The sequence below is a fragment of the Dreissena polymorpha genome, chromosome 16 (assembly GCF_020536995.1).
Source record: "Dreissena polymorpha isolate Duluth1 chromosome 16, UMN_Dpol_1.0, whole genome shotgun sequence".
Classification (NCBI taxonomy): domain Eukaryota; kingdom Metazoa; phylum Mollusca; class Bivalvia; order Myida; family Dreissenidae; genus Dreissena; species Dreissena polymorpha.
The window spans coordinates 30,637,041-30,709,129 of NC_068370.1; the positions used below are offsets into that span (position 1 = coordinate 30,637,041).

The 72,089-nt window shown below is 33.9% G+C and overlaps 1 long non-coding RNA gene across 1 annotated transcript; it reads left to right on the forward strand.

Moving 5' to 3' along the window:
* Positions 1-26,302: 26,302 nt before the first annotated feature.
* Positions 26,303-58,656, forward strand: LOC127861454 (uncharacterized). Its single transcript, XR_008040224.1, has 2 exons — positions 26,303-26,479; positions 56,867-58,656. It is a non-coding gene; the product is annotated as an uncharacterized LOC127861454 (long non-coding RNA).
* Positions 58,657-72,089: the final 13,433 nt, after the last annotated feature.

Here is a 72,089-nt window from a genome sequence, read left to right on the forward strand (position 1 = left end):
CAGCGACATGGACCGCCCGTAGCGGCGCTCCCGGGAAAGGAAGTGGCGGAAGTTGGCACGCGTCTCCAGCTGCGAGAGGGTTGCGACAGCACGCTCCAAGCCATACGCGTATATTGGTAGGCCTGACAGAGCAGTGGCAACTGTATTAGAGTAGAGGACCGTTAGTTACATACCATGATACACTTTTATAGAAATGAACAGCACATTTTAAAATTTGCGCGTCTCACATGCATGTTACGTCAATTTACATATCGTCTATCATATATACATGTACTATCATATTATATATTATTGTGCTTAAGAAAGACCACATTACATACAAATTGTATACTCCTACAGCGTATTTGAGTCATATCAGTTATAGAAGGTTTAAGCTCACCCTCGACTTGTAGGTCATGGCGACAATGAAGGTAATGTCGTTGTCACTGGTAAACGAGCAGTCAGGGTCCTTGTCGTCTGGATCCGGTAAATTGCGCACAATCTGTTGTACCTGGTACTCGCTCATGGAAACTAGCTGTAATATAAATGTACATTAATATAGGGAGGTAAAGTAACTGATGGGAAACTGAACATCGTTATCGTCATGTCCAATAAAAACCAGTATTATAGACATTTTATTAGAATATGCGTCTCAAATGCCTTATGATTATGACGTCCGCCTACCCATAGGAGATCTAAAGTACACGTTATTGTGTTACTTGATTTTATGAAAGGAAATTGTCCTATCAGAACTTCATTGATTCTACACAATTCCTCAGAAACATAGCAGGCAATCTAATGACACACATCAAGCGATACAATCGATGCGTATTGTCATGCGTTGCCATATACATGTAACGCTGGCCCAATACATAGAATAACCACTGGGAACATTCAGATTATACAATTCATGCCAAGATCTAAAATACGGTTTTAATACCAGGTAGAACATATTATGAATGTCTCATTTCTGCACATACCTTCTCGATGTTCTGGAACAGTGCCTGATGCCCGGAGCCTGACAACAGGCAGTGGCGTAGAGGGCGAAAGTATCCATGGATACCAGAGGTCATGAGGTTAACGAAGTTCTCCTCTAAACACAGCAATCTGTGCAGAGCCGCCTGTCTGCGCATGTCTTCACCCTTAGATAAACAGGCAATTAACAATTGTACTGAGTCAGACGTTAAACGTAAAAAAGATACGCATTTACATTAACATGTGTTCTCTTAAGAGAGGAAAGTATGCAGGAGTTATAAATAGAAACTCGTGCATTTATTATGAGTGGTACATTTAATACTCATGTCGACCTTGTGCGGCAGCACAATTCACACAATAAAAATGAACGTTCTCAGAGTATCGTGTACTTAACAAGCATTATAAGTATGACGAGACCTATTGATGCGAGATATTCCTTTGTTTACAATTTAAATAGTTGTAAAATGTTCCATAAAGGTTTTGTAAATCCAATCATGAATATATGGAAGCATAAACCTGCCCTTTTGAGTTGTGAGTTATGACTTTCGACTTGTGACTTGTGACTTTCGACTTTTGACTTTCGACTTGTTACTTGTGACATAATTCGGAGACTTTTTTAGAATAAAATATGGCAGACAAAAATGCTTTATATTCTATAAGAGTTTTCTTATTAACTTAAGGTACTTTCTAACATAGTCTCTTCTTAAAGCATATTTACCAAAAAACATACTGAAGTATTGCCTGGCAATTTGTCTTTGCTAAAAATTTGCAAGCAGACTTGAAAATCTAATTTATCTTGAAATCATAATTTACATGTTTCTTGCATAATTTTTTAACACAATCGCTCCTTAACACCATGACTAGGTTCGCCCTACATCAAAAATAATTCAGGACTTTCTTTCACTTCAATCTTTTCCCACTTACTACAAAATCATGCTACGTTTGCAAATTACATACCACATATGTATATTTTTGGCACATTTGCATCAAATATTTATATGAAGATGTCAGTGAGACAAGAAAGACATAATGGGTTTAAAGAGCATGTGTTGTTTCTGCTATTGCGCCACCATTAGCAGAATGATGAAAGGACTCCAGTAAATAATTAAATGCAAAACTGATGTTATGATCTAAAATAAGTTAATTGTAATGATATAAGTAAAATTAAATATATATTGTGCAATTGAAATTAAATAAATAAATCAGTATTATGTGGCCCAATGTCTTGTGTCTCCATGTTTCCCCCGTGAAGTAAAGAAAAACACAGAAAACAAAGAGTGAAAACTTCAAGAGAAAGCCACAAATTAACCACCAATTGCTATTTTTGGAAATGAAAAGAAGTGTGCCATAAATCTATTTATCACATTAAATTTGACACTCAACATGTTTAGGAAATACGAAACAGTGTGACTTCTTAATGTAATATTGTGATTCTTAATAAGGTCCCTTGGAAAAGTTATGCAGAAATCTACAAACTAACCCTGGCTTTTTAAAAGTTAAAAAGGTGTGAATGGAAATTAACTTGCAATATTTATTTGAATTAAGCTTATTTTGTGGAAATATTAAAATTTGAAACAATCGTGTGAAAGCATTGAATTGGTTTAAAGGGCAGGTTTTTTTTATTTGTGGGGGAAGGGACCTTTAGCCCGTATGTGGAGGAAATTTTACGCGGGATTTTCCACTTTGGGGAAAAATTGTGCGCGTGGGAATTTTCGCGGCGTTTCCCTTTTTGGGGGATTTGTTTACTTACTCTCTCATTATTACAATACATTTGTACATGTTTGCACTATATTCATTGTTTTTTCATAATTTATTACGTTTGGCAAGATTAAATTGAAATAGAATTGAGATATTATAATCATGAGACACATCTTTCTATTAATTTTTTTTTTTCTTTAGGGGGAATTTTTGGTTCTGAAAGGGGAAAAAACCAGCCTAGTTTGGTGGGGGGAGACGCCGATATAAGGTAAAAAACCCCTGAAAGGCAATGTATTGAAATTTATTGGATAATACACCAAGTGGAAGGAAAGGAGATGGACATTTGTTGGATTGTTTGACGTAAAAAATTTCTGGTGTTTGTTAGATATCCATTGTACATGTCTTTGCATTTACATGTAACATATGGTCTACTGGAATAAAATCGCTAAACAACTGTAAGCTTAAATCACATTTATGAGTTCTTAGCAAACTGGCTCCTAGATTTTACCTGTAGGTCCAGCTCATGACATCTTTGCATCAGTTCTTCTTTGGCTTCCATTGCACTGTTGATTTCTTCTACTGTTTTACGTAGCTGAGAACATGAAAAAATCTGAATTAAATGTTCACATGCTATGTTATTTTGGTGTGCTAAAAAAGGATATCAATTTTTTATGTTACATATCTGCTAAATAAAAATGTGTCTTGTTACAACTATATAGTTGTTGCTTATGACCATTCCATAACAACGCTAATCAACTAACATTATTAGAACATGTCAAAATTTGGTCAAGGTCAAAGATGGTTGGGTGATATTGATGAATAGGTCATAAACAACAACTAAGCAAGTACCAAAGTTTTGAAACTGTAAAATCTACTGAACCTGTCACTGACAGAAAGACAAGAGGACTAAAAGGGCAGGACAAAATGTCTCTTTTAACAAGAGCACCGCATAACGGGTGCCACACTCAGCTACGGGTGCAGTTTTGAATAAAAGCAAGCTTGTCAGATTTTTTTTTTTTTTTTTTAGAGGTCACAGTGACGTTGATCTTTGACCTAGTGACCCTAAAATGGATGTGGCGTGTAGATCTCATCAAGGTGCATCTGCATATGAAGTTTCAAAGTTGTAGGTGGAAAACACTTTGATTTTAGAGCCAATGTAAAGGTTTTAGCACGACGCGGACGTCGGACGGTGGACGACACGACAAGCTGGCTATGACAATACCCCTGGTTTTCTCTGAAAACGCTAAGCTAAAAAGATGCCAGAGACATAAATAAATCTAATTGTATTGTCATCCTGTAGTGATACCATATTAATTCAACTTGATATGGAATTATTTAATATGCATGCCAAATAGTGCTTCAGGAAGATAAAATAAAACAGTTATTGGCTTGTTATCAAAAGTTTTAATAATAACATATTTACATTAAAATGCCAACAAATTTTATAGCACTCTACATTTTATAGACAGACGAAAGCTTGATAATATCATTTAACAACATATATGTTTCTTGTAAACAATCTTTTATTTTGCATATATTTTTAATTGTTCAATACGCTTTTTTTCTTTCTGTATTCCTGTTATTTGGAACTATCAGTGTCATTCACACCCGCTCCAGAATTTATAAGTAAAGAGAAGCATACTGTAAATTATGGCTAGCTAACAATTTTAAAATCATGACCTTATACTTCGATTAAAATTTCTAGTCAAGCCCATTTTATATGGAAACAAACAATAGGCAAAGAAATTAGTTTTGTGTAGAATATTGATTTTATAACATCTTATAATCATAGAAAAAATAGATTTTTAATTGTGGCTTGGCTATTTATTTCTCGGGTAGCTTGTGGAATAAAATTGATCTTCTTTCCAAACCAACACATTTCTCAATTATTTACCTGTTCCCCAACTTCAGAGTCTACGTCCGATGCTATTTCTTTGGTCATCAGCTTTAGAACAAAAAGAAGGAACAATTATAAGACGTAAACTGAAGACCCGTAAAATAGTAAAAGGTCACATAGCATAAAATAAGGAAAGGTCTAGAGCAAAATGACAGGGTGCTGTGCCCTTTGATGTCCCTCTGGACTGGTGAACTCAGAAAGTGGGAGAATAATAATTTTTAAATGAAATTTTAGACCTCTCTTGTGAATATTCAATTGCAAATTAAAAGACTGCTTTAAAAATCGTATAACTACAAAATTCTTCAAATTTCCGTCCTTCTTATTGAAAGAAGCAATCTCAATGTACATTTGTTTTGTTTCCCAATGTAAAAATCCTCCAAAGTAAATTATTCTTTAACTGTTACATGGTCATGTACAAATTATCACACATGAAGGCATCTAAAGGGTCATCCCCAAGCAAATGGATGGAAACTAAAGGAGCCTCGTTGTTGGCAACCTGGGCTTAACCCTTTGAGCGCTGGAACCGGGTTTTGAAGGCCTTTGCAAACAGTTTCATCAGGATCCAAACTGTTTGCTATTCTGATAGTATTCTTTGAAAAAAAATCTAAGAAAATTGCTAATTTTAGAAATTTAGCAGGCAACATTTTTGTAGACGACAAATTTCCCAGCATGCAAAGGATTAATGTATGTGTTTCAAATGCTGTCCCAGATTAGCCTACGCAGTCCACATCCACATGAACGTTTTCCACCTAGACTGGATCTAATGAAAAAGCAACTCCCTTAAAAAAAATCCATACAAGCAGAAAGTGTCTTCCCTAATAAGCCTGTGCGGACTGCACAAGCTTATCTGGGATGTCACTTTAGGCACATTCATTAAGCTAGTTTACTCAGAACGATTTTCAAAGTGGAAGTGTAAGACGTCACCTCCTGTATGGCTGTCATGACGGCGTGTTGCACTGACTCCTCCATGGTCATGAAACGCTGGATGTACTCCTGCTTCTCTGCGCAGTTCACCGCACACCCCAGAATCAGCTGCAGTAGACGACCCAGCTCACCATGGTTACTGCTCTCACCTAGCAACCAGTTAAAAGAGACTGGTATGACATCGAAATAGTGCAAATTTTGAGTTTGATAACGTTCAACAACACACAGAAACACAAGTTCAGACTGTCCTTTGCAGGGCTTACTCTGTCATTTGCCAAATTAGCCCATGGCTACAAATTGACCAACTTGGCTAAAGAAAATTATTTTTGGTTCCAATTTTCCTTCATAAATACACTAAAAATAAACAAATTATAATAATTTCGCCAAAGCGAGTCAAATTTGGCTTCATAAATATTTGAGCCAGAGGAAGCCCTGCCATGGCAACAAAGTTTGGTTTTTGCTTCATTTTCTCCACTTGTTTTACTTTATTATACCCTTACTAAAGCTTTTCTCTTTTTTTAAGAAATCTATTATTTCAGTAAAAAACCCTAAGAAAATATTTTCAGCTGAAGTAAGAGGCCCAGGTAAAAACCAATCATCAAAACCACCTAGTTGTTGCTGTTGAGCAAGGCTTTATGCTTTTTATGGCTTAAATTGCTGATGACACTATGGAGAATGCTAAAACTTTAGGAGTTCAAGTAATTATCCAACATAGATAGTTATTTCAACTTTTGGCATAATTTATGTTTTAAATGTTCAAATCAAGAAAATTGTACTAGCATTTTCTGTTAATAGAAATGTGTACAATGTAAAAAGGACCCATATATTTTAAGAGCCTATTTCACAATTGTACCATTGACCATTAAGGAGGCATCAAAGTTGATGCATACAACAAGCTGTTATTAAATAATGAAACACTTATTAACTCTTTTTAAAGAAATAGAACAGTTACAGACATTCACAACAACATTCTTCTAACACTATTACCATACAAGGCCTATGTACAAACTTTCAAGAGACGAATGCAACCATGACCTTTATTGGACAAACATAGATAATGCATGACAAAGTTATGGGCTGGAATATGCAACAACATTAAAATATCAATTTATGGAGCAGCATGTCATACGTGTTGTGGAGTAGTATCTCTTACTTGTAGTTTAGAAGTCTCCAATACTTCTTGTGGAGTAGCCACCCTTATTTGTACTGGAGTAGCCTCCCTTACTCATAATGGAGTAGTTTTTCTGACTTTTAGTGGAGTAACCTCCCTAATTTTTACAGGAGAAGTATCCCTTACTTGTACTGAAGTAGTCTCCCTTACTTGTATTTGAGTGTCCTTCCTTTCTTGTAGTGGAGTAGCCTCTCTTACTTGTACTGGAGTAATTGCAATTGCTTTAAGTGGAGTAGCCTTTCTTACTTGTAGTGGAGTAGTCTACATTGCTTGTAGTGGAGAATCCTCTCCATACTTGTAGTGGAGTAGTCTCACTTGTAGTGAAGTAGTTTCACTTACTTTTAGTGGAGTCGTCACCCTTACTTGTAGTGGAGTAGCTTCTCCAAACTTGTAGCGGAGTAGTATCACTTGGTGTGTAGTAGTCTTACTTACTTGTAGTGGAGTAGTCTCACTTATTTGTCGCGTATTTGTCTCCCTTAATTGCAATAGATAAGCCGCCCTTACTTGTAGTCGGTTTGTCTCCATTACTTTTAGATGTGGTTTAGCTATAGATTACCTGGCGCCTGGTTGGTTCCCCTATCCATGCCTTTGCATTCTGTAGGAGATGCGTAAATCTGGGTCAGTGAAGCAGCAGCTGGATGTGTACAAGAGGCAGGTTCATGAGCTGCAGAACAAGGTCACAGAGGAGACCAAGCGGCAAACAAGTCTGAGTTTGAGGTGAAACGGGTACTGGAGAAGTTGTCTACCCTGCAGAGGGAGAAAGAGGTGGGTGGGGTATTGAGTTGTCTACCTTGCAGAGGGACAAAGAGGTGGGTGGCGTATTGGTTTTGATTGATGTTCCTCTTATACAACCTTTAAATCATGTGAACACTGTTGAACACTGTAAGTATGGTACAAATCATAAAAGCATTTAGCCAACAATAAGATTTGGGAAATCACAGTCTTCACGTAATTAACATTTAAGACTTTATAAACCAATCATGACAGAGCTTAGTAAGGGAGATTTAGAATTCAGAACTTAAGAACTTTCACTTGTATAACCATGTTTTAGCTAAACAGCAATTTGATTTAAGTGTGCAATTTTAATTAAGTAGTAAATTCTTGCGTTTTATTCCAGCGAATTATGACAGAGCACAATAAAGTTGGTTAAAAATTTAGATTTTTAGAATGTTCGCATATAAAAATATTCAGCAAAATAGCAATTCAAATAAAGTTAGCAATTTCAAATTCTGTTCTATATTTGATAAAAGTTTGCAATTCTCAATTCAGTTCCAAATTCTTGTGATATTATAGCGAATTATGACAGAGCGGGACTCTCTAAGAGAGGTGAATGAGGAGCTCAAGTGTAGGCAGCTGCATCATGTCGGGGCGGGGGACGACCTCCGACAGACACGCCAGATGGAGATGTTGTCACTGCCTGTGGAAATCAAGTACTGTAAAATAATTATTATTCGTGATGTATTTATGTTTATTTTATGCTTTCCGGTGGTTTATAGAGAAATATCATTAAAACTGATGATTTCACTGTTTCAAACAGTGAAAATTAACAGTAAAAATTATCGATGACTTTCACTGTTTACTGTGACAGAATGACGTCATTATCCCTGCAAAATTATTTACTTAAACTCTTTAACAATGTTTATAAACTGTGAAAAAAAAGCATGAAATAAAAAGAAAATTTGTTGGATTCGGTGCAATATCGAATATAATTCACCCCTGATCATAGAAAATATATACAATGAACCCGCGTTTATCCGGAATTCGATAGTCCGGAAAACTCGCGATCCGGATGAAAGTCAAGGGGAACAGATTTATTATGCAGTATTTTCCCTCATTAAGTCCGAAATCTCGCGTTCCGGATCGGGACATATTTTTCGCAACACCGATCTGTGTATTTGGTTGTAATTATGTCTCGTTAATCCGGATGCTTCCCAACATGGGGGCTTAATTGACCCCCGCCGAATAAACAAAAGCGCATTCACCGAGGCGTGAAGTATTGTTGTTTTTGGCTTAGTGGCCCACCTGTCGTTTAAACAAAAGCGTGATCACCGAGGCGTGAAATATTACTGTGTTTAGGGTTGATAGCTAATAGTAGTGACTAAACATAATTCGACTCCGACTTTACTAAAACTTAAATTGGTGTCGGCATTATACAATTCATCTTGAATGACACACTTGGTTTGATGTTTGATTTTCGTTAATGTCTTTAATGATCTAAACACGCGACCAATTAAGACGCTGATTATAATCGGACCGTCATTACAAAACTGTTTAACAGTTATGACATGCTTATTCAGAAAAAAAAACGAAATGAACTTGTTATGCGTGAAAAGTTGTGCTAGGAATATTTTTAACAACCCGTTAAAAACTACGTCGCTATTTTAATCATTTCAACATTCTGAGACGAGTTATAAATAAAGATATTAAAACAGTATCGTAGTTTGATGTTTTATTTTCATTTGCTTTCAACACCCTTGATTTATACTCTGTGAAGACATGTTACCAGCTTACAGCTCGCGTGCAACCCATGGCAACATCTTTTCACTGCGGCAGTATCACACGAGATACACGGAGTCCTCATGGTGTGTACATGTACTACAATTCGGTTACGCGTTTTAGTATTTATATTGTTTAACAACATTTTTTTTTTTTTAACTAAATAAATGTCTGTGTAACAAGAAAATATCATATTTGATGCGAAATAAGTTTGTAAATGTACATGAAAATAAGGTGTATGTCATAAGGTAAGCATTAAACTCTTAAAACTGCACTGGTTCGATAAACCGGAAGATTAGTTATTCCGGAAAATTCTGCCGGAACAGACGTTTCCGGATAAACGCGGGTTCGCTGTATTTTCACGCATGGCGAAAATAATATTGTCTATGATCACTCGTGAATTAAAATCGATAATCCACGGAATCCAACAAATATCCTCTATTTGTTTATTTCGGGGTTTGGCTTACCAAGAAAGTTACACAAACTTATCGGAAAAGACCAACGCAAATTCGTCATTTTTTTCCATAAACAAATTTCTGTGAATTTACGTTACTACTTAAGTTGTTTTTTTAAACCACGAAATTTCACGCTAACGAATATAAATGATTTTACAGTATAATGATGCATTCGCTGTTCTTGAAAGATCTTTGTGTGCTGTTTCCGAAATTGATATAATTTCCCCTTGAGAAATTGAAGATTTGCAGTTAGAAAATTGTATATGTCTCATTTCCTCTCAAAAACCTCTTAGATGGAGATGTAGCCACTACCAGCTGAAATCAAGTACTTTCAAATAAATATTATTTGTGGACATTAATTTTCTTTAATTTCTTGTGTTGACTGACCCACAAATTAAACACAAACTAATCGGAAAATATTTGATACATTTATCCTTTTTTTTGCAAAAATAAAAGATTTTAGAATTTATTTGTCATCAAAAAAGTCTTTTTTTTAAGAAAAAAAAATACAATTTTATTTTGATGAATGTTAATTATTTTACAGTATAATTATGCCTTTGCTTCTCTTAAAAGATCTGTCTTGTATTGTTTGAAGAGTGAAAGAGGTGAAATGAGTACATTTTTTACCTGAAATAAAGCGTGGTATAATTTGCAATTGAAAAATTAAAGTTTTGCTCTTTAAAAAAGAGTAAGTCAAATGTTATCTCCTAAATTTAAGTATGATACATTTTCTTATCTCATAAAATCATGTTATACACATGCATTCAGCCCAGTTTTCTCAGTACAGGGTTCATATGCCTTATTGGCTTTCACTCGAAATATTATTTTTAACACAGATGACCTTGTCCCCCCAAATTCCAAAGGCTCATTTTTAGATTTGATCTATACAATGTATTTATATTTTATGTAAAATCATGTTTTCTAAATATATTGGCTCAAAGCACAAATTGTCTTATGACCAGAAATCTAAAGAATTTTTTGCAGTATCTCTGAGAAATTAATTATATTGTTTGCATAATATTACATGAAAATATGACCAGGGTAATGGTTTTACAAAAATTGTTTTGCAAATGTTTGTATTGATATATATAATATTTACAGACTTAACATTTGTTTTTAACCATAATGCCATGTATATTCACAGAGAAAAAACTTTTGCGTCTGGAACATGATAATAAAATGCTGAGATTAAATGACTCTGGTGACAAAAATGGCGACCAATCAACGGTTCTACAGACAATGCTGGATGACGCGAATGTTAGAAAGAATGAACTAGAAACAGAAGTCAGGTTAGTAAAATGAGCCTCGTTCTGGGAAAACTGAGGTTGATGCATGTGTGTCAAGTATGGTCCAAGATTAGCCTATGCAATACGCACAGGCTAATAAAGGACGACACTTTCCAGTAGAAGTAGACTTCTGTTAAGAATAAACGTCCTTTAAATGAGAAATGCTCTTACAAGCCGATAGTGTTGTCCCGGATGAGCATGTGCGGATTGCATAGGCTAATAGTAGACAACACTTTACGTACATGCATCCAGTTTTCCCAGAACAAGATTCAATCATTTATGGATTATTTGTTAGGGTCTTTCAGAAATTTAAATGAATTCTTTTGATTATATATTAAGTTTAATGGATTCTTAAATGATTATTAAAAACATTATATTACCAAGTTTTATCAGCAGGTTCAAATGTGTTCAAAGATGTATCCTTAAATCAGATTAATTATTAATAAATAATAATGTCAGCTGAATCAGAAGAAAGTTGTTGTCCATTTTCCCCAAAAACTTTTTTTTATTTCTTGCACAAACAAAACTTTATTTGAAAAAAATGTTCTGATTGCTTCAGACTAGCCAATCAGAAAATCATGGAACTAGAAGCGAGAATAGAAGACCTCCAGGAGATGACCAAGGCAACAGTCTCATCCAACGAATTGGCAGAGCTGCGAAAGAAACTCGATGAGCAAGTATCGCTGACTCAGCAGAAAGACCGCATCATTCAGAATGAGCGCGACGGTTTAGCGGAGGTACAGAACCAGTTGAAGTCTCACGGAGAGGGGATCAGAAGGTTGAGGGAAGACGTGGATCGAAAAGAGGAGGAGAAGAGGGTCAGGAGCGAGAAATATAACAAGTACTTCGATAAAGCCAGAGCTGTGAGTGATTTGTGTGTGTGGTTGCTTAATTTAGTTTTTGTCCCCTACCGAAGAACCGGAGGGAACTTATGGTTTGCGCTCTGTGCGCCAGTCAGTCAATCAGTCTGTCTGTCACACTTTTCTGGATCCTGGGATAACTTTAAAAATTCTTCATATTTTTTCATGAAACTTTAAACATGGATAGGTGGCAATATGAAGATTATGCAGGTCATTTCATTTTGTTCCTACGTCAAGAATTCTTGTTGCTATGGCAACAGATAAAAAAATCTGACAATGGTAGAGTTTCACCGGTAGGGGACCATATTGCTTGGCAATCTCTTGTTGTATTTAAACTTAATTTTTGGCTGGAATATTTTTGTCTTTTGATAGGGGTTATATATTTTTGGTCAGACAGGCAGACATTCAGGTGGCTTCTTAGTGTGGTTTTAGCAGGATAATTTTTTAATCATCTTACATGTTTAATCATGCTTTAATATTTAAATGCTATATAAAGACCTCACTTGGTATTGCATATGGGATTTCTGGGGCCAAGGTCAACATAATGTAAATGTAGGACATCAATTTTCACTCTGTAGCTTGAGAATAAATTAATTTTTATAAAAACATCATGGTCAAGATCATAGTAAAAAATATTGATAAGAAAAAGGAAAATCAATTACAAACATACGATCAAACATTTTTAAAGGTTGGTTTTCTTATATTGGGATTTCTTGTAACATTTTGTATGAGCAAAAATGCTATAATTACTTTTCCCTGCAAATAATTAGTTATTTAACTTAGTGAGTGACAAAGCAGCATCTGGAAAAATTTGCATAATGCATGTGTATAAAATGTCATCCCATATTAGCCTGTTCAGTCGCCTCGGGCTAATCAGGGACGATGCTTTCCGCTTTAACTTTGATTTTCCTATAAAAGAGTATTCCTTTAAAAGAAAAATTCCATGAAATATAAAGTGTAGTCCCTAATTTGGGAAAACACTTTATACACTTGCATTAAGCCCCATTTTCACATAACGAGTCTCAACATTCACTTCAGGTGATAACGAGTCTCAACATTCACTTCAGGTGATAACGAGTCAGGAGGCCAAACTGAAGTCCACAGGCAGCTTCTACCCAGAAGTGCAGACTTTGAAGCAGCAACTCAGTGAGAAGAACCAACAGCTTCAGGAGAAGGACAAAATCATAGAACAGCTCAATGTTTTAACAATCATTGACAAGTGTAAAGTTAGCAAAATCACAGAAAAGTGTAAAGTTTTCACAATCATAAAATAGTATAAGATGGGCTAAAACATGGAAAAGTTTATGGTTCGCAAAATCGTAGAACAGCTTCAGGGGTAAGACAAATCATGGTATTGAGAAAGCAAAGTGTTGTACCTGGTATATCTAAATGTTGAACTGATACAAGATGATAGAGCTGCTCAAGGTTTGCTATAGATTAAGGGTTGAGAAGCAAAGTGAACTCCAAATATAAACGCTACAAATTGGTATAAAGTACAAACATGTCAACATCTAGATTCTAAAACGGTGTGATATTGCAAAAGTTAAGGTTATAACTCGCCGGGCTGCCCAAATCAGAAGAAAAACATAATATATATTATATATATGAAAACTTCAAAACTTAGGCTTTCTAATGATATATAATTTGTCAAAATCGACCAAGAAATGAAAGTAAAATTTAAAAAAAAGACGTGAATGGGTACATCAAAATGTTTAACCTCGGCGCTTCGATGTACGCTAATCAATAGCTACCGGTCATGTGACTAAGTTACGACAAGATATTTGCCGATACGGTCCTGTTTCATATCCGTCTCATCGAGAGTCCTTGAGCTCGGTCAAAATCGGCCCTGTCTTGGGGGTTACTTGCTTTCTTATATGTATTTAGTGAATAGTTTTTAAAAATCTCTGAAACCACAGGTTGGAGATAATATGTATTTTGCATGTAGAATTGTATGGTGGTCCTCTACCAAGCTCGTTTAAATCATGCCCCTTGGATCCAAACTGGCCATGACCAGGGGTCACAAGATTTATAAAGACTCAAACAGTAAATAACTTAAACAATCTTTTTATTTGATACCAAAAAGGTCATGGTTTTAATATTATGGGTCTTACATTCAATGATGGTCCTCTTTCAAGTTTGTACAAATCAGAGGTAAAATGGCTTTGCTGTCTGTCCGTCTGTCTGTCCCAAAACTTTAACCTTGATTAAAGTTGTGCGATAACTTTTGCAATATTAAGGATAGCAACTTGATATTTGACATGCATGCGTATCTCATGGAGCTGCACATTTTGAGTGGTAAAAGGTTAGAGTCATTATTCGAGGTCAAAGGTCTAAGAAAACAAATCCAAGGGAAGTAAAAGCTTTAAAAGGGAGATAATTTCTAAACCTGCCAAATGATATATTGACATTTTATTTCAAAGCGGCGCAATAGGGGGCATTGTGTTTCTGACAAACACATCTCTTGCTAATTTGGCATGTAACATCATATAGTGGTCCTCTGCTAAGTTTGTTCACACCTTAGAGGTTAAACTATTTGTCTTGTATACAAACAAGATGTGTTTGTCAGAAACACTATGTCCCCTACTGAGCTGCTTTGAAGCTATATATTTGACCTTTGACCTTGAATGATGACCTTGACCTTGACATTTTACCACTCAAAATGTGCAGCTCCATGAGATACACATGCATGCCAAATATTAAGTTGCTATCTTCAATATTGCAAAAGTTATGGCAAAATGTTTAAGTTGGGGCAAACAAACACACAAACCAACCAACCAATAGACAGGGCAAAACAATATGTCCACCACTATAGTGGTCGCGGACATAAAAATCTTCTCTAAAATCGTAAGGGGCAGGGTTTCAATATTTGTTGTGTAACAAAGTACAGTTTGTCACTACTAGGTTGGTTCAAATCATGCCCTACAGGGTCAAAATTAAGTACACCCCTGGGGTGAAATAATTTATTTAGACATATAAAGTATAATGAACATGTACTTTATGTATTTATATTCGTCTTACATTAATGATATAGCAGTAGTGTGAACATTCACACACCCATGCACTTATTTTTGTCTCCTCTTATAACTCTGCATTTTATATATGTTTTACATTATGATATATCATCACTTACATTAATGGACCAAAGGAGCCACAGTTAATGCATTCTTAAGTGATAGGGTTAGGGTGTCTTCCTTTTTACCTAGACAAAGAGGTATTTGTTTTGTTGTGTACATTAATAACTATTATAAAATTCTTAATTGTCACCGATATGCATCATTTCAGTAATTGACGAATGTTAGAGAGTTTCTCGGTGCCATATGATGTATTTTTTCTTATATTTGTAAAGAGCTGTGAACATGTTAAAAATAGTTATAATATGATATGTAAATGCACTGTTACTGCATTTTGTTATTCAATATGGTGCAGATTGATAGGAAGAGTCGAAATGGTATATGTAGTGTTTTAAATATAAACACAATATGCAAGTAAAAAAGAGAAAATAATTAAATTCATTTGGAAGATTTATTGTAATTTTCACCTAATTTGATTAGTAAAAAATTGGTTCAACATGTGTAGAGGATGTCTATTTATTGTATTGCAAAATAGGTTTCCATTTTGTATTTGGATATGAATTTCAGATCTTAGACAATAATCACATATTTTAAATTGCATTATGTAATCATGATTTGCAAAACGCGACCGCATTGAATGAATACTCGTTTCGTTTATATGAGCTTTTGGACTGTAAATGCTGTTGAATTAGTGCTTTTTTAATCTGCAAGCCATGCAAAGGTGTGTCTTATTATGACTTTTATGTTGTCGGCAGAAATATTTTAACCTATTTACACACAAGTTCGTTTTAAAGTACTTCAATGTAGCGCAACTTTCGTCTCTTATCCCAATTTTATGTCAAATCTGCAAATTTCCAAGTCAATAATAAATAAATGTGTCGAGCATTTGTTAAGCAGTATAAAAACAACAACCAAGTTTACATGGCCTTATCTTATCGACTCGGCTTTATGCATGTGCGTAGTGCCGTGCCAGATTAGGTTTTGTAATCCGCAAAGGCGAGGGACGACATTCTCCACTTGAATTGAATTTTCGTCCGGAAATGGTTCTTTAAAATGACAATGTCCATACTAGCGGAAAATGTTGTCATATATAAGTCTGTTCGGACTGCACATGTATTTAGCCCAGTTATTCCATGGACGTGACTCGTTAATATTTTATTTGCTTAATTTGATCCGTTATATATTCAAAACTATGTGTCGCGTCCTTATCCATGGTTTCAAACTTATGTGTTTGTGAGTGGTTGTTACATAAAATCTGTGAAAGGGTATGTCGATGCAACATGACTCTTTTACGGTGTAAATTTTATCTACTTAAAATTTTATACAGATGGAAGGCTAATACAGAACAACATGTTCTGCCTAGAATAGATTAACGATTAGGAGAGACCTCTTTGAACAAGCAAAATACATAAATCTGCAAAGTATAGTCCCTGATTAGCCTGTGTGAATTGCAAAAGATTCAAAAATAAAACAAAAACATGGAACAAAAAATCTTTTCTCAATAATAAATTTGTTAAAAAAAAGTTTTACCCTTCCCAAAAAGTAGTAAGATGGGTTGATTTGAAGCTGTGCCGGAATGCAGAGGGGGTATATATTGAATTCTTTGAAAGGCAGAGAAAGACTGAGACCGGTACAACTGATAAGGCTAGAACTGTATCGCCAAAAACTTGAGCGAATGATCATAACCCATCAAATTGTGTGGTTGCAACTTTCTGCAATTAAAGGGGCCTTTTCACAGATTTTGGCATATTTTGAAGTTTGTCATTAAATGCTTTATATTGATGAATGTAAACATTGGATCTTAAAAGCTCCAGTAAAAATCAAGAATAAAATTTAAAAAAGTAAAAAAAGTAGCCGGTACCAGGGCTCGAATCAGTGACCCCCGGAGTCCTGGAGTAAGTCTGAAGTAAAAACGCATTAGCCCTCTCGGCTATTCCACCGGGTATACACAGTTTAAGTATTTTATACGTCATATAAGCAATCTTCGTAGTTTCGTAAATTTAAACGACAACAACAGAACTCTCCAAATTATTCAATCGTTTCGCGTTGCAACGCTTTATAATTTTTAGGTTTTCAAATCGTCAAAAGATACATGTAATGGCTATATTGGACTATGGTAAATGTTCAGTAATACTTTGTCCTCACAAATATCATAACTAAAACGAAAACTTGCGAATCTGAAACAACTTTTTTTCAATTTTGTCAATTTACCAAACCGTGAAAAGATCCCTTTAAAATAAAAATAAAAACTTTAATTAAATATAACAAAACCAACATGCGACAAAATGTAAAAATAGAGATTATTAGAATAACATGTTTATAGCTCAACTTGAACAAATTACAATTTAGAAAGGCACACGATATCATTAGCAAAAAAAGATAATATAGACATATGAAATGGCAGTAAACAACTTCAAATAAAAAATAGTAAAGAATTTTTTTTAACTTTAAACCTTTTTATAATAGATTTGGGGCTTTTTCCTCATTAGCGAATGGCTGTTTTTAAACAAATTTGAAGAATTCGCGATGCAAATGTTTAATATTTCAAACAGTTAGCGACTAATTTTTTCACATTATTTAACAGTAGTGGACTATTTTTTCATAATTTTGAAAATTTTGAGACTCATACTTTCACAAATTTGAACAATGTGCAACTATTTTTTTCACAATATTGAACAGTCACAACTCAATTGTTCACAATTTTGAACAGTGTGCAACTAATTTTTCACAATTGTAAACATTGCGCGACTCATTTTTCACAATTTTGAACATTTCGCGACTCATTTTTTTCACAATTTTTAATAGTTTGCGACTTACATTTTGAGAATATTTTAAACAATTCGCGACTCATTTTTTCACAATTTGAACAGTGTGCGGCTATTTTTTTCACAAAATTAGGGGGCCGAGGTTGCTGCACAAAGATGAAACAAGCCCACTTCCAGAAACTATATCCCAAAACAGCGCCATGGCTAATCGGAGCTAAACAACCAATTCTATTTTCAACAAGCACACAGACCAATGACAGTAGGACTTCTGGCGCTGACCGTTGGTTCATCAGCATGAAAATGGGTGTAAAAATAGCACAAATAATTAAACATGTGTAGTGTGCATGAATAACGATGAAATTTACCAACCACTCGACCAGGAAACATACTGTATAGTGCAGACGATGTGGGATTCAGGATTCTCTCCCACTGATATCATGCAGATCATTGGTCACAACAACCTTCAAAACATCATTGATCTCAGCAATATATATCTCCGACCGCAAACATACAGCTTGCAAAATCGCTGAATCTTGCACAAAAGCAGCTTCCTTAGAACGTTCAAGCAACTCGAAATCCACAAGCATTCGCGTTCCCCACCCACTTTGACTTCTTACACGAAGGCCTGTTTTTCGGGGAAACCGTTAACATCTCACAACTAAACATATACTACGGAGATGAACAAGTTGAAAAATAAATCACATTATCACTTCCAATTTGCGCACTACGTAAAAATCCCGTTCCATTAAGTTATTGTCTGTTTTGTTTCAAATTTTCACACTACACATTCGCTTTGAAAATAGCGGTTAGCGAGTACTTAGAAGTACATGTACATGTCGAATGTGTTATTATAAAAATATTGGTAATGTGTTTTTAGTGCAGAAATTGTAATTTTAAGTATCGATTTCTCGCTTTAATTTTTTTATTTTGTTAAATTATGTGCGTTTAAATGTTATTGTTTGTTGCTTACTTGCGAACCATTTTTATGTGTAAATATGCATAGACGCTAGCGGATGTATTCAGGCTGCTACTAATTTGCATATTTCCATAAATATATGGTTGGTGACTTTTGATATCATGTGATATCAGACTCGTCCGATATGGCGTATGACAAGGCTTGGCAAGCATCGCCTTTTCCTACGTCATATCAGACTCGTCTGATATTACATGATATCAAAAGTCACCAACAATATATTCTCTATACATAACCTGAGCAAAAACCTTCCGCCAAAAATGACTATCGGTTCCTAAACCAATTAGATATTTCAGAAGTTTAATTTGCAATTAACTCATGCATGTCTTAGGTAAATTGTGGCCCATGTTAATCACTTACCGTTTTGATAATTTACCTTAATATAAAATTTCGGGAATCGCTTCTATTTTATTCCTAAAACGCACACTGTAATTGTAACGTAACAGAGGGCATAATCTAGACCAAGAGCATATTTGGCTTACTTACTGGCTCGGGGCAACATATCTCCGGGTGAGCAAACTATGTCATGCATTTGATATTCACGTGGAAATGTTTGGTCCAGATTATGTTTCAAATGTGATTGTCAACACTGTCTCCGTGGTTCTCTTAAAAATAAAAGTCTTGTCGAGGTATTTAAAATAAAATGAGTGTATATGTTTCATAATGTTGATACATTTAGGGATATAATATGCAGCTGTGCTATAATCTTTTTCACGTTTAATTATTGTTTCCCGCCTTTACATTTATTTCGTTCTTTTTTTTGCCAAGAAATAAAGATCCCCAGTATTCATTTTGCTTTTATAGACCTTCTTGTGTATTGCTAATTTGCTTCCCAATTAAAGAAGTATTTCAACATTCAGGGATAAACTTTATATTCAATCGTACACTGTCTGAAATCATGTGAAATGTAAATGTATACATTCGATCGTTCTTTCCACTAAAAGTATAATGGCAGTTTTATATTAATATATCATATGCTCAAACAAAATACCAGACAATAGATTTCATCCACGTGTTACCGTTCTGATACCCCAGATTTCTATATAAAACAGGTGACCTTTTATAGATTCCGCCCACCTGTAGCCGTTCTGATACCATAATTTTCAATATACCACATATGCCATTTAAGGAGTAGTTAATTTACATCGTTATTCGAAATTCAACATTTTAGAGATATTTTTGTAATAAATCATAAGTTCTAAAATAATACAACAAATAATCGCGAGATAGTAAAACATAATAGACATATTATATCGGAAATGGTTGTTTTGACCTAGTTTTGAGGATTATATTGACATATGTCCTCTTAATGTAAACACGCATTAAAACTAAACATGGTGATTTGAATACATTATATGTAATACCAATTGGAGGTCGTGAATCACGATTATTGTAGTGGAGCAAGGTTATGTGTGTCGCATTGCAATTATTCGTTGAAATGTTTTATGAACAAAATAATTCGCATAATGAAAGTCATTTTAAACATAGGCTTGTCATTCCAGCACATCGTTTTGTTTTAAAATACCTACTATCGAAATATATCACACAACGCCCAAACACTAAGGATGTGTTCACGACGCCAAATTGTGAGAAATGGTTTCAGCTCGACAATAACAGCGATGCTAGAAGATTTTTTATAACATGTTTGGAATATTATTTCAACTGCTGTCGTATTCATCAAAGCATCGAACAAAATATGGACCCTATGATTTTGGAGGTTGATGACATACCGAAGATTTCCTACAATTTGGTATTATACAGAACTTCAGGAAATGTTCCATTCCTATTAAACACAAAATTGCTTTTGAATGCAACGAAAAATGCCATTATGTTTGTAATTATGCTTATAAAAAAATCATGTACAATATGGTCATATGTATATTAAAAAGACATGAGTTACCATTGTTGAGTCAAAACTTTCTGTGTAGACTAAGAAAACCTATCTCAGTATATGTTGATTCGGGAAGACGTCTTATTGTTGTTGGGGCTAAACAAGACAAATTTTTTATTTATTTTATGAAAACATTCTTTACAATCTGTGCCAGGATAATGCTAGATATAATACTAAGTATATATCAAACTGTTTTATTTTCTCATACAAAGTTGAATTTGTACTTTTCAGAACATGTTACAACGCTGATATTGATATCAAACATAGTTTCACATGAAGCTTATCAAACCAGAGACGTTGCAAGTGAAAAGACACTGTCATATCTATTAAACAACTAAATGTTACGTTACCACATTTTATTTACACATAATTAGCATCCATAATATCTATCAAATGGTTTTTTGTTTGGTTATCGTATCTCAGGTACAAAGATTTTAAATATCTTTCGTCTTAGCCTGTGTGGTTGTTTTCATTTCAAAGTATATAATGTGTGTATGTATAATTAAGGAAAATCGATATACAATGAATATAAATATATATATATGAAAATCGTTCACGATTGTTTGAAATTCAGATGCAGTATGCTACCTTAGATTTCACAAATATGTGTAAGACTTCAATAGTTTATCGCTCAACGTTTGCGTCTTTTTATAGTATTTGTAACGTTCTAATTGATGGAGTCTGAAAATTTATGATTGTACTGCAATGACCACACAATTCTTAATTGAACAATGCGGTTGCTTTCATTACAAAGTGCATAACAGTAACGTATTACTATTTGCAAGTGAATCAAATGCAACCTTTCGGAAAAGCGAAAAGGCAATGTCGAACAAAGTTGGCAATTATTATTTTATACTTACTAAACTGACGTCATAATCAATGTGATAAGTAAACACTGATAAGATATTTAAACAAAATAAATACAGTCAATACTAGAAATTATAAACATGCAAAACATGTGACAAATTATTATCATATTGTAACTTCACCTGTTTATTTCCGACTAACAAATAATGAGTTCCGACTTTAAGGTCATGGAATTAGATTTGAAGATTGCTTGTGTATACACAAATTTAACACTTGTTCTTTGAAAACATCTGTCTTGGTGAAACTTGCAAAATGTGAGAGAACTACTACATGTATTGTTATTAACCATTTTAAAAACATTTCTCATTAAAACAAATATTTAAACGTTTCGGGCTATTTTTTGTACATGAATAAATGGTACTGCCGCTTCCTTTCCCTTAACGTAATGTTGATCATAGCTATCACATAAGCGCTACAAGCTGTGTCACTAACATGTGCTGACGATTAGATCCCATGTTCTCATTGAACCAGCCGTACTTAAAACTGGAACAACCTGGAGTAACATGCGTATAACCCTTTGGCTGCTGGAACCTGTCATTTGCCGACTTTAATGCGCGTGAAACTTATGGCCTATTCCGAGGGCTGATGAAATTGTCTACACCTGCTGCTGCAAGAACCATTGGTTTTAATTGGTGCTACAAATGTTGTTACACACAGTCCTCCTAATTGTGAACGTCCAACAATGGTTGATGCAATTGAACATCAAGGCGGAATCATCAATTCAAAGGTTAGGAGTTCATCCTATCCAATTGCGCGTCGGATATTCTTTCTGCAGCATCTGTCAAAATCTGCAACATAAACGAGTCATTGACGCCTCATCTGGAAACTCATATCGGCAAAGCACACATCGTCATAGTTTAAATGATGCTTGAGCATGCATGGTTTTATTTTCTCTTTTCTTCATCAAGTAGTAGTGTGTGATGCATATGGAGCACTTATACTTCCTTGCTATGTGAGCTAGCTTTTATAGCGACGAGATGGAAACCGGTAGGGTCCTTGTTCAATCTCAATTATAGATTTTGATGTTTTCAGCTGGGATAAATTTGCGTCGCATGATGGGCGCCATTTGAAGTTAGGTTAGGTATAAGGAGCACTTATTATGCGTTGATATATCAGCAAGCTTTTATAGCGACGAGATAGTGTCGAATTTGGAGCCAGGAGTGTCCAGTTAAGATGTCCATCGAGTTTGGTGATTTTTCCTTGCTGAGTTACATTTATACCCAACGTTTATAACCCGCATTATGTTATTCCTCTGTTTGGCGCCGCACATGTGTCATATAAGAAATACATTCCATAAAGAATTCCAAACATTTGAGAGACTTATATTGTAAGCTGAGTTATAAGGAGCATTTATACTGTATCGCTATATGAGCTTGTCTGATTTGGAACCAGAAGGAACTGGTTCAATCCCATTATGGTTAACGATTGGTATCAGTACTGAAAAGAATTTTCAGTAATTTATTATTATATAGTCCATTATATTTTATTATATTGATCATTCTGTCTGTTGCATACTATATTATGATTCAACCATGGAATTGAGTATTCATGGGAAATTTAGGTCATAATATAAGAATCTTTACATGAAAGTGGAAGTTGTTTTCCTGTGTGTGTACTCAGACATTAGTATACGTGCTGTTTGTATAGGGGTTTATGTATATTGTGTTTATTTGTGCATGGTATCGACGTGTTTTAAGTAGGAATGTTACTTAGTAAACTTGTTTAAAATGTTTATGTTCCGATGGGTAAGTAAAGCAGCAATATACGCGGTATTTATCTTTAAAATGGACTTTTTCAGTTCTTAAGTTTGTGATTTAAAGCTTCTAACTGTAAGCATCGGTAAGCCCTTGTTGACAATTTAAGAAAGAACACATACAAAAAAGCTCTCCGACCCGACTTGAACAAATGACCTTTGTATTAAACAGTTATCGTCTCCCTTACTCGGCCACCCGGACTGATAAATTTGCTGTTTATTCCGTACGATGTAAAGGCAATTACCGTAGTGTCACCTTAAATAACAAAACAACAGAAACACTCTAAATAATTAAAATTATTGAATCGTGTTGCGTTTGTAGCGCTCTATAATTTTATCAATTTTTAACGTAGATTACTCATTAACGAAACATATAATACAGTATGATTTAACGTCATTAGTTTCATTTCGCTCCCTGATGCACGGTGTTGATTATTGTTTTTAACTTGGCCAAACAGTTTAAACATTTTCATTTCCACAATCTGTTTAAAAGTATTTTTAATACCGAAAATACATATTGTATAAATGTCATTAAATCATACTTAATATATTGAGATTTATCATTCTGCTAACATTTTGAATTGAAAAACTGTTCAAACGTTTCAAGTTCTTTTTTGTAGATCAATAAATGTTTAGGCTTCTATAACGGTTTTTGTTTTGAAGATCTCCTATTCTAATTATGAACTAGGAGCGAATATGTGTTGTTTTATTACTTTAATTATGTGTTGGTCGTTTGTTAATTATCTTGACCTGGTCTCTGCTGATAAAGCTCGTATGCATCTGTTATGTTGACTACACAGAAAATAAACAGTTTGCTTGATTAAAGCTATCGAAATGTCATAGACCGCTGGTCGATAAAAAAGTAGCTAAAACGTCCAGCGTTTTATCACCTACATGTATTACATGAATAACGTTTTATATGAAAACCGATTCCTGTGGTCGCGTGAAGACGTTGCGTTTTTTATTGTTTAAATCTGTTGCTTTCAATTTGAATCGCAATAAGATGTGGTAAAGTATAGCAAAGCTTAAATATCCAAAAGCGAAACAACTTCAACACTCCCTTTGCTTATGTTTTTAACTAGTTCTGGCTACCATAACTTTAAATGTCGCTTGTTATGATTTTTGACTGGCGCGACTTTAGTTATGGACCAACCCCATTAGGAAAGTCAACCAGAAATTCCCGAAAAGTTGACAGTTAACAAAGACCGGTCCAAAACAGCTTTTATACGCAGTTATTTGCCCAAATCAACCACTTGATCGGAAAGATTAACATTTTTCACATTCAACTGATATATTCTTTCACAAAATACTATCTTAAACATTTAAAATTTATCTATTCTGCTCTTACATATCGAGAAAAACATCGATGTAACAGACTTTCTTGAAATGCCAATCTCCCGAGATTTCACGGTCATTTGACGTTATTTCTATTTTTAGTAACATACCATGTGCTCAAGTGTTTTCAAATTCAGAATGACATTTCCCGGTATTTTAGATTATTCTGGCTTGTTTTGTTAACAAATTGTAGTGTTTATACAAACTCAAAGTAAATATTATTTAAAGCTACCTGATTCTCACTGAAATCAGTCTTATAATCCACCATACGTAAGTTGTTAATCACAAATAATAGATTTCAGAAAACGAAAGAATTTTTTACAATTTCAGCAAAAAAATGTCAAGGTCAAACCGAAAGTATCCAAATGAAAACTTGTCACGTGACAAAGCGACAATGGCGTCAAAATTGTGAATTTCAGACTGATGAGAGTTATTTTCATCTATTGTAAGATGCATTTGAAATATTTGAACCTTAAAATATTCCCAGATGCAGTAATTTATATTAATTCACTAATATATGTAGAAATGTATTCAAGAAAATGAGCTTTCTTTGATTTATAGCGTGACATAAATATGTTACGACTCTGGTTGACTTTCGATACGGGGTTCGCTTCAGCGTACAGGTCTGTCAATACTATATAAACTGTACGCTGAGGTTTGTTTAGCTAGTTTTTAACAAATACAGTTTACATAGTAACATTTCTTTTTAATTTGTTTACTAGTTGAAAATCAACTAGCGATCAGCAAAAAATACCTTAGCCATTAACTACATTGATCAGAAATATGCAGTCCTGTCTAGGCTGGACTCCCTAAAATAATGTGGCAATACACATAATATGCATAATATGTCTACCGTCAACAATGTGCGGTACCTACTTGGCTGGCACAGTATGCGTATTGACTCGTAACCTGGAAGCCTTGTGTTCGACTTCAAAAGATAGGTACTCATGAACGTGCAGGTAATTTATATGTATTCAACTGATAGTCAGATATAAATCATTATGTATTTGTTTAATGCTTTTTATATAATAATGAATATAAGAACACACGGTGGAGAAACATATACTTCTACATCTCGTTTGCGGTACTCTAAATGATTATCTGAATTTTCGTTTCAAACTGTGTTTACAATATTATCAATGGTCTTATGTTCAAAAGCCAGGTCAATAAACTTGGTAATAAACAAATCCCGGAAGAACACACATGCGATTATACTGAAATACAGTTGGTTTATAGTTGATCGATGTGGCTTAAAGTGTACTTCTGTATTTTAGCGATCGCAAGTTGAAATGTAATGCCATACCAGACCGTAAAGTTCTTTATCTTTAAAGAGGCCCAATATATTTATTCCTGAGTTTTTTGTTTATGTTTTTATATTAACTATTTAGTGAACTGGTTTATATTGGATCTCTTGTCAAAACTCCTTAATAAAAAGTAATGACATTTGTTTCATAACTGTTGCTTCATCTACATGATAATGTATATACGTTATAGTCTTACTAATGATATTTAGACAATTCATACACTAAAACCATGGGTATGTTGCTTTTTGTGATAATATATTTTGCACCAACTGATAGCTTTTAATTGTCAGCCGCATTGTTTGCGTCTGGAATCGTGTCTGGTGCTCCACTGATAAATATTCACCGAATGCCATTTTTGCACTTCGTTAATGATTGTCATTGTACTTCGCAACCCTTTCAGCATGTAGCTTATCAATTACAATGAAAATGTACAAAACAACGTTGTGCTTTATGGTTGTGTTAGCCCAACGCTGATTTATTTCCAGTTTAAAAAAATAATATCATGTTTAAATACGCGGATACACTGGTATTTCAACTACATGTGAAACGTTATCGGTGTTTTTTAAAGGCTTTGTTGCGTTCGATATGTTTTTTAAGGCTTTGTCGCGTTCGATATGTTTTTTAACGGAACAAATATTGAAAGATAAAGCGAATCGATAGTTTAAACTAAGCAGACGTCGTCTTGAGAAATATGGGACATATACGAATACGTTCATATTTAATTTTCAGAGGAAACATTCATAATTTGATCATGTTTATTTAATTTAACTCGGGATAAGGTAAGCTGTTTTGTTATACAGGAAATATTTACAAAAAAAATCTTTTTATTTCAGGTTACATTTAAAGCACTTCATGTTTTGTCGAAATAAAAAAAATCAATATGGCTGCTAAATTGTTTTTAGTACCATGCATAAGATTATAATTATATTCGAATATTATTCCAAAACTTTTAGTATTTCCGTTTATGTGTATATGTACCTAGTAGTACCTGGTAGTAATAATATATATATGTAACATAAATTTAGAGAAAAAAATATATCTAAGGTTAACATGTAATTTTGTTTATGCCAATGCGTTGACGATACAGTACGGGTTGTAAACGTTACATGTTATTGGCTATATTTCCACAGTTCTTCCGTGATTTGTCACAAAACTATGTGCTTTACCATTTATCTGCCAAACAATGTTCATAATCTTAAAGGGGCCTTTTCACGTTTTGGTAAAATGACAAAATGAACAAAAAGTTGTTTCAGATTCGCTAATTTTTCGTTTTAGTTATGATATTTGTAAGGCGATAGTAATACTGAACATTTACCAAATTACCATGCTCTATAATATCCTTATATGCATCTTTTGATGATTTGAAAACCTGAAAAGTATAGAGAGTTGCAACGCAAAATTAATGAATAATTTGGAAAGTTCTGTTATTGTCGTTATTTTTGGGAAACTACGAGGATTGCTGATATCAGTAAAAAATACATCCGCTAATAACATGAACACAGATGGTCGAGTGGTCTATGCGAGATACTTTTTATTCCTGGACTCCAGGGGTCAGTGGTTCGAGCCCAGTCGAGGGTTACTTTTTTTCTTTTTTTAATTGTATTTTTTTCACTGGAGATTTTTATGTCCAATGTTTAAATTTATCAATATAAAGAATTTAATGACAATATTCAAAACATGCCAAAATCTGTGACAAGGTCCCTTCAACACATACGTGAACATACATGATCATTCATGGAAATAGCAGAAGAACTCCCCTTCGTGCGTGGCTTTTGTTTTTCTCTGTAATCAAAGGGCCATCTGCATATTAAAGTTTCAGGATGGTCGGTATGGTATCGAGCCGTGAAATATATAAGTATAAAAAGCATGATATTGTAATACCCGCCACCGCCTCAAATACCTTAATTAAAGGTTCTCGATACACTAATCATAAATGTTAAACTTAAAAATTGCGTTCTTTTAATACAGTTTATTTCTAAAATGGTTGTAAAATAGTTTTTTGTTAATTGATGTTTTGAATCTTTCGCCATTGTATGCGTGCAAGTCGATTGGTCGCTGTTTGACTATTTGTATGCACTAGCACAATAACACCAATTTAGCTTCCGTCAACGCAAGTACACTTGAATTGATATGGTCCGTGAATACAACCTTCACACTCACGTCACCCCAACCTCATTTTGAAATTTTAGTTTACCTACCTGGCATATTTCATTTTTTTTTCTATGCATAGTTCTGAATTAGTATATATTTTTTTCTCATTTATTTTTCACATTTCTTTACATTGTAGTTTACATCCATAATTACTAGAATACGGAAAAACATAAGAAAGTGTATGATAATAATGTACATTTTGAACTATAACGTATCAAATATTTGGCGTATGCGTGATTATATTTTAAAAATTGTTTAAATTGCCAATGTTATATAAAGAGCTTTGTGATTTATAGCAAACATATAAAACTAATAATTTATATTTACTAAACATAGAGGTTTTATATATAGAAAAAGTAAAGAACATATTTTACAACAAGATTTGTTTCAATGGAATTGTTGAAAGTATTTGTTTTTGTTTTTAGAAGGATTAAAAAAAAAAATTGTTTTGCCTTAAAATTTGTATGGGTAGCATAATTGATGGTTTGTAGAATGTATGATTCACCTAAATTGAATCCATTTTTTTTTGTTCATATTTATTTTTTACAAGGGCAATCTCAGATTCAATTTTTATTCTCTCGTATTTAGGTATTCAATAAAGTAAGGAAAGGTTGGTATGCATTTTTTGAATTTCATTTTAAATATAAAAGATTTTAATAGTATCACAATAAAGTTAAATACATCAGAGTGTAGTTTTTTCTCAGTGCATCCAAAGAAAGCATGAGTTTTATTTATTTCAATTAATATGTTTTTACTGGCAAGAAACGTTTCCATCGTTTTCCATATTATTTGAATGGGTTGGCACTCCCAAAATAAGTGGTCTATTGTTTCAAAATGTGATTGACAGAAATCACATAATGTGCTGTTGCTAAATTTGCATTTTAAAAGATATGTGTTTGTGGGGACAATTCGCATGATAAATTTATATTGAAAGCTGCGTAAAGACATGTCGATGGTTGAAATGTGGGGAACAATATGGATTTTTTTCCAAGTGGTTGAGTCTATATCGGTAAAATTCGTGTTCCATTTGTTTTCAAGAATGTCATTGTCCTCGTTTTGTAACTGAATATTGTATATGAATTTATTAGGGTATTTTGTTTTGATTATTGCTTTTAACAAAGATTTGTCTGGTTGATTGATATCGAGGTCATAAATGCTTTCTTCAGTATTATATTCTGTTGGGATAGATGTGATTAGGGTATTGACTTTCATAAAGTCGTTGTTATTGCTGTCGTAGAGGTATTTAAAGCGGGTATATACGATTTTTATATGTGTTTAATTGTAATATATATAAAATATGTTACAATAACATAAAATGGGCAAGACAAATTATACATTAAAGCCGAATTTCATAAAATGCAGCAAAGACAAATTAGCGCCCTGAGCCGATTGTGACGTACATATTTTCCTACAATAACCGAAGCATTCGTCTTTGTATTAGGATAGGAGTTAGTGTTCGTGTGTCGTATGAATAGATATCGTTGCAGGAATTCAAATAAACCGTTAGACTAAGTTTAGATTCACATCGTACATGTATGGTATACATGCTGGCGAATTCGGCTGTACAGCCGTTTTCAATTTCAGAATTAAATATCTGGCTTATTTCGCATTTTTCGACACATGTTCTTCTTAACTTTTATTTTAATTTATATTGAAATAAATATATAATAAGTTTTTTACTCATTTTATATAAATTCATAAATATTTGACAAAATCGTATATACCCGCTTTAATTTTTTCAAAATTATACATGGTTTTATTTTTAAAGTCAAACGTTGATATATGTATGTTATCCCTCTGTCATACCAATCGCGATAAAATAATGTTTTTCCGTTGGCTGTTATTGACTTGTTATTCCATATTATTTCCTTTTTGATGCGTTTTTGTGAATGCCGTGACTTGTATATTGTATTTGCTGCAGACCGCGATGTAATGACGTCGTGAAAAAAGTGTCATCTCCGCTTATTTCTGTTATAGTTTTTTCACTAAGTTCGCTTTCAAAAACTAGTTCGTTTCCATATTTATTTAATATCAAGTCCCATAAAAGTTTCCATTTACCACAGTTTTCTGAGCCTAAATATCTTTTTATCCAGCTACTTTTTATTGAAGTTAAGAATTTATTAATGTTTGTAAGGTTTAAACCACCACTTTCATACTTTTTATATAAAGTTTTTCTTTTAATTTTGTGCGGCTTGTTGTCCCATATAAAGTTAAATATACTGTTTGTTATACTATTCAGTATTAAGCTAGATGAGTTCGGTAAAGCTGAAAATGGGTAGATTAATTTTGGCAACGCAAAAGTTTTAATGACAGTAATTTTGCCCATTAAGGTAAGTTTCCTGTGTTGCCATTGTTTTAAGCATGTGTTAAACTCATTCTGCTTTGGGATTAGATTATTTTTTAGATTTGTTCTCCAAATATCTGTTAGTTCGCATGTCGATATTATATTTAGAAGAATATTTCTGCATTTTGAGTTTGTTTTATTACTTCCATTCTTCTTATCTATATTTGTGTTCAAGACAGTATTAAAGTCTCCACCTACGATGTATGATTTTTCATTATGCTTGAGCAGGTAATTTTGTAGTGTATTAAAAAGTGTTATGTCGTCAGAATTTGTTCCGTAAACGTTAATTAATGTGATGATATTATTTTGAATTTTAATATCGGCAGAAAGTAATCGACCCACTATAATTTCTGTGCTTTGGATAATTTCTATATTGCTTTTAGGATGAATAAAAATCCCAACCCCTTCGCTGTTTGTTTTATTTCTACTATAAACGAATTTCCCGGGCCATTCCTGTTTCCATTTTTCAAAATTATCTTTCGATAAGTGGGTCTCCTGTAGCATGTTTATTAAGTGATTTAAACCTTTAAGCCATTCAAAAATGTGTAATCTTTTGTTTTTATTGCTTAAACCGCGAACATTAACTGTTGATATTAATAATTCCATCGATGATTGTTTATATAGTGTGCATAGTTTTTATGGCAAAACAATTGTTGTGTGAACGCATATTGCGTTTTTATATTGAGATAGAAAGAAATCATTTTGTATTGTGGTCGTAAAAAAGTAAATCGTCTTATTGTGTAAATACATTATTTCTAGTGCAAAATGTCATGTTTAAAATTACACATGAAATGTTTGCAAATTATTTGAGGTAGTTCAATATTAATGTGAGATGGATGTAGAAAAGATTTGTATCAAAAAATAAAAAACAAAAATAAAATAAAAATGATAACGTAGAAAAGGAACGTTAATAAACAAAATAAACACGATAAATGTGAAAAATAGAACAACAATAGAAAACGACTATGCATACACGTTTTAAGTATCCCTTTGTCCATAACAAAATGCGAAAAACAAAAAAGGACAAAGAGATCATAACGTGTTCGGCTAAAAAGCATGCCTATCTTTACCTATTTTCACACCATTTTCTTGGTGGGGATTTTTGCAACAGTTGTTTGCTCTAATTGTTTTACTCCAAGAAAAACAAGAGCACCGCCTTGCGGTTGCAGACCGCTCATCTATTTTCTTTTTAAAGGTGAAGGGACTCTCAATTTCAATCACAAAGGAGGGAGGGGTGGAGTAAAGAGGGGTGTATAGTGTGGGGGGTGGACATTTATAACAAAATTCCAAAAAATGCGGAAAAAAATGGGGGGGGGGGGGGGCATAGTGTGAGGGTGTGGTGGTCATTTGTGAGATGATCTTGAAAAAAAAATTAGGGGGGTGGGGGGGGAGGGGATTCTTGGGTGCGATGGTTGGACGGTATTTCAAAAATAAAATAATAAAAATAAATATTTGTGTTTTTTAACCGTTTCAAAAAAAAATGGGGGTGGGGGGTGAGGGGTATAGTGTGAGGGTGTGGTGGTCATTTGTGAGATGATCTTTAAAAAAATAGGGGGGATTCGGGGGGGGGGGAAGGGGGGAGGGCACGGGGGATGGTTTTGGTGGAGTCTATCGTGGTATGTCAGGTAAGAATAGTTTTGTCAAAGTATCAATCAAATCTAATCATAAATAAAGAAGTTATGGCAATTTTAGCAAAATTTAATAATTTTACCTTGAGAGTCAAGGTCATTCAAAGGTCAAGGTAAAATTCAACTTGCCAGGTACAGTAACCTCATGATAGCATGAAAGTATTTGAAGTTTGAAAGCAATAGCCTTGATACTTTAGAAGTAAAGTGGATCGAAACACAAAATTTGACCATATATTCAAAGTTACTAAGTCAAAAAAGAGCCATAATTCCGTAAAAATGACAACCAGAGTTATGCAACTTGTCCTTTGACTGTCCCTTTATGATAGTTTGCGAGTGTTCCTAGTATGAAAGCAATATCTATGATACTTTAGGGGTAAAGTGGACCAAAACACAAAACTTAACCAAATTTTCAATTTTCTAAGTATAAAGGGCCCATAATTCCGTTCAAATGCCAGTCAGAGTTACATAACTTTGCCTGCACAGTCCCCTTATGATAGTTAATAAGTGTTGCAAGTATGAAAGCAATAGCTTTGATACTTTAGGAATAAAGTGGACCTAAACACAAAACTTAACCAAAATTTTCAATTTTCTAAGTATAAAAAGGGCACATAATTCTGTCAAAATGCACGCCAGAGTTATCTAACTTTGCCTGCCAGTCCCCTCATGATAGTAAGTAAGTGTACCATGTTTTAATGCAATAGCATTGATACTTTCTGAAAAAAGTGGACCTAAACGCAAAACTTAACCGGACGCCGACGCCGACGCCAAGGTGATGACCTTAGCTCATAATTTAAAAAAAAATAGATGAGCTAAAAATGTATAGGCAGTTAAAAGTTTCATGTTAGTTTATAATAAAGGCGTGTACATTTTATATTTTATAAGCCTCATTTAATGATATGCAATGTTTTAATTTACATAACGTAAATTAAAGATATTGTTGCACTTATAATCATGTAAAAAGAAAGGTAGTTAATTTGAATGTTCGTATAAGTAAACAATTTATTTATAATAAAATCTAGATTTCAAATTAAATTTAATTGATATACAAATATGAAAGTACTTTGAATATTTGCTGTTACAGACATATTATAAACATACAACATCAGATTTTTTAACATCGTTGTTCTTGATAAACTTTATCATATATTATAGTGCATTTTATTACAATGGTATATTAGTGCGCTCTTTTATAGAGCGCTTGATGGTTTTAATACATAACATAAGTTTCTAACAATAAATATTACATTATGGCTACGCCGCATGTAAAGTATCACCTTATTTATAGAGATAAAATAGTTGTACCAGCTGTGTAATAATAATTTAGGCATGTATCTGTTATATTTTATAGTGCTCATTTTACTTTATTCTTTTGATTTTAAATTAATTATTGTTTTGCAATAGTATCAATGTAATTGAAGGGTAGTTAATTTGAGTTTTTCGTATAAGTAAACAATTTATTTATATTAAAGCCTAATTTCATTTAAAATTAAAGTATACGAAATATTAAACATTTTTAGTTTCTTATTGTAGCATTTTGAATATTTACTGTTACAGAAATATTATAAAACATACAACAGCATGCATTTTTATATCCTTAAAAATTTACAACAACAAAACAACAACAACGGCAGTATATCTGTATTCTCCTACAAATTTAAAAAATAGTAGATTCATTTACAATACTACGTGGATGTTGCAAACAAGTTGTAAAAATGCAAAACAACATCGAACGACAATTCTTAATATGCTTAAGAGTAAAACAATACAAAACACAAAATAACTGATGCGCTGTGAAAAAAAGTGTTACCTTATCAAAGTGCCACATCATACTATTATATTTTCGCTTAAAAAAATAATTAAGTGTATACAGCAAGCACTTTTTTAAAGCGTTTTTCGATAATTTTCAAGTAGTTTCAAACTCTTAGTTCGTATTATTTGTATTCGTATAATATACTTGCATGATCAATTTAAAACATGTTCGATACAGCGTGCTTCAATTTGGTTCAGACAACAACGTACAACCAGATTATAAACATTGATGGTATTTCTCACGTACTGTTAATTTTCAACGTGAGAGGTTTAACCAATGACAGTTAAATATGTTTTACTACACAATATGTGTTTATATGGACCGAGTATATACACATTTGTATATTTCTTTATCTACTCGTTTACAACTAAACATTTATATATACATTTACGCCCATACTACATGTATATATAAAACCTTACCTACTTTTTTACAACTATTCATGTATATATTTCTTAACACCCATACACATTTTAACACGCATGCGTTTAAATTAAGTTACCTTAAATGTTTAATATATCAATTTTAATTAATTATTAAAATTATAATTATTGGGACTAAAACTTAATATATAGCCATGCCCACTTGTTTGACATAAAGCATGTCTGTATACATTAACGCACATATACGTTTATACACGATTTTTGAGCTACATTTTATATTTGTTTCAATTTTGATATCAATTCATCAATACCATTCTAATGCTATTGTTAACAATATTATTATAACGTTATGGGATATGTCGTTCTTTGAAAAAGTTTTATTATCGATTATATTCACTAATTTGTCAATGTATATACATGATTATGATATTTTTACAAACTGGCATTCGTTTGAACTGGGGTTACAAAAGATGTGTATGAACTATATGCTGGATATAGCCAGCCAAAGTGCAGCGGATATTTTCTACGCTTGACTTGTGTGTCTGTTCAACGCTCTGCAATGTCATCTCGGTTCATCTGTATACTTCAGCACAAAGATAAGGTTATGTTTACATGTTCATATCAATGAGGTGTCTGTACTCGGCAAACTGGATCACTCGTATGTCCCCACTTGCACTTTTATGGTGTACTTTTCCGTCCCACGACCAGACTGCTTCTTGGTCAGATTTGGTCCTCTTAATTGCCATGAGAACTTTCTGGTTGATTTGAGTCAAATCCTCATTTAAGAAGATGTCAGTCCCTTTAAATTCTTTTCTGTTTGACATGATGGTATTTCTTTTCAGCCTTGATACGAATTTTACTATAATAGGACGTGGATGACCGTCTTTGGGTTTTCCTAATCTGTTGGCGATATCAATGTCTGATTCTTGTAAGTTTATCTTTGGGAATTTTTCGTTCAATATATGTAAAATCTTATTGGTGGTTGTTTCAGCAGATTCATTTGTGTTTTTCTCTAAACTTTCAGAGATACCCGAGATGCGTATGTTATTTCTACGCCCGTATTGTTCAAGATCGTTTAACTGACCAGTTTTATCATGAAGGATTTTCTTTAAGATTGTGATGTTTTGGGCTTCATCTTCTTTAGTTGTCACTAATTGTTTTTCTAGCTGGTTTATTTTACCTTTGAGGTTGTCATTCTCTTTCTCTTTTTCAAAGAGTTTGCCTTCAAGAATATCAAGCTTGTGCATTACAGATTTTAAAATATCATCTTTCATAAGGGTAATTGTATCCACAATGACTTGTTCAAGGGCTGAGTTTGTTCCTGAACAAAGGTTTGTAATCTTTTCGTTTATTGCTGCTAATTCCTTTTTATGTCTGTTTCTGCCATGTTTATTTCAATTTCTTCTGTAATGATTTCTTATGTATTACCTTTCTTTTTCTTTTGTTTAATTGTTTTTTTTTGTCTTTTTGTTGTTGTATACTGGTGTCTAATTCACTACCACTGGAATCACTATGCTTTCTTTTGGACATATCTGACATATCTCTACATGTGTTTACATTTTAATTTTGCTCAGTATAGCTGAAAATTTATTGTGCGTGGATTGAGTGCCATAGAATACTAGAGCATGAATATCTCGTGCACTTTGAGTTTTCACTGAGCAATGCTGTTTACAAAATTACAAATGGCTATCCGTATACAACCTACGTTTTCCGACCATCGTTTGTTTATGCTGACTTTAATGTCATGTTCATGTTTTCTGTAATGTATAAGATGAGTAAAAAGGTGTTAGCGGTATATTTGTAGTCCAGTACAATCCAATTCTCACTTTTTATGTATTCTATATATCACTAAATTTCGTATATTTTATAAGCTTTAAAAAACGCGACTTATCACTTCCACGCATGTGCCTGGCATATTTCATAATGTCGGAATTATTGGCTATCTTTCATCAATAATGCTTCCAACGAAGCTGTGATGCTTCCATGGAATATGAATATATAATTTTGACTTTGTCAGTGAAATTTGTTCGGACTTATTCAAAATGTGCAAAGTTTTGGTTAACCACAAAAGATGTGTTTCTTTTAAAATATACTGCTTGCTACCAGGCTTGATATTTGCGTAGACGTTATCAATAGACACTCTAAACACACATACTTTATCTTACCTCATTTTTACTCTATTAGAGACCTATATTTACTAACTCATAAGACCAAATGTTTTCGTAAGCCAAAATTAGTCGTTAGTCTATATCAACACTACTGCTAAATAGCTTTGATACTTTCGATGAATCCACTAAACACTCATATCGCCAGACCTCAGTTTGACAAGATTTCGAACTAAGACTTATTAAAATTTGCAAATGAACCAATACAAGGCATCATCTATTCTTTAATGCAGGCTCTGGTTCAGATAGATAATAGTCAGTATATTATTATTGACACAAACAATCCAGTTGTGTTATGTCAATTAAAACAGTTTTTAAAGGTAAAACATTGATATAAAAAATCAGTTTTATTGTTTGATATCAATAATAATATGTTAAAATTATCAACAATTGATTGCATTACATGTATATAGGCCAATCAGATTATTTTTGTCGACAAATGCTAGCATTTGTTAATGTAAATGAATCGAAATTCTTTATGTGTAAAAATAACTCCGTGTAAGTTATCCTATCTTAAATGCACATGGACCGATTAGGTTCAGAACCAAGGAACAATATTAAGGATTTTGATATTTAGTGAATGTTCGATGCATCGCACGAAAAATAACAAGTTTTGCTAAAAATTTGTTTAATCAATCCATCTTTTGTTGTCTACCCGCAATGTTTGAAAAAAACATACCTGAAAATTACAACTTGGTTGGAAAATCGAGAACGGGTCCTATTTTTAAATAATTAGAATTCAACAAAAACGTTGTAAAAACACCCATATATATTTTATAAATAAATACTGTATCATTGGCATTGATTTGAACAATTAGTGTGTTTAGACTTTACCCTGGTCGTTCATTATCAGGAATGTATGGCTATCTTGAGACATTCTACACTGTTTATTGAAGGGATTTGTTCACAGACTTAAGTTGTAGTTTTTTCAAGTCATGCCATGAATTAATTCACAAAATTAAATATTTAGAATACTTTTACATGATGATAACGAGGAAGAATATAACATTGACAATTTTCTAGGTATGTGCTTTGATCCGGGCGTCTGTAGATGCAACAGCTGATGTGCTTACACTTACACCGTGAAAGCTATCGATGGTTAATGAAACGCAATGTATATAACCTTAACAAGTTGTTATCAGATTTCGATTAATGACAATCAACATATTTTTTAAAATATTTTTCGTTAGTCAAGAGTATTTTGCTGCTTGTTTGAATACGGTGCATGTATTCTTATTCGATTTTATGACAATTAGTTTTTAACATTTTATTTCGCCAAACAGTGAACAAGCTCCTTTCAAATCGAAAACACCTGTTTCTTTTATCAATAAATCGAGTGTGCGAAAGCAAATAATGAGATCTCTTTAAATCTAGAATTGATTCAGGATATCAATATTTAATGTATTGTTATCAATTCTTGACTTTAAGCTCACCTTAGCATGACATAATAATGGTGTGCTTTTGAAGTCAGCCTATGTCTGTCGTCCGTTGTCGTGTGCTGGATATCGAACTTGATCAACTCTGGGCTCTGCATCATTCTGGATGCTCCTTTGCTATATTCAATATTGATGAAACTTAGTGAGTATGTTTATCTTCGAAACATAATGGTTGATTTCCATCTGGGTCGTGCATGTCCAAAAGCTAAATCGCTATGTCAAAACATAGTAAAGTCTTTGCCCCACTCTTGGGCCAACCAATATTTGTCTAGTAGGAACGGAGGTCCACTGTGCATGATTGGAAGGTTTTTTTCTTATGCTGATGATGTTCTATATTGTATAAAACATAATTTATTGCAAACATAATTTGTTGTTCCCAAACAAAAATTGTTCCCACAGGATCTAAATTTAAGATGGCCAACGAAATACCTAGCAAATACCCTTTTCATGCAAATGAAATAAACAACATATATTTTCCATGATTTTTGTAAGTGTTTTAATTTAAATTATTGAGAACATATTATTCTAATTAAACGAATACGTGTGTTGGTGTTTTATGATATGAGTAATGAAACAAATGACTGTATCAATGAATAATAGGTACAAACAAATGTTGTTGTTTTGCTGATGATATGTTTCAATTCGTACTTAATTTTTTTTTATTATCCTAACTACGTCTATACACAACTATGGGACTACGGAATATAATAATACAATATTGTATGTAAATTTTTTTAATTATTGTGATAGTTAAGACAAGAAAAATGGTAGTGTAAATGACGAAACGATGTATAATGTGCACATTGATATATTCTAAGATATACTTGGCTTTTTAAATCGTTATGTTTATTTTTTTGGATCTGTTTGATACTTTTAAGGACATGCACAATGTGTTTTAACATAAAATAATTTTCTCTTAATTATAATTGTAACAATAAAGATACAAAATCATTTATCAAAAAGGGCATGCGGATCTCTTACATTGAGCTCTAGTAGAAACAAGGGTGCACGTTGCATACTTCTAAGGGGTTAATTTGAAAATGCTGGTGATAATCTACATTGTTTGGGGTAAAATAGAATTTTTGTTCCCACGAAACGTTTGATCGATGAAGTCTTAATCCAAGTAGTCTGACAAGACTGCTTCCCATAAACCTATAAAATACTGTGTTTGCACAAATTGCATAAACAACATCTATTTGCGACCATTTTGGTTAGCTTTTTAATAGCAATTTATAACATATTATTTATAAAAAACACTTTACTGTTTTGATGAAATATAATACATGTCATTAAAACATGATTAAATACATGTAAACGCAGTACAACAAAACTGGTTGTTTGGGCCTAGGGCATGTTTCAATTTTTACCCGAAAAGCTTTATGTATGTAATTTAAATACAAACTACACATATAAACCACAGAAAGACTTAGGGATACAATGACATATTATTTGATGCGAATATGATCCATGAGTGTGATATACAAGAAAAGAGAAGTGGGTGTGGCAAATGACAATCTAAAGAAAAATGTCTTATGTGCATTTTTATGTATTTTATTATAATTGAGCCCTTTTAAACTTGTTATGTTCACGGATTTAGGGATTGGTTTTCATACTGATCAGTGCATGTGTTTGTGCATGTAATTAGAATATACAATGTACTAATATAACAGTTTTGTTAATACAAAAAAAGGAAAAATGAGCATATAATTATATGCACGTAAGTAACACATTAAAATCTGTCAACTAATACACATTGTTGTAAGATATCACTTAAATTGTCCAAACACAATTGTGAGACTAACTCTTAGTCTTAACTAAATTATGAAGTTTCTATAATGTTTTTGTAACGTATACTTTGCTTTCTATGTGTTAATATGAAACATATTGCATTCAATTAAATCGAATTAAGTTGAGCAACCAAAAGAGTATGTGCGTTAATCTGTTTTTGTAGTTTACGAGGTTAATCTGCGCCTGAAGCTGAATGTGGACCCGAAGTTGGTTCCATAATTTTACGAAATAAACTCACTAGACTCTTCTTTAAAAATCAAATAGGAAATAAAAGATAGATTGTAAATCACCTTTAAGAGCTAGATAGTGAACTGTGAAATTAATGTGAATTTCTTATTTAGAAATATAAAGCAGACTATTTTACACTAAAATTCAAAGCGAACATTATTAATTGGTTCAGCACTCGGTTAAAACTGTGCCTTTTAATGTATAACAACACTTAGCGACAACACATATAAAATTTTATTTAAGTTGTGAGAAATATAAATGATGTTTGTTTTCATTAATCTGTCAGACGCTATATTTGTTTGCGTCAGGGGTGAAAGCGGGCATCGTTCCAGAATTTTCAAAACATGCTGTTGGCCTCATATATGCACGGTGCACACAGCGCATGGAACATTTCTTTGTAACATACACATGCTCACCTGCCACAGGGGGTATTCCATGTCTAAATAGTCTTTCAAAGGCGTCAATATTATATCGGAAAAACAAGGACATTTTGAAATATGTATTATATTTTTGTCCCCCAGTCTGTACCGGGACAAATTGTTTTTGCCCTGTCTGTTTGTTGGTTTGTTTGTTATGTGTTGGTTTGTTTGCGTCTAAGTTTAAAATTGGCTATAACTTTTGCAATATTGAAGATAACAACTTGATAGTTGGCATGCATGTTTATCCCATGTAGCTGCACATTTTGAGTGGTGAAAGGTAGGTCAAGACAGAGACGTAGATAACAGCTCGCCAAATATCGGCAAACTCTTGCACGTCGCGGGTTTCGGCGAGATAAGCGCGCAACTGTTTATCGGTTGCCAGGGTAGTTAACACGCTTATCAACATTTCTGAAACACGCTTTCGCGTTTCAGTTTTTGCGATTTGAAACAAATAAACTGTTATGTATTATTAATATGAGAATGTATGCGGTCGTTTCACACAATTGTTATGTGTCAATTAAAATAAATCACATGCCGCGTGGTTGTATTTAGCGATTTTATTCGCCTCCAGTTTGAAAAAACACACACCATGATAACCGGTATTTAATGATGGCCTTTGAAATACGATAAATTCAAATAAAGAAGCGATCATAATCTTACGACAAACAACTAATAATTGGTTGTTTAAATTAGATTTTTGTTTTTCATTTGAATTGCAGTGTTTAAATTTTATAAATCCGACTGCCATTTACGTGTAGTATAATTTGAATAAAGCTAAACAAATTCGTCTTCTTATGGAGAGAATCTATTCTTGGTCTGCTCTAATCGACTGTTTGTGTTCATTGTTCTCTTTAATGACCGCTAAATTCAATGCACGATTTTACCAATTATAACATTACCACCTAGAGTACATGTATAGAAATCTTCCGACCCGTATACTGTGCCATTCTCCGTAATTAAGCATATCGATCCAGTTATGAAGTTACTTTTCTGCGTCTTTTCACAATGTCTGAAACGGATATTGTGTCATGGGATGACGAGGATTTAAATCTGGATTTACTTCTAGGTATACCGATTATGATGAATATTGTGATAGTTAATTTGTACAGGACTTTACTCAGTCAGTTGTGTATGAGTGCCCAGAATGCAAAGTTAATGAAAAGAACATATGGATTCCGTATGTTGTAAAAAAGCATCATCTAATCTTGAAAAGTATGTCCTCTTATGTACATTATGATTAAGTAAAAGGCATGTGTCCCGGCTTCTACAGAGGAGCCTATGCAACCATTTATGTGATAAAGTCTCTTCATAAACCTCTGTAGTAACAATTTTAGTCGGTGCAATAAAAGAATGCATTAACATAGTTTTTACAGTTTAATATTTCATCAAAACTTCATATTTCATGAACAAATATCAATACACCTTGCATAACAAAAATTAAGCAATTTATCAAACATAACACATATTAAGCAAGTTGTTGATATAACAAATATCATATTGGAAGAAAACAGCTAATATTCTGCAGTTATGCAGGCAACAAACATGTAAGCTAATGCATAAGAGCCAAAATCGTTTGAGGCATGGTATTAATATTGCTGAAGAAAAACCATAATCACATAATAATGTTTCATCATGGTGATTGGACTATAAATGTGACTTAGAGTGTTGACATGTTTTTACCATAGCCATACAAGCAAAAATGCCTCGCCCCCTGGCCATGTTTTTAAAACGACCGGAACCATTTTAGAACTTGTCCGAGAAATCATTGAGACACATTGTTTGACCAAGTTTCATGAAGACCGGACAATAAATGTGGCCTCTAAAGTGTTAAAAAGTTTTTTTTTTAGCTATATATTGACATATAAGGAAAAATGCCCCACCCCTTGGTGCCAATGTTTTTCAACCAACCAGAACCATTTTTGAACTTGCCCAAGATATCATAGGGACACATCTTCTGACCAAGTTTCATGATGACGGACCATAAACCAGAACCATTTTTTTACTTGTCCAAGATATCATTGGGACAAATGTTCTGACCAAATTTCATGAAGATTGGACAATTTATGTGGCCTCTAAAGTGTTATCAAGGCAAATGTTGACGCCCCACAACACACTGCGCATGACAGACAAAAGGTGATCACAAAAGCTCACCAATGGCACACTGTGCTTAGGTGAGCTAATTGGCAAAAGGATAATCACTAGAAATGTGTTCCCACAAAAAATGGTCCTGAGCAACTTCCTAACAATGAACATACATACACAATAGTGTGTCCTGCTTCATTTACACATACTTTCATACTTAATATGTTTTGCCATTGCTTTGATCTGAATGTAAACAGAGCATTTCCAGGTCTCTTGCGTGCATATGGACAATGTATGGCTTTGGATCACTTCCTTAAGTATATAACACTCAACCCTGATAGGTACAGTGATCTCAACTTGGCAGACTCCAACGGCAGCTGAGCCTGGTTCGGTTGTTGACGATGACAAACCACACTTAGTTGTTTTGTCTTCATACAATGCGATGTTGAGAGAAGTATCGTCCTCAGTTCTCAGTTATGGATTCATCCTCATCGAGCAGGAGACGATCGACAAGTGCTGTTCGGGATGATTCATCAAGTAAATGTCGAGATCGCTTTTGCACCCCATCACTCAGTCGCTCCCTCCTGGGCCTGGCCAAACTGAAAATACCAATGAGCATGGCAAATGAGCACCAAATCATATGATATTTATTATATGCTATTCTAAATTTAGATGAAAAATGTAAATGCCTCATAAAATTTATAAAGACGGCATATAAACATGCATTTTATAATGTTTCCTTATGAATTCATGAATACATTCATTGTCATATTTCAGCAAATGAACACAGAAAGACAATAAACAACCAATCCACCATTTACACCACACGATACCTGGTAATAAGTCAAAATTTTGTCTTATTACCAGGTATTGTGTGGTTTTAAATATTACCTGAGCTAACCCACCTTATTAAATTACTTTACTATTTATTGATCAACAAGAACCATTAGGATTAATAATAAATTCTTATATAAATAATTACACGACTAAATTTATAAATTAAATCATATATTAAATGATTAATTAATTTAAACCTTCCTTAACATATAAAACAGAAGCACTTTTTAATTAAGCACATTCATCAACGGTTTGAACTACACAAAATAAACAAACTATTATTTATACGAATTTACACAAAGTAATATTGCGAATGAGTATGATGTCTAATTATACATGATTATTATAAAAAGTTGATTAAATTTGGGAGGGCTAATGATATGATCCATAGAACATGCTGTCACCATATATTGCACCATACTGTCTCTGCCTAAATAAATTTGAGATTTATCTACTGATAATGCATATTTCACCCATATAGCCATAAACTAGATGACTGAATTGGCAGTTCTGTATGGAATATTACATAACATTAGTAACTAGGGTCAATTTGACATCTGCCTTGGAAGGTTTTTATGGATATTTGGGAAAGCTAAGAAAGGAATTAAGGAATCCCTGTGTGCACTTAAATTTAATCAAGATAATTGAATAAGAGAGATGTGCTAAGTTTATTTGTTTTTGAAATCAATATTAATGAGGCATTTAACCATATTCATATTAAAATTAAATTTCTTTATTGTAAATTAACATCCACAGGTTGAAATTGAGCTTTAATTCTATTCAATACTGTCAACTGTCATCAGAATGCTTGAAAACAAAATTTTCCCATAATCTTTCTCCTCGAATTGCCAGCATGAGTCCATTTCTTTGTAACAAATTTATTTTTTATTCATTTTTGAATAATTTCAATCATATTGGGATATAATTATGTTAAAATAAAAAGCAAGTTTTACACAGTCTTTAAGCTTGGTTGCAGAAAATCAAAAAGGCTGAATGAAAATGACTAAAAAACTGGATCAATAAAAATTGCACAATTCCATTATTAGAAGGAATATCACAATGAAACTATGGGCAACCATAAAACTAAATCTGCACTAAAAAATTATTTAAGTTTATGTTACAGGCCATTATGTGTTAAGTTTTAGTGATTACAACTATAAAGGAGTTGAATGGAAACTTTTTATGGATTAAAACATGCATCTGCAAAATGGGGTGTATAAAATATTGTGTAACTTTCTTAAGCAAAGGAATATCACTATGAAACTGTGGAGCTAAATAAAGTACAATCAGCACTGTAGAAAAATATCAGTTAATATATGAAACAACGCATCCTTTTTAAGCTTTGGTCACTCAAAATATATAGTTTTTTTGCGGAAAATCGAAACGGCTGAATGCAAATATCTGAAAAACAGGATAAATTTCATTTTAAAGGAATGTCAAAATGAAAATTTGGGCAGACATAAAACTCAATTGGCATTCTTAAATGATACCATATTTGATGCGATCCATAGTTAATATTTGACGTTTTAGTCGCTGCAACTATGAAGAGTTTGGATTGAAACAATTTTTGGCTTAAAGAAGTACCCTGCAAAGTGGGGTAAATAAAATATGTTGTAATTTTCTTATGCAAAAGAATATCACACTGAAATGTGGGACTATATAATTTACAATTAGCACTCTTTAAAAATATAAGTTATGATATAATGAACTGCACCCTTTGTAAACTTTGGTCACTCAAAATATGCAGGTTTTTGCGGAAAATCAAAACGAATAAATGCAAATATCTAAAAAACAGGACAAATTAAAACTTGGATAATTTCATTATTGAAATGAATATAAAAATCAAAATGTGGGCAGCCTTAAAACTCAGTATGCACTTCAAAATGATACCATTGATGGTATGATCCATAGATCATGTTGTCAGTTTTAGTTGCTAAAACTATGAAAGGTTTGGATTGAAACAATTTTTTGCTTTTAGCATGCACCGACAAAAACGGGAATATGAAATTTGGTGTCAATTTCTTATGCAAAGGCATATCACAATGAAATTATGTGACTTAATAAATTACAAGTACACATGTAGCACTTAAAAAAATTAAGTTATGATATGATGCAATGCACTCTTTTTTAGCTTTGGTCATGCTAAACTCTGAAGATAGAAACAACTTTCGGCTTAAAGCCTGCACCCCCAAAATGGGGAAAATAAAATCTGGTATAATTTCTTATGCAAAGGAAATCAGAATGAAAATAAGGGACTAAATAAATTACAATTAGCACTTTAAAAAAATATAAGTTAAGATATGATTCATTGCACCCTGTTTTAGCTTTGGTCATGCAAAATATGCAAGGGGTTTGCGGAAAATCAAAACAACTGAATGCAAATAACTGAAAAACAGGACAAATTCAAACTTGGATAATTTCATTATTTAAAGGAATATCATAATGAAAAGAAGGGCAGCCTTAAAACTCAGTTTGCACATTAAAATGATACCATTTATGATATGATCCATAGTTCATGTTGTCAGTTTTAGTCGCTAGAACTCTTAAGAATTTTGATAGAAAAAAAAACTTTTGGCTTAAAGCGTGCACCCCAAAATGGGGAAAATAAAATCTGGTGTTAATGTCTTATGCAAAGAAATATCAGAATGAAAATATGTGACTTAATAGATGACAATTAGCACTTTAGAAACATATATGTTATGATATGATGCAATGCACCCTTTTTTAGCTTTGGTCATGCAAAATATGCAAGTTTTTTGCGGAAAATCAAAGCGACTGAATGCAAATACCTGAAAAACAGGACAAATGAAAACTTGGATAATTTCATTATTTAAAGGAATATCAAAATGAAAAGAAGGGCACCCTTTTTAGCTTTGGTTATGCAAAATATGCATGTTTTTATGAAAAACCAAAATGGCTGAAAGCAAGTATGTGAAAAATAGGTTAATATTAAAACTTGCACAACTTCATTATTTAATGGAATATCACAATGAAAATATGGGCAGACATCAAACCAAAGCACCACTAAAAAAATGATACCATATATGATGTGATCCATAGTTTATATTCGAAGTTTTATTCGCTAAAACTATGAGGAGTTTCAATTGAAAATCAAATGCATCGGAAAAATGGGGTAAATAAAATATGGTGTAATGTTATTATCTAACAGAATATCACTATAAAAAGGTGTGAATGCATAATACCGAATCAGTACTTTAATACAAAAATCAAATGTAATAATATCCAGGTAATATTTTCTTAGATAAATGTGTCACAAGTTTACTGAAATTGGAGCATAACGTGTTTTCCGAGAATAGCGTAAAAATGCAGTAATGTTTGTAACGATTCTTACCGTAACCTCCAATGATGTCGCTTGTTTACTGAACTGGTCTGGTGGAGACATTATCCATCAATTTTAAAAAACAACACATTCAGTCAATGTCAACAAAGTACTCGCTCTAAATTCCCTTTTTAGTTTGTAGCTTTTACCCGCTTCGCAAACAAAATGGCGTCGTCTATATTTTTCTTCAAGTCTCGCGTAATCCCGTAACGTGGGAGTACTCGGCACGCCCGATAACGCAATATGAGCCAGTTTTCAGTCTCTGTTATCTACGTCTCTGGTCAAGATCAAGGTCATCCTTCAGGGTCAAAGGTAAAATATATGGGAGGGGACATAGTGTTTCACAAACACATCTTGTTTTAAGTTCTTTCTGCGACACTCATGTTGTAGGGAACGGAAGTTGTTTAAAATGATGAGCATTCTTAAAAGTGATTATGTTTTATGAGTATTTTTTTATTTTCAACAGATCACGCATTTAATACAATATTGGGCAATGGAATGCGATTCTACACATATTAATTTATCCATTAATATACAAAAACATACCATCACCTTCAGTTTGGAAAAGCGAGTAGCTTTTTAAGTTATGCCATGGTGTAGTTTTGAACCAAAGAATAGCAACCCAGTTGAAAACTTATGGACATTTATACGTTGTGTTGAAAATCGAAGCAGGTGGTCGCTTATTTTGCCTGTTGGAAGAAAAATAGTCCACACAATTACCTCAGTAATGACGTCAAGCAGCTGCTTTCAAGACATTCAAATTGTTGCATAAATTTAGACATTGTTACTGACCTACTACATATATTTGCATTTTCGAAAAGAGCGGAAGACAATGCCAATGAGGTGGCGCTTGCAGTAATGCACGAGACATTCTTTGATCGACATATCACTATACTTTACCCACATGGCTAACAATTGGGTAAACAAGTTTATTTGTTTCAGTACTCCTCAACAAAAAGAAGTTATTTTAAGATTATGCAAAACATACGGACTTTCCATTCGAATAAGCCACTTTTAATAAACAATCATCCTCTCAATCAAAGCAAGTCATCAACCTGAATAAGAAAAGACTATTCAATACATGTACGAAACGTGTAATACCCTATGCAATCAATAACTGAATCCCGAATATTTTCAAAAAATGCTATGCATCTTTTCGTAAATAAGATTGTTTGAGTCAAAAACATGAAACTTCTGTCTGACACGATGAGTTTCATACTCTTACTTAAATGGTTATTTTTCGAAATGGCACGATCGTTTTAGGGTTTATATGAGCAGATTTGCCATATATTTACGTTTATATTCATGCACAGTCCGTATTAAATAAATAACGGTAAAGTACTAGAGTTACGACACCTTATGGGTTTCGCGGGATGGAATGAGTGGAGAGATCAAATCAAATTGAAAATCGATTATTTCAAAAAAATTGGTACGAAAAAATATGTGGGTACGAAAAAAAAACAAATTTGGGAACGAAAACCAATTTGAGTACAAAAAAAAGGGTACGAACAAAATAAGGGTACGAAAAACTATTTGGGTACGAAACAAATGGGTACAACTAAAAAATAAGGTACGAAAAAAATTAGGTACCAATAAAAATGAGTACGAACAAATGGGTACGAAAACATTTAGATACGAACAAATTTGTGTACGATAAAAAATTGGGTACGAGAAAAATGTGGGAACGAAACAAAAATTTGGTTACGATAACAAATTAGAGTACGAAAAAATATATGGAACAAAAAAATAAGGGTACGAAAAACTATTTCGGTACGAAACAAAAAGGGTACGAATAAAAATTTGGGAACGAAAAAATTTGGGTTCGAAACAAATTTGGGTACGTAAATAATTTGTACAAAAAAAATTGGTACGAAAAAAATGGGGAACGAAAAACATTTGGGTACGAACAAATTGGGTACGAAAAAAAAATTGATAACGAAAAAATTGGGTACGAAAAATATTGTGTACGAAAAAAATGGGTACGAAAAAAATTGGGTACGACAAAAAAAATTGGGTACTAAAAAATGTGGGTACGAAAAAAATGTGGGTACGAAATAAATGGGTACGATAAAAAAATTGGGTACGAAAAACATATGGGTACGAAATATTTTGGGTACGAAAAAAAAATCAAATTTGAATTATCTAGCGCGTGAATCGTCTCCTGTGGGTGAATTGTCTTGGGTTGCTACTAACGCTACATGTACTTCCGGCCAAGCCACGTGTTTATAGCGATTTCGCAATGAAAAACACCACTTTTTCGTCATTTGATCAAAAAACTACATTTTCCCAGAAATGGCAAATATGCCACCGTGTAGAACGCGTTCTGGTTCATATTCAGCAAAAGTTATCGGTCAGTTACCAATAGAGTCGAATCGCGGCTAAAACCAGGAGCTTTTAGTCGCCATTATCATTCGTTCAATTGAACGTCATCAATAGATGACGTCCAATATATCACTCATTCCATACGAAAAATATGTGGGTACGAAAATTTTGGCTTCGAAAAAAATTTGCCAAAACAAATTGGGTAGGAAAAAAAATTGGTAAGAAAAACATGTGTACGGAAAAAATGTGGGTACGAAAATTTTGGTAACAAACAATTTATGCCAAAAATAATTTGGGTACGAAAAAAAATATGGGTACAAAAATTGTGGGTAATAAAAAATGTGGGTAGGAAAACAAAATTGAGTACGAAAATTTTGGTTCCAAAAAAATGTGTTTACTAAAACAATTGGTTATGAACAAAAATTGGGTACACATTATTTTGGGTACATTTTTTTTTTAAGAAAGAAGGGGTATCTGTAAGTATACCGGGGTTACCAAAAAGTATCATTTGAAAATTGGAGTACGGTTAAGTAAACTTCAAAGTACCCGTGGTACGGGAGATTAGTATCTGGGAGGGACCTTGACCTATTCAGCGTTAGTATTTTCAACAAGTGGACCATGGGCCTAAAGGCACTCACCTGAGACTCTAAGGAAATAAACTATTATCACAACAAGAGCACCGCGTAACGGATGCCGACGCTCGGCTGCGGGTGCAGTTTTGAATGATGAAAGCTTGTCAGAATATTTTTTAAGAGGTCACAATGACCTTAACCTTTGACCTAGTGACCCAAAATGGGTGTGGCGTGTAGAACTCATCAAGGTGCATCTACATATGAAGTTTCAAAGTTGTAGGTGGAGGTACTTTGATTTTTAAGCCAATGTTAAGGTTTAAGGGGCGGACCCCGGACGGCAGAAAGACACGACACGACACGACGAGCTGGCTATGACAATGCCTAGGGTTTTCTAAGAAAACAACCGAGAAACATACATGCTTGATTTATATGCCCAATCTTAGTTTTGAAGATAAATATTCATAAACAAATCAGCCAAGATATCGTTAAAACAAATGACCTGACCAAGTTTCTTGAAGGATAGATAGTAAAGGTGATTTCTAGAGTGGTAAAAAGATTTTACAATACCCATGTAAGGAAAACTGTTCTTCCCCTAACGGCAATGGTTTTAAGCGGACGGAACCATTTTTGAACTCGACCCAGGTTAAAGATTAAAAGTTATCAAAATATCAATGAAATCCGATTAGTAAGTAGTATATAACTGACAGACATTAACATTGTATTCTATTTTTTTCTACAATCGATAATAAAAGTTTCATGAGAGAATCACAATATAAGCGTTTAATTAATAAAATCAAAAAAAAAATGTGGGCAACATATCATGTTTGTTTCAAAAAGAAAAACAAAATTTCCCCCATATTATTTGACCTTTGACCTTGAATGATGACCTTGACCTTTCACCACTCAAAATGTGCAGCTCAATGAGATACACATGCATGCCAAATATCAAGTTGCTATCTTGAATATTGCAAAAGTTATGGCCAATGTTTAAGTTTGACGCAAACCAACAAACAAACAAACCAAGAAACAGACAGGGCAAAAACAATATGTCCCCCAGTATAGACTGGGGGACATAACAGGAGCTTTCAGAGGACAGCGCGCTCGACTATTCGAGTGCTTGACAGTATAACGAAAGCTATCATGGGGAAATTGTTCATATTCAATAAGGTCAATGTAATATAGTCATATTCTAAGTGGAAGAGGACCATACATGTAATTGAAAGATATTGATCGTTTATGTGAAAAATCAGGTTAGTGTTGTTTTGTCAAAGCATGAATCAAATTTGATGATAAACAAGAAACAATCGCAGACGGGTGATGCTCCCCAAAGATTTTTTGGTCGCAATATTGCACTATTATATTCAGATAAAAGGAAACGTCTTGAGGGGCATAACTTTGGACAAAATAATACAATGGATGGTTAAGCAACTTAAAAATTTTAAGGGCCATAACTCTCTTAATAAATCATCTAACCCGATCCCACTTATAACACGCGCATCTCCTAGAGGTAGTTAAGCTTCCCATAAAGCTTCATTGTATTCCAGACAGTAGTTGGGGAGAAATGAAGAATTGCACGACATGTATATGTACAGTTTATAGAAAATTTCAAAGGGCCAGAACTCTGTGAAAAATCAACCGACCATAACCGGCTGATAATATGCACCTCTCCTGTTGGTAGTGAAGCTTCCCATAAAGTGTCATTGAATTCCCGTAATAAGTTTCTGAGAAATAGCTCGGACAAGAATTGCACTATATGTTCAATGGAAAATTTCAAAGGGCCATAACCCTGTGAAAAATTATCCGACGAGAACCGGCTGATAATATGCACATGTCCTCTTGGTAGTGAAGCCTCCCATAAAGTTTCATTGAATTCCATTCATTGGTTGCTGAGAAATAGCCCGGACAAGAATTGCACTATATGTACAGTTAATTGAAAATTTCAAAGGGCCATACATTGTAACTCTGTAAAAAAATAATCCGGCCAGAACCGGCTGATAATATGCACATCTCCTCTTAGTAGTGAAGCTTCTCAGAAAGTTTCATTGAATTTCAGTCATTAGTTGCTGAGAAATAGCCCGGACAAAAATTGTGCACGGACGGACAGACGAAGCGGCGACTATATGCTCCCCTTAAAAAAATTTTTTTTTTTTTGGGGGGGTGAGCATAATAAAGAAGTTATGGCAATTTAAAGGTGGAACGCAAACTTTAACATAGATTTATCAATTATATGCATAATCTAAGTGAAAAAAAGGCCATAATTGTTACAAAATGCTTGATAAAGTTATCTGCTCTTGTTTATACATTGGGGTCATGTTGGTTAAGAAGTATGCAAAATACATGTATGAAAGCAATATGTCAAGGGACATAGAAACTATTTGAGGGGGTATGCAAACTTGAACATAGATTTATCAATACTATGCATATTCTAAGTGAAAAGGGGCCTTATTCTGTTAAAATGCTTGATACAGTTGTCTGCTCTTGTTAATAGATTGGGGTTATGTTGGTAAAGAAGTTTGCAAAATATAATAGCAATATGTCAATGGACATAGGAAATATATTTGAGGTGGTACGCAAACATTCCAATGCGCACGCCGACGCCGGGGCGAGTAGGATAGCTCCACTATATATATTTCATATATAATGGTCGAGCTAAAAAGTAAATATACTATAAACAACAAGCTAACCTCAATCACAACTTTAATGCAATGCTTATAACAATAAAGTTGCAATGATATGCCAGGGATTGAAACTAACTTTTTACTATTGTTGGTAACCATCTTTAGTATTTTGGTTGCCCAGATAAAGAATAACGAACCCAGAAATATGAACATGTGAATATTATACATTCTTTTAATAAAATAATAGATAATTAAATACATTTGCTGATAATACACATGTTCAATGCATGATGTATTATTATGAGCCTGAATTGAATCATGTCCTATTCCTAAATAATGAATGTTATTTAACTAGTATTGAACTATTGATCCATGGTGATCAATTGTTTTTCAATTTTTATTGCACTGAATTGTTTAAAGCTTAAAAAATAAGTTTACCAACTTTTGAAATTGAGTTGCCCAGGCCAAAATCTACTTGCCCCGGGCTCACGGGAAACCACTAATGTCCATCCTTGTATGCTCTTCATTTTCTGTTCTTCCATCCCATTCTCAAAATTAATTTTAAAGCACAATATTTTTTAATAATATTTGTATGAATTACTAACCATTATCACCCAAAAAACAATTTTACAAAGCTATAATCCTGTCGTAGAGATTTGGTTTACCATTATCAGTGTTCTCTTTAAATACCGGCAGCCAGCGATTTCGCCGCTTACATATACTCTTGATGCCGGCTACTTTCCCCAAATATATCAAGTAAATGTCACAAATGCTTTCGTTTTACTGCATAGTTGTCGGCCATATAACTGGCTACTCAATTTTTTCTGGAAAACACTGAATTATGCATGACAAACACACAATACTTAAATACATTTAGATTCGTTTTTAAAATAAATTGACACTTCCAGCTTGTCGTCATTAAAATCCAAAGATTCAAATAATTTTCCACGAGATACGTCAACAATTGCGTAATCAAATGAATGAAAAATAAAAGTAAAGAAAGCCGGATTTTACATAAATTTCAGGTTGATAAACACAACAAGGTAAAGGTAGTCGGTGAGATATAATAATAATACAGTTAGTAAGGCTCGTACCCTGGGTACGGTAAATATACTAAAACGTACCCTGGGATTTTAACACTTAATCGGTTGTTGTCGGCTATTTTGTGAAAAATAATTATGTTTACATTTATGTCAATTTTCTGTTAAATGGCCTTTACATTATCAAAACTCATTGTTAAAATCATTAATTTGATTAAATTTTAAATCTTAAATTGTTTAAAGTCGCGTCATTGTATGACGTCGTCAAGTATAATATTTTCCGCGACGTCGCACGTTCACTTTTTACCGTCATAGATTTTTTTAAAGAAACATTATTTGGTTTGCAATGTCCGTTAAATGGGAAACACCATATTCGGTATTTATATTATGTTTTAACACTTAATTAATGCTGTGTACTACATATTGTATAAGATATTTCGATATTTATTGAAAATGTTTCAAATTGGTATTTATGAAACCTTTTATTATAATGAGTGTATGCTATTATATTATAGTTTGAAAAGTATATCTGTTGTACTATAATCTTATTATTCATTTTTTATTGTTAATTTCATTTATTGTAGAGAATCGTCAATGTTACATGTAGTCGCCAATGCTAGTCGTCAGTGTAAGTCGTCAATGCTTGTGATCATTGTCGTCAATGTTAGTCGTCAATCCTTATCGTCATTATACATGAAAGAAATAAAAGCAGAAACAGAGACGCATTCTTGATTACTTGATTATTTCTAAGGCGTCCTTTCAACACGCATACTAAAAAGCATGTTGATGCATATTTTTTAAAAGAGAAGTTTGTTTAAGGTAAACAATATTGTTTTACGTTAATCGGTAGCATGTTTTACGACATCGGGTTTTGGGCGGATATACAACTCGGATACAATGTAATATTTACGGGTATGTTTAAGTTTATTTACCGTACCCGGGCCGGGGGTGCATGTAAGTAAACTTAAGAGTACCCGGGGTACATGTAAGTACTACCCGAGCCGAGAATGACCAATCGAGCCTTAGTAAGTGAGTGATGGTGTATGGGATAACATGCACAGAGGGTGTATACACGATCAGTTTCTAACAGTGTAAGTTATAATTAAAACAACTCATCCTTTATATCAAAATACTAGTTAGTCATTAGCATCAAAATAAATGTGGTCTAAATAATAATAGCCGCCAATGTACCATAACAAACAATAAATTAGCAGTATAAGAACTTCAATAAAATTTAATATAAAAAATCAACAATAAAACATATTTTTATACCAGTAATTATAGTTATCAAAGGTGTGAGTGTGCTTAATGTAGTGTGTTTTATTTTTCATGAACAAGTCAATTGAAGGTGTTAGAGATGAAGAGATACATTGATCCATACGATTAAAAAGTGTAATTAACCACGGGCTTATTAAAATTAAAACGATGGCATTATTCAATTATAATTACATTGTACCAGCGGTTTATTGTTGTATACTATAAGCTTGCAATATTTTAAATAATGTAAACAACTTACCTTGTATTAAGTTGGCACTTTGTTGTCAGGTGTAGAAACTTTTTATACTTATTTCTGTTTAGTTGCACTGGCTGAACCAAAAGAATTATGTAGTCGTTTCTAAATAATCACGAAACAACCTACTTATGCATATATGCTTGCCAGTTACTGAGTTTGTGCATTTCCATTCATTATATTATCGGCCTTGGCAAACAGCGTAGACCCAGATGAGACGCCGCGTGATGTCTGCAATTTCGTACGCTGAAGATTTCCATATCCACGGGTGTTTTTATGTCAAATGTTATTGTTTTTCAATAGATCGTATACTTATCTACAAAACAGCGAATTAGCATTCACTTTACATTATTTTAATGATGTTATTTTGTTAATACTTTCTCGCGTTCTTTTCGAACGTGTATTGGCAGCCATTTTGATTGTTGGTTGTATACTTCCGAAATTATGTGTTTTTATGACTCTCATAAATGTTTTTAGTGCAGAAATTGTAATTTTAAGTATCGATCTCTTCTTTAAATTTTTATATTTTGTTAAATTATTTGCGTTTAAATTTGATTGTTTGTTGCTTACTTGCGAACGATTTTTTATGTGTACGCTAGTGGATATGTAATCAGGTTACCGTATCTACATCAATGAAATTTAACGGTTGTTTGTTTTTGTTTGTTTTGTTAATATTTTCTAAACGGGTTCAGCTTCGTATGTTTAACGCAATATGAACTTATTTATTAATTTGGGAATAAACTCGCAATATTTATTATTTAAAATCAAATTTGAAGTGTCTAGCGCGTGAATTGACTCCTGGGGGTGAATTGTCTTTGGGTTGCTATTAACGCTAATAACGCTTCCGGCGAGAACTCATTTTATAGCGATTGTGCAATAAAAACACCTCTTTTCGTCATTTTATCAAAAACTAGATTTTTCCCCAGACATGACGAATACGCCATCGTGTAGATCGCGTTCTGGTTCATATACACGTCAAATTTCAGGCACAGTGTGTGGCCAGTTTTCAAGACTATTAAATCGCGGCTATAACCCGGAGCTAAACGAATTTTAGTCGCCATTATCATTCGTTCAATTGAACGTCATCAAATGATGACGTCAATATATCACTCATTCCATATAACTATATACCTGTTGTAATATGCATGTCCTATAATTGTTAATTCTAAATATATATATGTATATGCCTGTATGCCACTTACCACTGTTGACTACATTGTGTGTTATATGTATGTTTACGCATGGGCTTCAAGTCTAATCTGAAATCTACTCTGAAATTAAACCATAAAACCATATTTGTATATAGGGAAGTACTGAAAACTTGTTGATATAAATGCAAGGTTACATCAAACTTACAATTTACTCGGCTAATAAAGTTTTCTGTATCATCTTGTACACCGGCACAGATGTAACATGAGTATGTGTTTGTATTATTTACGATATTAGCATGCCTCATGATATCGTTCTTATGGATTGTTAAGACGTGGGATCAATATATCTTGCTCGATAAAATGAGTTAGTTAGTCGCGGGAACAACATTGTCAACATAATTTATTGGTGGTAACGACATTACAAGTCGTGCAAAAGAAAAGAAACTCGCTGTTATGACATTACAAATCGTTTGAACGAAACATGTAGGTAGTGGAAACGACATAGCTAAACAATAAGAACACTAGTAATTTGTTTAACGCATGTATAAAGCAACTGATACAATAAAAACTGTCATGACTCTGTATGATATGAATCGGATAAGCTCGTGCATATAAATGCTTTTCAAACTGCATGTTTTGATAGGTTGTAACCGGGTTTTCTTGAGTATAATACAATGAGCCACGGAAACCGAAAATACGCTTAAAGGCACCTTTTCGTACTCCGAGGTACTTTAAGTATATTTTCCGTGCACGGGTGCTTTGTAATATTTAAGAGCACTCGGTGTGCGTTTGCGTAGTACTTAAATTGAGTCGACAATGACCAATCGAGCTATATGTTATGTATGAGTACATATAACTCGCTTGATCATATTGCTGCTAGTATGTGACATGTCCACATAAGTTTATCGAGTGATTTTCCGTGAATGACAGAGTATACTCCTCCTTTTTTTATTATTTTGCTGGTGAAAAAATATTATTTTGCGATAATGAATCGTAGAAACCTTTCATAATCTGTTGTAATAAACTATTCGATGAAATTTCAATTTAGAACAAACATTTTTTTCACATGCAGCACACGTGTTAACAAAAAAAAACTATCGACGATGAAATCATCAAAATATGAAGCCTTTTTTTATCAAATGGTTAATAGGTGTGATTTTCTCATAAAACAATGATAAATATTTTCTTCAATGTAGGCGCAAATAAATTCGCGATTTTGGATCGTTCATTATGACATCTGACAACTATGCGATGTAAAATGTAATAACTATGTCAAAGTTAACCAAATGTTTAATTCTTCGTATATGGAATGCAATAACTGACCTTTAAAATATTTTTTCAGGCAACTAACGGATCTTAACGTTTTCATGCAACATCACGTTGAGCAGCGCAATTGTTATATTCGATTCTCGACCGAGCACGATACATGTTACGTATAGCGGACAGTTTATAGTGTGCGAGCCTATTTGATCCTAAATCGGACTTAACGAAGGCAATAAAATGAGGAAAACGAAGTTATTACTTTCATCGTTACTGTGTGTCTGTTTCCTGTATTTGTTCGGACATTGGTTCCTGGGATTGTGTGGACCCGCCCTTGATAGGGCGCTTAACGAGATGCTAAGTCCGCCGATTGACGTAAACCAAGATTGCAAGTTTGTGTACGTTGATTTAGGTAGCAACAAGGGCGTGCAGATACGGAAGTTGTACGAGCCATGGCTGTATCCGGGTGCGGCTATCATACCGTTCTTTGACAAGTTATTTGGAAAAATAATCCAATCTAGCCGTCGTGGGGATGTGTGTTCGTTTGGATTTGAGGCTAATCCACGTCATATGGGTCGCCTGAAGCACATTGAACGTTCATATCGACGTAAAGGACTCAATGTCACGTTTTACAATAACGCCGTTTCAAACAGAACTGGAGATATTGTGACCATATATTCGGACACGAATTTTGACATCGACTGGGGCGCTGGCATTCTGGATACGGCCATTGATAACAAAAATAATATGACAGAATATAAAGTCCAAACCATCGATATTGTTCACTTCATTCGAAATCAGATTGTCCCCCTCAAACCAAAGGCAGTTTTCATGAAAATGGACATCGAGGGATCGGAATACATAGTCCTGCCACAGATGATTCAGACATCAACCCTTTGCAAAGATATCATAACATCATTTGTGATCGAAATGCACGAGTGGGCTAAGAAACCTATGGGGTCGACTCTAACATTTGACGATGTAAGAAATATGCTAGGGAAGCAAGGTTGCGTCCCTTCTGAAATGGTATCTGTCGACGACGAAAGTTATTTGCATGACGTCCCCATAGACCCTAGTTGGTAACAATCAAAAAAGATTGTGCATATAGATGTGTTACACAATAAGTTGACTACCGTTTCATTTGTTGTTGATGTGGTTGTATTTTAATAAAGAACAGAACAGAACAGAAATTTTATTACGACTTGTACATAGTACATCGTCAGACAAAACCATGTACATGTAATAATAAACATATCGACGGGTCATGTGAAAAGAAAGAGATAATACAGTTGTAAAAGTTGTACATAGCATCTAACATAATACATGACAGTGGTGGGTAAACACAAAACAATATGAAAAGAAAGAGATAATACAGTTGTTAAAGTTGAACATACTATCTAACATAGAACATGACAGTGGTGGGTAAACACAAAACAATTAATACAGGAAACACTCGATTTTTTCAAAGTGTGTGCAACAGAGCGGCAAACAGCTATAAGCATTTATGGGAAATAAACTTACATCACCAAATAAAGAGGCAAATGATTCCCACGATTTATTCGAAGACGTTTTAGGTTACTAACGACGTGTAAATGGGCGTCAACGGAAATAACCATACAGTTTGTTTATTGATTTATCTAGGAGCAGTTAATATTGATGTCATTAGTTTTTGTTACTTGTGATTGTGTGATTAGCCGGTGATTTTCTCTTCTCCAAAAATACATCCTCCAATAGACTATTTCCCAAATGCAAAATGTAAAAGGGTCGTTTCCCAATGGCAAAAAGTAACCTTTGCCCCAAAAATCTTACCACAGTTAAAAAAATATGCCAAACTTTTCCAATTGAATAAACTTAATAAATTTGTTTATCGAGTGTGTAATAGAGAAATTTGATTCCCCGTCACTTAATAATAAACATTTTAGAAAGCATTTAAACATGCACTTATAAACATTGATATAGTGTTAAGGCGCTATTAAACGAAACCAAACTTCAAATATAAATTTCATATACATTCAGTTTATAAATATAATTTCCCCATTAAATCAACATTATCGTAATGAAGCCAGCATAGAGGTAGTTTTGTAAGACGAAGCAAAGCGAAAGTCTTATGATTATTAACCCATTGATGCCTAGCGTCTAGAATAAAGGCTTTGGCAAACAGTGTAGACCCAGATGAGACGCCGCATGATGCGCTGTTTGCTTAACCTACTTATGCCTAGTGGACTCATCCATCCTTCTAAATTGGATCGATTTATTTCCAAAATTAGGGATGTTTAGTATATTTATTTCTATATTTAGAATATTTGTTACAGAAATTCCTTTAAGCATACAGCGCAGACCCTGATGAGACGCCGCACTATGCGGCGTCTCATCTGGGTCCACTCTGTTTGCCAAGGCCTTTTTTCTAGACGCTGGGGCATGAATGGGTTAAAGGAATTTCTGTTAGAAATATTCTAAATATAGAATGAATATATACAAGACATCCCTAATTTTGGAAATAAATTGATCCAATTTAGAAGGATGTTCACTAGGCATAAATGGGTTAAAGACCCGCGTGAGATTCATCAGACCTAGGAATTTTATTATTCTTCAACATGCGTATAACTTAAATTGAAAGTGCACATCAAACATCCTAAATGGAATTAAAAAGAAAAGGGGTGAGAAATATTCGTTTGTTGTTGTTGTTTTTCTTCTCGTTTGTGTTCTACTTTCTCTTTCATCAATTCTCAACTAAATCCTATCTTGTCAAGGTGATGCGGGCCTTGGCGGGTTGACAGAGCTTCGACTTTAAAAATCCGGCCTACTGCCTTTGGCAAAATAATAATATACAAACCAGAAAAATAAAAACATAATATGAGACTCTAGAAATATCTGCATATTAACACGTATATATAATAAACAATATCGTATTGTTTTGCTCATAAACATGCAATTATGAAGCAGGTAAAGATTTATATTGTCACCTCTAAGATTAAAAGCATCTTCCAAAAAAATCAATCGAACACGCTAACGAACTAAATTCGCGTACAAAAATATTGTTAAGTCAATTTGCCTAGTATGACTGGCAGCTGTGCATGAAAGCGTAATTTGTGGGCTATTAACCGCTTATTGGTCCTTTCATCCGTGCACTTAATGCTATGCGAAGAGCGCAAATACTTCTAATATTCCGTTTACCGCTAAAACAATAATAATTTATGTAATGATGATCATTTCCAAATTAAGCGTCAGATGGTATCGATGATATTTGGATTTTTTTTTGGCATATTGTTAAAGGAAAATATTCAATGGTAACCTAAATCAATTTCTAACACAGTGTGCTGAATATCAAAACATTTACAACTCAATAAAAAATCCTTGCATCGATCATGTATAAGATGTTGTAAAAGATTATCTCTTAAGATGGTAAAATATGCATTGTTTATATCCTCCATTATTAAATACTGTTTTGCTATTATATTTATTGGAATTTACAACACATACTCGAGTTTGTTACGAAATATATAATCATAAGTACGTAAAAATTAAGTCCCTTAACATGACTATATCAATCTATGATATTGAATATAGGTTTATTTAAAGTGACTTGTTCATATAAACCAAATGAGCCGTGTTCTGGGAACACTGGGCTAAATGCATTTGCGTATAGCCTCCTCCCAGATTAGCCTGTGCAAAGCGCATATATTCTAATCAGGGCCGTCACTTTCCGACTTGACTGGATTTTCGTTAAGAAGAGACTTCCTTTTGACGAAAACCCCCATAACAGCGGACAGCGCAGGTTAACGTGGGATGACCCTTCAATTCTTATGAATTCTTTATGAAAAACGCTTAGCAGACCTCGTTGCATGTCCACATGGCAATGTATAAGTTGGCCATTTGTTTAAAAGAATTTGATAGGAAATTTAAGTAAATTATGGCAGCCACGTTTTCAAAGTTCGTAGTACACACAGTCAGGACCAAAAGTTAGGTTTCCTATGGCATTTTTAGAGTATTCAGTTTATAGCGATGTCACTGCCTTATGTTTGGTTTTACGAGATTTTGATTTATGCGGAGTTCTTTCGACAGTTTCAATTTATGTTCAGTTGAGATTTCAGCTGGCAACTGCCGAGTAGTCTTTAATTAAAGGTGTGCCTGCCGGCGTTTTTTTTCAGGTGAATTCGAGATACCATTACTCCATCGAATTTAATTTCTACTGAAGACTTCTTGTCTCTTTTCTTTCTGCGCGCATTAATATTTGTCCACATCTTCTTCGTTGATAATGTCTTCTTCCTTCCCTCGATGGTTTGCGAGACGCGGGCTCGAATTGCACGTCGAATATGCGTTTGTATATTAATGGAGGAAAGCACATTCGATTTCCGAAGTAAATAATCGCTGTATGTTTTTTTTTTACATATTTTCCTTAAATTTGCGATCTATCTTTTATATTTTTTCGTTAAATTCTACTTGGAAAGATGGGTATTTTGGTATAGCATTTGGTTTCATACTTCGCAAGTACTAATATTTATACATGTAGTTTAATTGTCCGCAATAGGCCCGCCATTGCACAGTGTAGAGGTTAGTCGCTTAGTGTTTGGGTGCATGAAGAGCAGTGTCTTAATATATATGGAACTAGTACGTTATAATGTTCACTAGGCCAGCTTTTTGCAAACATATGGTCAATAACTGTGTCTGTTGTATAGTACGTTGCAGAAATTAAATCATTTACATATGCCACGCTAATCGAGTTGCATCATTTGAAATTGTTGGAGAAGCTTTATATTATATATATGTGTAGCTCACACTTCTTCAAGTTTTCCATGTGGTCTCTTTTTGATGGCAGCTCTATATTTTAACCGCCCTTCATCAATAAGTACAACGCCCCCTTTTCCACATACATGAATAATTGTTAGCCACGCTAAGGGAAAACGGGTTTAAATGCACGTGCATAAACTGTCGTGTTAAATTAGCCTGTACTGTATATGCATGGTTTGCCTTGATTTTTTTTTACTAATATTCATTCAAGAAAAGACATATTAATTTAAATTCTTTATTAACAGTCAATTATGCATCTTGTTAATATGCAAGTATTACTAAATACAACAGAAAAGTAGAAGTTTAAGAAAGTATCAGAACAGCAGAAACAAAAAGAATGAGAAATATTTTAAAAAAGCACAAGAAGAACAAAACAAACTAACATAACAAATACATTAACAAATGAGCACTTTAGTGGTATGTTCATTTTACCAAATATAACAAGCACTTGTGAAACTTTTTCTCATTCATTTGGTTAGCGGGGTTCTCTATATACGAAGACAAAAGCATAGACAAGCACCATGCAATATCACTGTTAGTTCGTCTCTTCAATTGGATTACATCATTATGCTGGTTCCCAGTTCATCACACTGTGGACTGGCGCAACTCACTCTGCGCGGGGTACCAGCCACTGGCCGCCGGTGCACAATGCGGTTCCTCTGAGTGCTCGGAACCGCCACTGCCGAACCCGCTGGACGAATACGAAGACGAAGCTCTCTTAAGCACGACGGATCCCATCATTTGCACTCGGCGCCGCGAGCAGATCCGCAGATCTCGTTGTGTCTATCAATTTCGCATTTATGAGAAAAAAGAAGTTACACAAATCATTAGAAAATGCAACACTAATATCATCAGCAACATGATTTAAATATATGAGACGATTATTAGAGCTTTTCAAGAATTAAAAATGATACCTTCGGATTAAATGATCTGTGAGAAAAAAAACACTTTTTTACTGGCGACGAATCTGTCAAATACACAATTTAGTTATAGAATTTACAATGATTTATTTACAATCATTTTTTACGTAACGCACCTTGCACGGTCTTGGAGAACGCCCTCTGGTCTCGTGAGCCTGGGATTGTTGTTTCCTCAATTGCGGCCACGATCTCGCAAAGAGCCGCGAGATGCTTTATGGGTCGGCTGATGAAATCGACCAGCGACATGGACCGCCCGTGGCGGCGCTCCCGGGAAAGGAAGTGGCGGAAGTTGGCACGCGTCTCCAGCTGCGAGAGGGTTGCGACAGCACGCTCCAAGCCATACGCGTACATCGTGTAGGCCTGACAGAGCAGTGGTAACTGTATAAGAGTTGAGGACCGTTAGTTACAACCATGATACACTTTTATAGAAATGAACAGCACATTTTAAAATTTGCGCGTCTCACATGCATGTTACGTCAATTTACATATCGTGTATCATATGTACATGTACTATCATATTATATATTATTGTGCTTAGGAAAGACCACATTACATACAAATTGTATACATCTACAGCGTATTTGAGTCATATCGGTTATAGAAGGTTTTAGCTCACCTTCGACATGTAGATCATAGCGACAATGAAGGTAATGTCGTTGTCACCGGTAAACGAGCAGTCAGGGTCCTTGTCGTCTGGATCCGGTAAATTGCGCACAATCTGTTTTTCCTGGTTTCCTCGCTCATGGAAACTAGCTGTAATATAAATGTACATTAATATAGGGGGGTGAAGTAACTGATGGGAAACTGAACATCTTTATCGTCATGTCCAATAAAACCAGTATTATAGACATTTTATTAGAATATGCGTCTCAAATGCCTTATGATTATGACGTCCGCCTACCGATAGGAGATCTTAAGTACACATGTTATTATGTTACTTGATTTCATGAAAAGAAATTGTCCTATCAGCACTTCATTGATTCTACACAATTCCTCAGAAACATAGCAGGCAATCTAATGACACAAATCAAGCGATACAATCGATGCGTATTGTCATGCGTTGCCATATACATGTAGCGCTGTCCCAAGACATAGAATAACCACTGGGAACATTCAGATTATACAATTCATGCAAAGATCTAAAATACGGTTTTAATACCAGGTCGAACATATTATGAATGTCTCATTTCTGCACATACCTCTCGATGTTCTGGAACAGTGCCTGATGCCCGGAGCCTCACAACAGGCAGTGGCGTAGAGGGCGAAAGTATCCATGGATACCAGAGGTCATGAGGTCAACGAAGTTCTCCTCTAAACACAGCAATCTGTGCAGATCCGCCTGTCTGTGCATGTCCTCACCCTTAGATAAACAGGCAATTCAAAACTGTACTGACGTTAAACGTAAAAAAGATACGCATTTACATTAACATGTGTTCTCTTAAGAGAGGAAAGTATGCAGGAGTTATAAATAGAAACTCGTGCATTTATTATGAGTGGTACATTTAATACTCATGTCGACCTTGTGCGGCAGCACAATTCACACAATAAAAATGAACGTTCTCAGAGTATCGTGTACTTAACAAGCATTATAAGTATGACGAGACCTATTGATGCAAGATATTCCTTTGTTTACAATTTAAATAGTTGTAAAATGTTTCATAAAGGTTTTGTAAATCCACTCATGAAACAACAGGTACATTTGAATTTGATGTCATTAGTATTAGTGAAAGGAATTACCATAGTGCTGTCAATGATTGATGTTGTATCGCCGAACAAGGTGAAAACGTGCAAGGACTGACTTCCGGTCTCATCGCTGACACGTGTGGTTGCCATGTGGACTGAGACACGTGGTTCCTCATGGGGCGGGAGTAAGAACGGGCGATGAACCTCCAGATCAACGCGGTCCCCACTACGTTGGTAAACACGACAAACAAGTTTTACGCCATGACAAAAACCTATAACCAGTTAAGTACTTTTGTCTCTTGCTTATTCTTTATTGTATATGTTCGCAAAATCTTACAATTATTTACCATTATGAACTATTATAATTGATTATATAAATCAATATGTTCATAGAAACTTCAGCTTTAAAAAATGTTTGCTTAGAATATTGTCAAATGATTATATTTCGTAAAAAAATACACCAATGTGAATTGTCTCGTTCTTATTGCTTTACTTACTTGATGCAACGCGCAACACTGGATGACGTTGACCACGACACGTTCTGATTGTTGACACGGACGATGAGGTCACCAGGTTGAAGCCCCGCCTCCTGTGCACGTGACGCTCCATCCACGCGACCGACCTTGACCGGACACGAGTCCACCACGGAGAAACCAAACGAGCCGTACGGGGAGCGCAGTACCGAGATCACGTGACGGGAGTCATCGGGAACCACCTGGTTCACTTTCGGGATCTGTGACGCTCCAAGAGGCGTCGGCGGAGATTCCGGCTCTGCATGACAGCTCACCGCTCTGAAGGTGGCGCACTACAAATGACATGCAACCTAAAGACTCTGAAGTTCTGAACATAGAGTGAACACGCATTAATTTTAGGTAAAATCCGATGAGTGTTTAATAAGCTTCAAATGTGCATTTATCTTTGCCACATACGTTTTTAGAAAGTTCATATATCAAATAAGAACATGTGTACTTATTAAATGTTTCCCATGCCCTACTAGCCTATTATTTTTTAATTCCAAATTATTTAATACATATGTATGTTAAAATGTATCTATTTTATTAACTACCACCCTTGATCACATGTATTTCGGCATTTAGTACAGGTATATGTTTACAATTTAACCAATTTAAAAAGATTTGAAAAATATACGTAAAAGTTTAAATTATTTAATAACCAGCAATTCAGAGGGATCAGTTTCTATTACTTACATTGCATGCTTTAAAAACAAACGTTCAAATCAACATGCTGTAAGAATTGACATTAGTATATTGCTAGTATTTACTTAGAGGTCGAGTTCCACACCGAGACCAGCAAGCGCCTGGTAACATCGTCCTCAGAGATCTCACTGTAAACAAACAAGAATTATATTGTAAATAGGTGTTGGCATACATAATTTCCGCATCAATATCTTAATACATTAACAAACTTTAGAATAGCATTCTTTTTGGAAAAAAAACCTCTCCACCAGTTCCCCACCATTCAGCCTCTAAAAGAAGGCCAATTAACAAATTACCGATTGTGTTTTTGCCTTGGTAACAGTCTAAAGCTAACTCGTTGGTATAACATGTAATGGATCTGAAATAAAAACATCAAATAAAACTAATGACTTACAAAGAGAATTTCTCGTTATATGTCGGGTTGTTGGAGTTCTTCACTACGCTGGTTCCGGCAGCGCGTCGGGGTCACCCCGTCGTCGTCGGGGATGAGGGAGATCATCACATAAGTATCCGGCCGCAGCTGGGAGCCGGAATTGAGGTGACGCCCCTGGATCACGTAAACGGTGACGAGACCGTGGTTGAGGTACACCGACAGCTGGATGTGGCCTGAAAACCTATACATGCTGTAGAAAAAGCAAACTGTTACGAAGCAACATATTGGTTTACTTGTACGTATGACGTAAAGACAATTTTTCTTGTCGGTACACCACATATATGCTGTCAACCGGCGAAAGGCGTTTAGTCAGGTCGCAAATAAATACGTAGCGTTCGATCAGTACATTGAAAACCTCTGCGTGTGAATAGAAACCGTTTTTATTGACATTTCTAACAGTTATCATGTGTGTTTACTTGTTTAATTATCAGTTTTCTAAGTGTTTCTTATCATATATTTTCTTCACACTAAGTATGCGATTTCACCTTGTATGTTTTAAATATTTATTTAAATTTCCGATTAAATTTTAACCAAAATGTATCAAGACCGATGATTATCCGATGGTCATCCGATTTTATTGGTTAATCGTGTTGCTTATTAATTCCACTTTCAAAAATGTAACTTTTAGTATATCCCCGTTGTTATAAATGGATTTATAGCGAGTTAAACACAAAAAATAAACATTTTAGGTTTTGCCATCGCGCGTTATATTGTGTACATCGTGTCGTAACTATCGATCATTTCTAAATAGCGTACATCGAAGCGCCGAGGTTATACATTTTGATGTACCCACATGCGTCTTTTTTTTAATTATAGTTTCATTTTTCGGCCAAATAATATATCATTCGAAAGCCTAAGCTACGTATTTGTCAGATATAAATATGTATTACGTTTTTTTTCTGATTTGGGCAGCCCGGCGAGTTATAACTTTAACTTTTGCAAATTACATGTCGTTTTGGAGTTTTAGAATCAAGATTTACGGTTGACATGTTCGTACTTTATACCGATTTGTAGCGTTTATATTTGGAATTCAGTTTTAAAAATTACATCTTGCTTAGGAGAATCGAAAATTGTATACGATAGAAAAAATGGTTTAAATGAAATTAATTAAGGAATGAAGGCGGATGAAAGTAGCGCGCGATCCTAACGCACCGAATTGATGCTACGGTCTGGCGATTATGCTTTTGTTTAAATACCGCACATTAAATTTCCTTTGCTATGATTTTTACGGAATATATTGACATATTTTAGTCATGAAACATATCAATAAAGCAAATTATTAATTAAACTTAATAAATTAACGATTTCGGCCCTTGTTTATAACACGCACAGGGTGTTAATTTTATGATGAGACAGCGTATGTAGCGGACCCTTTTGATATTTTTCGGCTTTGCATACGTCAAATTAAATGGGTGTCAAAAACATTCATCGTTTGTTGTTTATTTTCAAAGAGGAAATTATGTATAATTATATGAAAGGTTACTTACCTTAAATTATCAATTAATTAAAATTATTTAAAGATTCTTGAAAATCACGGCCGAAATATATCAATATCACAGACTGGGTGCCGGTCAACTCGTTTCCTAAGAAACTCGCACGGTATTCAACTCGCATGTTTTTTTTACTATCGTGCGAGTTGACTTGGGTACGAGTTGACCAGCACCCGTCACTACTCATACAGCAAAGCTAAATCCAATACATATAGACAAGACAGACAGGACAATTCATTTCGTAATTAAAGGCCACCGGCCAAAAATGCAATATACAGAGATGTCACATTTTACATATTTGAGTTGTGAATAGTTTTATGTTTGTGCTTTGCGCATTTAGACGATGTTAACAATATATCACGCTCTATACCAATGTGTCGTCAAGTTTCAATAAGAAACTTGTGGTTGGAACATCTAAACTTTGCAAGTGCTTTTCTATAGTAGAATGTTATTTTAAGCGAAATATATTTTCTGTTTCAAACAATATTTATACATTTTATATGTTTCACATCTAGACGAATCGAATAAACACCTTGACGATATTTGCTTTTTTTGCAACAAGTAAGGCGATCTTTAAAAATATGAAAAATACATCAGCATTACCAACATCCTGATAAAATATATTTAGTTATGGTTTTCTATATATTGAACAAACTAAATATATGCAGCTACGAAGTTAGTGCTTTTAAATCAAGTATTAAAACTACAAAGCAACACACGTCATGTTTTAAAACCAGATATCTTACCCCATTGGTTAATTAAACACATGTTTTACCATGTATTCAATAAACACTATTATCTATTTTTCGGCGTAAGCTGCATAAGCCAGCTTTTCACCCTGACTTGACCTTTGTAAGTGTCCAATAAAATTCAAATAAAATTTCCCGCGGCTAGGTACGAATGAATACACTTCATTTATTCCATTGGCTGATTTGAGTATACCACCAGAAACATATCCGCGTCTTTGTAACACTGTTTTACTGTATGAAACAATTTTATCTCTAATGAAAAGGCTTAATAGATAGAACAGTTTTACACTCAATTCTCGACATCAATACAGTTTGTGCGTACACCTTTTATTTTCAGAGTATTACCAGCGCAAAAGCGTTTATACTTAAAAGGCTATGTTCTCATATTTAGTACTTACTTCCATATTCCTGTCAACATATTAACATGTAAAAGTATAAAGAGCAGTGGAAGCGAGGCCTCACTTTAAAGAATTGCATTTCAACCCGCGAGGTTTCGGGTCAAGTCGCGGACATTCAGAGTTTATATACTGGTCATCACCGGAGTTCGCGGTCAGTAAAATAATCGTTATATAATAAAGACGCTATCCGTGAACTAGGTGACCTGGAATTTTCTTTAGACCAGAAATATGTTAAAAGAAGATATTCAGCAATATAATTATGGTATGTCAATAATAGATTCGTAATGTGTTTTCAACAATACAATGATAAATATTATTTTTAATAAATTTAACAATAATTATTCCACCATATTGCCTAATGTACTAAAGTGATATTATGAGCATGTAACAGTTTATAGGTGTCTATCGCAACCGTTGATTATTTTTGATGTTTCTACTTCATATACACTTATAGTAATTAATGCAGCATCAACATACTAAAACAATATACCAGAAAGAGAAAAATAATGCATTTGAATATTAACCGTACTTTCGTTTGACAACTGATCATGCGTTTACGAGTTGAACCTAAATTTAGTTTTAGTGCAGATTTGTTCATACGACACAAAGACACAATATTGTTTTACGGATCATTTCGGCTTACAGGACTGGGTGGGTCACGTAAGAATATCGAATATAAAATATATTTTTATAAACAACTGGTAGCAAGGTGAGTTGCAGATAATTGATCAGTAACCACATTTTAACTAACTATTTTGACCTGTTAATTCTTTTCAGCTCAATTCAACAGTGCAAAATGCCCATAATATCACTTTAAGCGTGAGCACGATGATTCTCGATACTGCTAATAATCGAATCAAATAGCAATGCCCGACAGACCACTAAAACAGGTTTGTTCTCGTGTGGCCGGTTGACTCATATGTTTAAATTTCACTTCCATTCTTCTTTTGGTTTTCTGTTTTGTATCTATAGGTTTATGACCAGCAATATGTTATAATGTAAAATAAGCCGCGAAAACTCCCCGTAACATCCCGTACTGCGTGTGAAGCAGCTAAGAACTGCACAGAAAAAGACATTCGCTATCCTTGATCTCATTCATTAAACTATTTACGCCGTATATCTTTTTTAAAGATATTTCTTGTTTATTTTAACGATTTTTATTTTTTTAAATGTAATTATTCGAATAATTATACAATAAAACAATCCATATTCTAACAGTAATCAATGGCTATAAAAGTAAATACACGTGAATTAACTTACAATAAAAGATAAGCATTTAAGTAGGTTTGTTTTTTAGATGGTCGTTTAGCGACCGTCTAAGGTTGTTAGTCTAAAATTCAGGTCGATACGCCTTAGCTCTTAGGAGCCCAATACCCGCTTACTACGCGTATCCGCGCGAGAAAGGGTTGTATAATTTATGCAAGAGGTTTGAGTTCTCCTATTATATTCATTCACAAATGGAAACATGATATTAATACCGTGTTAAATGCAATAGTTTCGAACGGTGCTTTTATAGAAAAGAATCAATAAACAATGATCGTATTGTACGTGTCGCGGAGAAGATTGTTTATGAATGAATAAAATAGTCCACTTTCTGCAACGTCTTCATGACGTAGTATTTTTGCTCAGTCCACTCATAATATGAGGCTATTAATAGATGCGCCTGTCGATAAACAAAGGAAAGTCCACGCGCGATAACAACGCAATAGGTTACGCTCTCACATACACCTAAATGACGTCGTACTACTTCAAAATACATACAAAGAATCGATGAATACTGATTTTTATCAAGATATTTATCAGATTTAAATTAATCAAGCTGTTAAAGAAAAACATGAATATACACCGTTTATTCTTTATGTGTTGCAATATAAGCAAAATCCTTTTCACAGGAAATGCAAAAAGGTGATGCATTTATCAGACTTGGTTAAAAATTCATCAACAGACTTTAATGTGCCATTTAACTTTTGCAAACAACTAAAGAGGAAAGAAAAATTAACTTTTAATGTGAGTAAAATTCGAAAAGCCTGCTTTTGTAACTGAAGAAAAGAAATGATACGATAACGTTTTATTTATGGTTATTTTTAGCATTATTGGCGTTAGGTTAAAGTAACAAACATAACTGCAGTCACAAGTGTGTGTAGATTCATGTATAATGCATTCTATAGAGATTTGCTGTCATAATTATGCCAATAGATGGTAATCATGTACATGTTTGCAGTTCATAGTTGTGCAGTGAGCAAGACAGGTGACAAGTTGTACATCAGTATCCCCTCCTATAACAAGCTCCTCACCCTGGCCAGTGATAGATCTGTGCTTTCCACCTTCAAGGATCGTGACTTACAATGGCCAACTTGTGTCCATGTGACACCTGCAGGCCAGGTGTTGGTATGTGGAGAGGGATCACACATTATCATACAGGTGGACATTAAGGGCAGAGAGAAGTTGGCCACTCTGGCTACACAGAGTGATGGGCTTCAGAACCCGTTGTCAGTCTGCTTCAACAGCAACACTGCCTCCATTATCGTGGGCCAGTGGAACAAAAACCAGAAACTCTACAACAACAAGATTCTGGTGTACAAAGTGCAATAGCGTATCATTCGTATATCTGATTTGTGTAATAATAAGTGCTGTAACTTAAGATAGCTGTAAAACTAATTAGTATTTTGTAACAATGCACGAAAGTTTGTTAAAATGTGGATACACATTTTTTTCTAAAATGATGTTGCCTTTTTATATGTTATGTGTTTTTGTATTGATAAGTAATATGTGTCAGTCTCAAGTGTCGAACACAGAACTAAACAAGATTATGTATTATGTGAACAACTTGCATTTAAAAAGTCAGCTTAATGACATTGAATTTATACCTGAAAACAGGTACATGCCATTCATGATATATTTAAGCTTTTAAGATGGCCTTTAGTTTCCCGTGTGTTGTGAATCATGACTGAGATGTGTGGCACCAACATTCAATATTTACCTTGTTAACAATCTAGGATCATATTGATTGTCCGATCTTCATGAAATTTGATCAGATTTGTTGCAATGATATCTTGGATATCATGGTGATCTTAACCCATGCAAAAACTTTTGTGAGTAGAGAAAGAGCCAGTAGAGGTTTCACCTGTATATGCCAGTGATTAGAAAGATAGTAAAAATGAGAGTAGTTCATGGACTGAAAAATACAATATCGGAGGGAGAAAACGCTGCATCGTGATTGACGTAGGGGTACACATTTTGTTAGGTGAAAATAGCAGTCATTTTTTTGTCTTTTGCTTTGGTTAACCGAGAATTTAAGTTTAACCAAAATCTTATGCGTTATACTTGAGTGTGAACAGTTTAGAATGCTGCTTAAATTTGAAAGGTAGTATATAGTTACTAGGAATTCTTGTTACTCTGCTTTTGTCTAGAGTGATTTAGGAGTGTTTACGTGGCGTCATCAGAAAAGATCTTAAATAACTTTGATATAATTACGCACAGTTAGATTTATCTAATTTAATATGTTTTGGATTAAATAAATAACAAGTAAAAAATCTAATACAAGTCGTGTTTGCCTTAACATTTTTTTTATATTGTGGGCGAGCCTCGCCATGTGAACATTTTTCAACTCATCGGATAAATTCAAGT